At 34.0% G+C, this 72089-nt stretch overlaps 4 protein-coding genes and 1 long non-coding RNA gene across 9 annotated transcripts in view; 2 read left to right on the plus strand and 3 right to left on the minus strand.

Moving 5' to 3' along the window:
* Positions 1 to 6286: 6286 nt before the first annotated feature.
* LOC114323813 (protein LURP-one-related 4) lies at positions 6287 to 7681 on the minus strand. The gene is made up of 3 exons (XM_028271490.2): positions 7329 to 7681; positions 6970 to 7203; positions 6287 to 6744 (listed from the first exon to the last, which is right to left on the minus strand). Exons 1-3 carry the CDS (start codon positions 7554 to 7556, stop codon positions 6610 to 6612), a joined length of 597 nt encoding a protein of 198 aa, XP_028127291.2. The 5' UTR covers positions 7557 to 7681; the 3' UTR covers positions 6287 to 6609.
* A 14532-nt stretch (positions 7682 to 22213) lies between these two features.
* Positions 22214 to 27458, minus strand: LOC114323747 (heavy metal-associated isoprenylated plant protein 39). 4 transcript variants are annotated; one of them, XM_082902503.1, is made up of 3 exons: positions 27024 to 27458; positions 22964 to 23042; positions 22214 to 22545 (listed from the first exon to the last, which is right to left on the minus strand). In XM_082902503.1, the coding sequence occupies exons 2-3, from the start codon at positions 23022 to 23024 to the stop codon at positions 22364 to 22366; spliced, it is 243 nt and encodes an 80-aa protein (XP_082758629.1). In that variant the 5' UTR covers positions 23025 to 23042; positions 27024 to 27458; the 3' UTR covers positions 22214 to 22363. The 4 variants fall into 4 exon arrangements, with proteins under 4 accessions (XP_082758629.1, XP_082758628.1, XP_028127208.1 ...); XM_082902502.1 differs by having other exon boundaries at positions 22964 to 23045; positions 27024 to 27410; XM_028271407.2 differs by lacking the exon at positions 27024 to 27458 and adding an exon at positions 23158 to 26983.
* A 7752-nt stretch (positions 27459 to 35210) lies between these two features.
* On the minus strand, positions 35211 to 39501 carry LOC145806213 (uncharacterized). The gene is made up of 2 exons (XR_014349024.1): positions 38781 to 39501; positions 35211 to 38313 (listed from the first exon to the last, which is right to left on the minus strand). It is a non-coding gene; the product is annotated as an uncharacterized LOC145806213 (long non-coding RNA).
* Positions 39502 to 51497: 11996 nt separating this feature from the next.
* On the plus strand, positions 51498 to 61581 carry LOC145789374 (uncharacterized). The gene is made up of 6 exons (XM_082902504.1): positions 51498 to 52007; positions 52359 to 52915; positions 54042 to 54234; positions 56233 to 56297; positions 60334 to 60544; positions 61033 to 61581. Exons 1-6 carry the CDS (start codon positions 51822 to 51824, stop codon positions 61393 to 61395), a joined length of 1575 nt encoding a protein of 524 aa, XP_082758630.1. The 5' UTR covers positions 51498 to 51821; the 3' UTR covers positions 61396 to 61581.
* Positions 61582 to 66822: 5241 nt separating this feature from the next.
* LOC114282155 (uncharacterized) overlaps positions 66823 to 72089 on the plus strand; it is a 7143-nt gene continuing 1876 nt past the window's right edge. The window contains exons 1-4 of one of the 2 annotated variants that reach the window (XM_028224802.2): positions 66823 to 67072; positions 67436 to 67992; positions 70948 to 71140; positions 72044 to 72089. The exon at positions 72044 to 72089 is cut by the window's right edge and continues 19 nt beyond it. In XM_028224802.2, coding sequence (XP_028080603.2) covers positions 66890 to 67072; positions 67436 to 67992; positions 70948 to 71140; positions 72044 to 72089 — 979 coding nt within the window. In that variant the 5' untranslated portion in view covers positions 66823 to 66889. Of the gene's footprint in view, positions 67073 to 67401; positions 67993 to 70947; positions 71141 to 72043 lie in introns of both variants that reach the window. The other variant, XM_028224804.2, reaches the window with a different exon arrangement.

Raw genomic sequence — 72089 nt, forward strand, 5'->3', positions numbered from 1 at the left:
ACTGCTTCATGGAAATCCACGGCCTTGTCCTGAAACCTTTTGACATAGTCAAGGATGTCTTCACTTTCCTGCTGCTTTTCTTTACACAATGTAAGTGTGGTCACTTTCTCCGCCACTTGAAAGAACTTAGAGTGGAATTTGTTAACCATTTCCTCCCAACTTCGGACAGAGTTTGGGGCCAAATTAACATACCAACTATATGCTCGGTCGGTGAGGGACTTGAAGAATTCTCTCAGCCAGAGGACGTGGTTTGAACCATGAATACCCAAAGTCTCGATGAATCGCATAACATGTTCTCGAGCATTTCCTTGTTTGCCATTGAATTTAATGAACTTCGGCACTGTATACCCCTTGGGGTATGGATAGCTCAGCACCTCAATAAGGTAAGGCGGCTTGACGTCCGGATCAGGCAAAGAGGGTAAAGTCCTCTTGCCTCGTTCGAGATCGAACATGGCTTGCATATCGGCGAGAGTGAGAAACTGTTGAGGGAGAGAGTTTGATGGTGGTATTCCCGGAACTTGCCTTATGGACCCGAAGACTGAGCTAGGGGCGACTTGGCCATTCTGGTGCTGCGGATTCATCATTGGTGAGGACATTTGACGATACTGGCCATCAGCGCCTATAGACAAGCCAGTTGGTAATGGGACATTGAATTGAGGCCCGTAAAATCCACCGCACGGCGCTGCTATACCGAGTTGTGCTTGCAAATTTGTTGTCGACACCAAGGGAGGCCCGCTTGGTGCTTGAGTAACATTTACTGGTGGCGTAACAAGATTAGGTACGGGCAGAGCTCCCTTTTGCGCCATCATGCCCCTTACATTTGCCTGGACACCAACAGTCGCCGGAGCGCCATTCATTACACCAGAACCTCCCCAGTCACCATTGGATCTTGGCTTGGCACGCCATGGAGCCCGGGCGTAGGCAAACTGCAGCCGCCTACTGTGGTTTGAGCATGTGTTACCGTGGTCGTGTTGCCATGAGCCATAGGCTGATTGGGGCCTACTTTTCCTTGGATTTGATTTTGCACACCGGCAGAAATAACTCCACCACCAGTTTGATTTCCGTTTGGCGCCGGTGCAAAATTAGAACTCATCGCTAACATGATGTGAGTGAGATTCTGAAGAGTGGCAAGAATCTCCTGCTGAGTATTTTGAAGTCTTTGAATGGCTTCAAGCAAAAGTGGTTGATCTGGAGCCATGGTCCTATCATCACCACCATTAGAGGATCCTTGCTGGTAAACTTCATCTTTTCCCGCCATCCTTGTTGGAGTTGTGTGGATTCCAGATCTCGTTGAGACCATTAACCAATCCACCTCCCTAGCAGAGTCACCAAATGTATGAGAGGGTTCAAAAAAGTTGTTGGAAAATTTGAAGATCTTTGAAGAACAACTTCAAATTCTCTAGAAGATGATGAGAGGCTTAGATTCTTCAATAGTCTCAACTTAAGAACACAAGAGTAAAGGAGATGATGGAGATAAGAGATTAGGTGAAGAAGAAGGCAAAGTAATTAGAGAGAGAATAATGGCAAGACTCTTTCATGGATCTCCCACTTTCACTCTCAAGGTTGATAATGGAGAAGGGAAATTAGTTCTTTCCCAAGAGCTAACTCTCCAAAATCCATCCCTTGTAAAGCTATGGGTGGGTGCTATTTATAGGCACCTCATGATGTAGGATGGAGCCCATGTGCAAGGCACATGGGGAATATTCTCTCTAACCACCTTGTCCGAGGAGGTGACCTCTCTGAGGATGAGGAAAACCCCGAAGAGGAGATCAACCTCTTGGCGAACCCTTCTTCTTAGCCACACCTAACCAATGATCCCAATCATCCCAAGGGGCCGAGGTAGTCCTAGAGGACTCCCGCCGTTAAATACTGCTGAGTCTCATGGACCCCCCGGGGTCGTGCCACCTCGACTCGGGTATAGGCTAGTTTAACTAAAGAGTGAATTTATCTCCACTCACCGTCCTCGGGATCGGGTCCTTTGTTCGAACTCTATTACGCCCATGGTTCTGGTGCGTAGATCTCGGAAAACTCCGAGCCTGCAAGTGTTCTAGGACTCATTAACGGAGCGGCTTCTAGATTGCATTTGAATCCGTTCGAAGCCAAGTGCTTCGGATCTCTAGGTTCGTGGATCCAAACCCTTTCAAGTTGGAGCTCGAGTAAGTCTCTACGTTCGTAGATCCAAACCCTTTCGAGGCTTAGAGCGATTCGGCCCGTTTGATGGGGATTAATCCAGGCCCACCAATCTTGGACTTGCCATAAATTTGGGCCCACTAATCTTGGGCAATTGGGCCTAATTAATTTAGCGAACTCAAATTAGCTCCTTTTACATAGGGTTCAAAAAAATTGTTGGAAAATTCGAAGATCCTTGAAGAACAACTTCGAATTCTCTAGAAGATGATGAGAGGCTTAGATTCTTCAATAGTCTCAACTTAAGAATAGAAGAGTAAAGGAGATGATGGAGATAAGAGATTGGGTGAAGAAGAAAGCTAAGTAATTAGAGAGAGAATAATGACAAGGCTCTCCCATGGATCTCTCACTTTCACTCTCAATGTTGATAATGGAGAAGGGAAATTAGTTCTTTTCCAAGAGTTAACTCTCCAAAATCCATCCCTTGTAAAGCTATGGATGGGTGCTATTTATAGGCACCTCATGATGTAGGATGGAGCCCATGTGCAAGGCACATGGGGAATATCTCTCTAATCACCTTGTCCGAGGAGATGACCTCTCCGAGGATGAGGAAAACCCCGAAGAGGAGATCAACCTCTCGGTGAACCCTTCTTCTTAGCCACACCTAACCAATGATCCCCAATCATCCCAAGGGGCCGAGGTAGTCCTAGAGGACTCCCGCCACTAAATACTGCCGAGTCTCATGGACCCCCCAGGGTCGTGTCACCTCAACTCGAGTATAGGCTAGTTTAACCGAAAAGTGAATTTATCTCCACTCACCGTCCTCGGGATCGGGTTCTTTGTTCGAACCCCATTACGCCCATGGTTCTGTTGTGTAGATCCCGAAAAGCTCCGAGCCCGTAAGTGTTCTAGGACTCATTAACGGAGCGGCTTCTAGATTGCATTTGAATCCGTTCGAAGCCAAGTGCTTCGGATCTCTAGGTTCGTGGATCCGAACCCTTTCAAGTCGGAGCCCGAGTAAGTCTCTAAGTTCGTGGATCCAAACCCTTTCGAGGCATAGAGCGATTTGGCCCATTTGATAGGGATTAATCCGGGTCCACCAATCTTGGACTTGCGATAAATTCAGGCTCACTAATCTTGGACTATTGGGCCTAATTAATTTAGCGGACTCAAATTAGCTTCTCTTACACGTCTTATGTAAACTTTTTTTCAAAATTTTTTTTTTTTATTTTTTTTTAAAGATATGTAAGATTATTCTTGTATGCATGGGATCCACACAAACTATTATATTAATTTCTAGAAAGTACTTTGATTTGCATGTACAGCTGGAAAAAACCAAAGATGTACCTCCTCCAACTATTATGAACATTGTTTTTTGATATGAAAAAGCACAGCATACACTTGGAAACCAAAACCAAAATATGTCCTCACATTATCAACATTATTTACCCAATTATCAATGTTCGTCAATAACAAAATGGTTTGGGGAATTTGAGGCATGCTTATGATTTATCTCTATGTTTGGCATATATTGTCAAAGTCATTGTTGAAAAGGTGCTTCAAACTTGGAAGAGTGTTGAAAGGATAAGTAAAAATAAATAAATTTGAGATGGTTGCATGATTCTTTATTGTAACTTGAACATGAATTTCTTGGATACAACATCATCTATTTTTATTTTGAATGGAGGTTTGGGAAACCCTTGACCTTGTTCATGACCTGGCAGTGCATTGTCCAAAACTAGGGCAGTCAAAATTAGTGGGTGTGTTTGGTAACGTTTACGTTTTCAGTTTATATTTATAAAAATTTTATAAACTGATTTTTGTTTATTTTTTGTTTATTTTTAGAAAAACGTAAACTACAAACGCGTTTGGTAATTAACAAAATGTTTTAAAAAATTTAAAAATATAAAAAAGGGTGAGAAATAACAAGTGGTGGCAAGTGGCGGCGGAAGACGGTGGTGCAAAGTGGTGACGGTGGATGGCGTGTAGCTGGTGGTGGCAGATGGGTGGGTGATGGTGGCGGGTGGTGGGTGGTAGCGAGTGGGTGGTGGTGATGGCAGGTGGGTGACAGGTGGTAGTGAGTGGTGGCGGATGGGTGGTGGTGGCTGGTAGGTGGCAGGTGGTGGTGGTAGTGGGTGGGTGGATGACGGTGGCGGGTGATGGGTGGTAGCGAGTGGGTGGTGGTGGCAGGTGGGTAGTGGATGGCGGGTGGTGGCGGGTGGGTGGTGGGTGGGTGACGGTGGCGGGTGGTGGATGGTAGCGAGTGGGTGGTAGTGGCAGGTGGATGGCAGATGGCGGGTGGTGGTGGTGGTGGTGGCGGGTGGTGGTGGCAGGTGGGTGGCGGATGGCGGGTGGTGGTGGGTAGTGGTGGGTGGTGGTGGTAGGTGGGTAGCGGGTGGGTGGTGGGTGATGGTGATGGTGGTGGTGGTGGTGGTGGTGGTGGGTGGGTGGGTGACGGTGGCGGGTGGTAGGTGGTAGCGAGTGGGTGGTGGTGGTGGAGGGTGGTGGGCGGTAGTGGCAGGTGGGTGGTGGTGGTAGTGGGTGGTGGGCAGTAGTGGCAGGTGGGTGGCGGGTGGATGGTGGGTGATGGTGGTAGGCGGTGGTGATAGTGGTGGGTGGTGGTTGCGAGTGGGTGGCAGGTGGCTGGTGGTGGATAGTGGTGGCAGGTGGGTAGTGAGTGGTGGTGGCAAGTAGGTGGCGGTTGGTAGTAGCGAGCGGTGGATGGTAGTGGTGGCTGGTGGGTGGCGGCGGGTGGATGGCAGGTAAGTGGTGGGTGGTGGCGTCGAGTGGGTGGCAAGTGGGTGGTTGCTGGTGGCGGCAGGTGGCGGTGACAGGTGGGAGGTGGGTGGTGAGTGGTGGTTGCAGGTAGTGGTGGAGCATGGGGGGTGGGGGGTGGGTGGTGGTGGCAGAGGACGGTAGTAGAAAATGGTGGTGGGTGGTGGCTAGTGTTGGGTGGTAAAAAAAAACAAAACTGAAAACTCAAAATGGAAACACATTTTTTGTGTTTTCATTTTTTGGCCAAATTTATAAACTGAGACCACTGATTTATAAATCAAAAATTTTACCAAACAAGTTTTTATTTGAGTTTTTAAAATTTTTGTAAATATAAACAGAAAACTGAAAACATAACTGTTACCAAACGGCACCAGTGTGTTTGGTTTGAGTTTTTTGAATTCAGTTTTTTGAAAATTGAGTTTTTTGATTTTCGTATTTTTTTTATTTTTAGTGAATATTTTTAAAATTTTAAACATTTTTTTTTACTTTTTTAGATACACCTTATTTAGATGTATCTAAAAAGTAAAAAACTTGTGAAAAAATATTTTAAAAAATTAATAAATACATAAAAATATAAAAATATACCAAATTCTCGTATTTTTTTTTGTATTTTTGATATTTAGTGAATTTTTAAAAGGTTTCTTTCACAAATTTTTTACTTTTTAGGTATATTTATATTAGGTATGTCTGTAATGATTATTTACATCTTGTACAATAATTTTGAGGTTATAGATTCAAGTTTCGAAACAATCACTTTATAAACCATGTCAAAGGTTAGGTGCAGGATCAGCCCTGGCCTAAGGCCAGTGAGGCCTGTGCTTTAACCCCCAAAATAGAGTCCTCAAATTTAGTAAAGTGTTATACGCTTAAACTATTTTTGTTGATTTAGAACCAATTTGAAGGGGCTCAATATATTCTGTTGGGTCTATATTTATTTATAAATATAATTTGGCCCAATTAAAATTAAAATATATACAAAAAGTGTTAGTGGCCCACGGAAAAGGAATCCACCCCCAAAGAAAAGGCCCAACAAGTGAACAATACATACATACACTGATCTGCTGTTGGTGGCCCAGGGAGAAGGAATCCACCCAAAAAAAAAAAAAAAGGCTAGGGAGAACATTACCTATTTCTAATGTTTTTGAGTTATTGTATTGATTTCTTTTTATATTAATATATGAAAGTAAATTTTAGTTTATAATTTTAATAATTATATATACAAGTAAACTTAAATAAAAAATTTGTTGACACTTATCGTTTTATACATAAATTTTTTTATTAAAAAATATATATATATAAGGGGTCCCATTTTCATACATACTCACAATAAATATAATTCACGTACTTTATTTTCAGCATACTTGCTCTTGATACGGAATAGTACTTTAAATTTCAAGCATGTTTAATAAATGACTCTTCAAAATTCTCCAAGCCCCAATAGCTTGGTCAACAGACCTTCATGTATCCCTACCTAAAATAAAAAGAATGAGAATGTTGACACTTGTTGCTTCTTTACCCTTCTTTTCCTTCCTATACATGTATTTTTCCAAATGATCATATGAACAAAGCACTCACTTTTGCAGACTAACAGAAAAATAAGAATAGAATGAAAACAAAAACAGAAAAAACAAAATTGTTTGTGAAGAAGCTAGCCCATGCACCCATGCATGTTGTGTTGTAGCTCTTGTGATGATTGAAGTTTATCATTCAGATCTTGTCTGTCATCAATCCATAGACAGTCACAAGAGCCATTACAAGGGAATGATCTGTTTGGGGTTCCACAACTAAGCTTAATACATCATCTCCCAACACAACACCTGAAGATAATTGCTTTTGTTTCACCTGCCAAAAAAGAAAAGAAAAAAATTTCAAACCATTTACTCTTCCACTTTAATAGCATACTACAAACTATCAAACAACAATTCTTGGAAAAGTTTACTTGCTCTGGTGTTTCTGAACTTTTCATTATTTTTGTTTATGAAAACACAGAAAAAAAGAATATAAAATTTTGGGAAACATACCAAAACAAAACAAAACAAGTTCTGTTTTGCAAATATTTGGACTAACCTCTGCAACAAGTCCACCATGACTGTCTGTAATCTTGAATGCTAATTTTCCAGCCAATCCTATTATTCTGTAGCTAATTTCTTTAGCTTTATCGCGCCCCAAAGTAACGTGACAAGCCATTTCTCTCCCAAGAAAGTTGCTGTTTGTTCTTGCTTGATACCATGGTTTCTCCAACTTGTTCATTTTAGAACCACTCCATTTATAAATATCCCAATGTCCCAAGAAACTTAGTTTCTGCAAGAAAACAACACACAAACAAGATCACACAATTTAGTAAGTGTTAATTACTCGGAATTAGTCTGAATGAAACTCAAGAGACAATCAAAAACACATGATGCCACTCATTGCTTGCTTGATACCTTTCGTCGGATAGAAAAGAGAACTTTGCCTTGAAGATCCATGAGATAGACTTCATTGCTACTCTTTTTATCATAGTTGTCAATACGATAAACGATTTTACCATTCGAATTGAAAACCGTGCATCCATTTCCATGGAACACAAGTGATTTCATCCATATGGTAAATGTTTCTCTTGTAGAAGTCATGTAAGAAGAACAAGTAGGTGTTTGAGGATAAATCTTAGCCATTGAAAGACTTAAAAAGGGCTAGAATGAGTTGGGTTTGTGGATGGAGACTTATCTGTCAAAGACCTTATATATTTTTGCAAGAAAGACAAGTGCAAGATTTCAAATATTAGGATATTGCAATGTGATTTACATGAACACTAATTTTAAAAAGCATTATAAAAAAATGAAGATAAAGATTTTGCAACCCTTAAATGGTTGTTTCAAAATTGTCTAGGTCGCTTTCTGGCCACATCAGTTCTGTACTTTCATTTCTTTTGTTTCAGTCGACGTGGCATAAGGTGATTGGTCAGCATGTGAGGATGAGGAGGCTGACCTGAAGACACATATTATTAGTCAATGGTGACTTTGGTTTGGTCTCGTTTAAACCATGTATCATGTACATTGTATATATGTAAAGTTTGGGGCGAATTACACATGTAATCTTTATAGTTTGTCATTTTTTGTCAATTTATTTTTATTGAGTTTTTCATATTGTATCAATGTAATTCAATTGATAATACCTGTTTAAAAAATAAACTGAAATCAATGAGCAAAATAATACATTTACTTTCCTTAAAGTGATTAAGGGATCAACATCCAATTTGAAATGATTTAGCCTCTTTTGAATAAATCATTTTGCTCTTAATTTTTTTTTTAATTTCTTAGGTGCCGTTTGGTAACACTTACGTTTTTAGTTTTCTGTTTATATTTACAAAAATTCTAAAAACTCAAATAAAAACTTGTTTGGTAAAATTTTTGATTTATAAATCAGTGGTCTCAGTTTATAAATTTGGCCAAAATATGAAAACACAAAAAATGTGTTTCCGTTTTGAGTTTTGAATTTTTTTTTTTTTTACCACCCAACACTAGCCACTACCCACCACCATTTTCCATCACCGTCTTCTGCCACTACCACCCACCCCCTACCGCCATCACCTGTCACCACCACTCACCGTCCACCTGCCACCACCAGCTACCACCCACCTACCACCCATTCGCCACCACCACCCACCCCTCGCCACCGCCACCACCACCACCACCCGCCACTACCATCCACCGCCTGCCACCACCACCCGCCACCTACTTGCCACCACTACTCACCACCCACCATCCACCACCTGCCACCACCAGCCACCCACCACCACCAGCCACCTGCCACCCACCCGCAACTACCACCCGCCACTACCACCCACTACCACCACCACCCGCCATCTGCCACCTACTTGCCACCACCACCCGCCACCACCACCACCACTACTACTACCACCACTCACTCGCTACCACCCACCACCCGCCATCGTCACCCACCCACCCATCCACCATCACTACCCACCACCCACCCGCCACCACCCACCACCACCTGTCATCCGCCATCCGCCACCCACCTGCCACCACCACCCGCCACCACCACTACTCACTCGCTACCACCCGCCACCTGCCACCTGCCACCGTCACCCATCCATCCACCACCATCACCCGCCACCACCACCCACCCACCATCACCCGCCATCCGCCACACACCTACCAACACCACCCACCATCCGCCACTACCACCACCACCACCACCACCACCCACTCGCTATCACCCACCACCCGCCACCGTCACCCACCCACCCACCGTCACCACCCATCACCCACCCTCCACCACCACCACCCGCCACCCACTTGCCACCACCACCCGCCACCGCCACCGCCACCACCACCACCCACCACCACCAGCTACCCACCACCCACCGTCACCACTTTCCACCACCGTCTTCTGCCGCAACTTGCCACCACTTGCCATTTCTCACTCTTTTTTATATTTTTAAATTTTTTTAAACATTTTGTCAATTACCAAACGCGTTTGTAGTTTATGTTTTTCTAAAAATAAACAAAAATCAGTTTATAAAATTTTTGTAAATATAAACTGAAAACGTAAACGTTACCAAACACAGCCTTAACGAATGCTATTAATTAAATTAAATTGACACAGTGTAAAAAATTTAAAATTATAATTGATACAATTAAAAATATAAAAATCAAATTGACATAAGAAATAGATTACAAGATTACAAAATAATTTGCTCTAAAGTTTATAAAGGCCGGTCTGTTTGAATACCCTACATTTTGCTTTGGTGGAGCAGCCCTCCCAGCCTTTATCTTTTGACTACTTTTTATTAATACTCTTTCTTTTTTCTCTTTCTTCCTTTCTCTTATTTGTTTATTTATTTTTAATTAGAGCATTTAGTGAAAAACAAACCAGGAGCTCAAAGGCCATGTAAAGAGTCTACTTCTATAATGGAGTCTGTTGATGTCATGGGGAAGATAAGCATGCACAATGTTCTAGTTATCTGTTGCTTGTAACCTTATCACTTCAACATAATTGATCCTAAATGATTTATAAATTAATACATTTTATAAAATTTACTTAGTTAAAATGTGACGTGTAGTCTGGAAAAGATTTAGGATTTGACTTTGAAAGTGAAAGTATATGTTTCTTCCAAAGGCGAAAGTTTATTGACACTAGAAAAATCAATTTATCAATAAAAAAAATAAGTAATGTGGATAATCAAACAAGAATGGATGATAAAACAAAGAGTATTATAATAAATTAAATTTTAATGTTTAGGAAAAAACATAAATGACACAACAAATATAAGACAAAAAATAAGAAATGTAACAAACACAATGAAGATTCAAATCCTCAATTTGTCAGTTGTGCTAGAATTTTAAAAAGATCGTGCCTTTTTTAGATAGATATCTTTTGTTGAAGAGATGTTCGAGGCAAATTTGTTGTTACTAGCTACATATGTTATTAAAATGAATGTTTTGTTAAATTCTACCAATGAAAATATGTTTTTTATTTGAATAGTGAGATTTTTTTTTTATATATATATGACAATATTTTCAACAGATTGAACCAAAGAAATGTGAGATTATTGAGTTAATTGAATTGAGAATTGTTCTTTGATTAAAGTTTTAAATTCAATTATAAATACAAAAATAGAAGTAAATCAAGGTAATATACACATATATTAAACAAAAAAAGGTTCTAAGGCAAAAATAAACACAAACAGGGACTAATATTTGATAAACTCAGTTAAAAAATTAATTTTAAAATTTTGTCATATAGTTTATTAGGGGGTACAAACTCTATTATTTTGGGCGTGCAGAACATCTTACAAATTACTACTATGATATTGAGAGACTTTTTTAAAATTTTGATAGAACATTTGGTAAAATATTTAGAATTCCTGCCATTACTCTAAAGAGATTCACCCTTTATGTGCCTGATTGATACCAAAATCCAAGAAAAAGAAACTAGAAGCATTATATATAAGCACACTCCAAATTGATTTTGCTGCTATTATTCTTCTTTAAAATACTTATAAAAAAAAAGTATCTCAGGTGTCTGGGGCTTCACTTCATGGTACTAATAACAAATAAAAATGTATTACTAACAAAAAAAAAAAAACATCAACCAGAGAACCCTAACTTTAGATTCATCCAATCAAGGAATTAATCAAATTTGCAAAAGTCTGTCATATACAGTTGTTTAGTTAAAATAAAGAAAGAAAGAAAAATCAACATCTACCCAAATTTTGTAGATTTTGTAGATTTTGTAATGTGTTTTCATTTGAAATTAACAAAATCCGATCAAAATTGTTATGTGAAGAAAATATGGTATTGTTGATTAGCCATAAATTGACAGTTGAATACCGTAAGAATGTGTCACATTGCTTTTATGGTTTGGGCTTTTTGCATCTGATGCCTATAATCATGAAGCTTATATTAATCAAGAGAGGAAAAAAAAAACAACAACAACAACAAATTGAGACACAACAATAAAGAACACATTAAAATGTGTAGATTAGTGGGGGATGGTAATAGATTATCCCAATAATAAAAGCACTTTCATGTATGGGTGATGTATAAGCTTACATTAACTAGTGAATTAGGTACAAATCTAGCATCCATCTTTTAATTATCTTTACATGTCACAAATTAGATAGATGATTGGATTGTTGTCGCTGCCATTGTCACCACAAACACCAAAAATAATAATGAATCACTTCTAGTGATTTGGAACTTTTATTTGCCATCTCCTATAGACAGAGAGAACATTGAGTAATAATTTTAAATGTTGTGACCGTCATGTGCCTAATTTTCCACAAATCAAATTTGAATAAAGAAGGTGTCATGCATGAGACTAACCTGACATTATTATTATTATTATTATTATTATTATTATAAAAAACTTCAAACATACATGAAGTGACATTAACAATTGCAAAACATCATGATTTTTTGGACTGTATTGATTAAACATACTCAAATATTTTTTTCCTTTCTACACTGTATTAAAGAAATAAAAAATAATCATACAATGATAATAATTCTACATAATCAAAAAAGTTCTTCAAAAAGCTATTGAGAAATATCTAACTCAGACAATAGACCCAAGTTTATTTATTATTATTATTATTATTATTATCATTATATATAAAAAAAAAAATAAAAAAAAGGACCCTCCGTGAGGTATCATAGCATCCGTGGACCTTGGTTCAGGAATAACTAATTGCTGACGAGATTTAACTCAACTTAAAAGAAGGGACTCACCACCAGGTAAAAATGTAAAAAAAATCAAAAAAACCAACTAAACCGATTGAACCAAATCAAGCAGGTCATATTTGATCGATATTTTAATATGAATCGATTTGTTCAATTTTAAAAATTATTTTTTTTCAATTTTCGATTCGGTACCAGTTTTGACATATTGTATACCGATTTCACTGAAACCGACCGTAGATGTTTACATATAATAAAATTATTATTTTAAGTTTTGGTTTTATTTTGATGTTATCTTAAATTATATTTTATTTCTAATTCTAATTCAATAAAAGTTCAAGCATTAGTGTTTATTATTATTTTTTGTTTGTATTTTGGTGAATAGTTGGATTGGATATGGTTAAAATTATGTACAAATAGTTAATTTAATATTTTTATATAAATTATTTATTATACTACAAATTTAGGAAACGACTCATTTCAAAAGTACTTAAGTTGATTAAACCACATTACCGTTTGAATCGGTGCAGTTTGATAAAAAATTTAATCTGTATCGATTCTCAATATAATAAAATCGACATTATTAATTTGATGCAAAATTTCACCTAAATACTGATCATCCCAAACCAATTACATCCCTACCAGCAGGACACACAATGAACTTCACCCATATGGCACGAGGGGCAAAGTCTCGTCAGAGTACAACTCAATAAATCCGAGTAATGCTAGGGACATCAAATTTTCTACCAAGCAAATGATCAAATGTCTCACATGGGTGTGGGGTCCGCAATTTTGTGGGTCCCACACCCATGTGAGACATTTGGTCATTTATTTAGTAGAAAATTTGGGACCTCTAGCATTTTCCCAATAAACCCTGCTTTTCTGTATGAAAGGCATGTGCATTTGCTTCTATTTTGTTTTGGGCTTATCGTCTTATGTGAACTTTTTTTTAAATAATTTCTTTTCCTTTTTCTATTTTTTATTTTAAAGATATTTAAGATTATTCTTGTATTCATGGGATCCACACAAACTATTATATTAATTTCTAGAAAGTACTTTGATTCGCATGTACAGCTGGAAAAAACCAAAGGTGTACCTCCTCTAACTATTATGAGCATTGTTTTTTGATATGAAAAAGCACAACATACACTTGGAAACCAAAACCAAAAGATGTCCTCACATTATCAACTTTATTGACACTAGTTCAATCCTTTAGGTCACAAACAAACAATGTGAACATTTTGAATCTAAAAAACATATTCTAATAAGTTTATTCCCATTGAATATACTCATAAATTGTCTATTTGCGTAGAAAATATGATTTCGAGAAAAATATTTTCATATTAATGAAAAACTTTGTTATATTACAAGTTAAACTTACAAAGTGTTTGATGAAATTAATATTTATTTTTAAACCTAAACATGATAAGTAGCAACAACTAAACCATAAACATGAAAACATGAAAGAAAAAAAATTATCAAATGCCTTAGGAATCATTAACTTATTTGGGTTTTGCGAGTACCGTACCGACTCCAAGAGAATAAATGGCTCCTAAAATATATTTATATTGTTTCTTCTATTTATGTGTGTGACAGGTTGACACATCACCAACCTGTCAATTTAATAGTTCTCTCAATGGGTTATCTACCACTAGTAGGATTTTCGGTAAAGAAAGTGACAGTGGAATTTTAGCGTATCAAATCAAACATTTCACTTTTTTGTTTTATAGGTGGCAAAAAAGTAATTCTATTTTAAATATATTAGTGTGTCCTTTGACTTTTGGTTCATGCAAGAGCGAATCAATATATATGCATGAAAAAGCATTGCGTAAATGACTTTGCAACTAAGGCACGGTAATCAAATAAAAAAATATATTATAAGCATTAAATTTTTTACTAAATAAATGATTAAATATTTTATATGGGTGTAGAGTCTATAAAATTATAGATTTTATTTAATTATTTATTTGATAAAAAATTTAAGATGTGTTTGGTTTCGTTTTGGGAGATGAATTTTCAAAACAAATCTTGGGAAAAGAGTTTAGAAGTTTTTTTGGTTTGTTTAAGGCTCCGTTTGGAAAGGAAAAAGCCAGGCTTTTTTCGCTAAAATAGCCACAAAAAACAAAATAGGTTATTTTAGTCACAAAAAACAAAACATCAAATCCAACCCATAATCATTACAATCCTTTCTCACAAAAAAAAAATCAAAAAAGCCAAAAAGCCATTTCCAAACCAGGTTAAAATAGCCCAGGCTAAAATAGTCAAAAAGCCAACCCACTTCCCAAACGGAGGCTTAGTTTTATATTTTAGAAATAATTTTGGAGTGTGGGAGTTTGTGATGATTTGATATTTTGTTGTAGTTGAGTAGACGTGTATGAGAGAAAAAAAATGATTGAAAGGAGAAAGGAGAGAGAAAAAATGATTGATTGATGTGTAAGAGATAGAAAGTGATTTAAAATTTTTTTTTCCAAAATTACTAAACCAAATAAAATTTTAAAAAAATTTCTTCAAAATTTATTTCTCAAAAACAAAACAAACTAATATCCCTAACATTACCCATCAAATAATTGCCTTCAATGACTTTTCAACTTGTTTTCTCCTCCAATAATAAGTTGGTGTGGATGACATTATTGTTTAAATTTAGGATTAATTCCCTAAAATTCTATTAATAAGGTTTCTACTCTATTAAATCTTCTTTCTTTTTTCTTTGTTTTTAAACTCATAAAGTCTTATTTTCAAAATATTTATATATATATATATATATATATATATATATATATATATATATATAAATGTTTTACACTTATTAAAAGCGGAAGGAATTGAGAAACATCAATTTATTGAGTTTGAATAAAAATTTAGTAGGTGTTACAAGTGCACCATATGACAATGTTATTAACTAATCACCAAGAATTATGCTCCATGCCTTAATACAAAATTCCGGGCCCCACCATCTCCATAAATCACAAATCATTTGGTAATCAACTATCCATGCCTCAAACATACTAGGTATTTTTTCTTATTCAAGGGATATTGTTGATGTGCCATTTTATTTTGTGTTGTTGTTTCAAAATTTAAAATTTTCATAACTTTTATTGTACATATTTATTTTTAATAAAATTTATATTTTTAAAGTCATCACAATAAGATCTATCAAATACGATTAATATTGAATACAAAATTTTATAAAAATAAAATATTATTTTTTTAGAAATATAAAACTAATAAAATTGTTTGGTTTCAATTTTTCGAATTCACTTTTCAGAAAATTGATTTTTTTTTATTTTTTTCATTTTTTTTGTTTTCATTGATTTTTTTTAATATTTAAGCAATTTTTTTAATTTTTAAATACACCTAACATAAATATACTTAAAAAGTATAAAATTTGTGATTTTTTTTTTTAAAAAAATCGCTAAATACCAAAAAAAAATAAAAAAAAATGAAAATTTAGTACATTTTTGTATGCTTGTGTATTTATTGATTTTTAAATATTTTTTTACAAATATTTTACTTTTTAAATACATCTAAGTAAGGTACATCTAAAAAAATTAAAAAAATCACTTAAAACTTTAAAAATATTCACTATATATATATATATATATTAAAAAAAGAAAACAGAAAATGAAAAACAAAAAGCATAAAACTCAATTTTCAGAAAATTGCAACCAAACATAATTTCTCAATTTGCAAAACTATCTAGTAAAATTGAGAAATTTCTTAGTTTTTTTCTAGTATTAACTTAGAATATTATTAGTTTTTAAGAAATTTCTCAATTTTTTTCAATTTTAAAATTGAGTCAGTTTTAAATCTGAAAAAAACTAAAAAAATTAGACCAAAAAATATTATTAATTGAGTAAAGAAAACTTACTATGAAAAATTGTTTAAATTGTAAATTTATAATAAAAAACATATCTTTATTTCTATATAATCTTGTATTTAATATTAATCTTATTTGGTAGATTTCGTTATGCTGATTTTAGAAATATAAATTTTATAAAAAATAAATATATTTTGTAAAATTATAATAATTTGAAATTTTAAAAATTAAAATAAATATTATATTACCATATTTTTTTTAAATAATTACATATATTATTTGAAAAATAATTTCATCTATTAAAAACTAAAATTGTAAAAAATCTTATTCAATACGTGATGGAATATAAATTCACCGACAATTGTGTAAATGCTCAATCAAAACCATATATATATTAGGAGGTACAAAACGTGTCTCATGTTGAGATTAAGATTGGATTTGTTCAATTTGACCTATGAGTCTAGGTTTTGGTTCTGTTTCAATAATTCGAGCCATTGAATATGAAGAACTCGTCGAGTATTATATCCTTGTAAAAAATTACATTGATCGGATATCGATAGCTATTTAATTGAATCAAAATTTTGCCAACCGTTTATTTTTTCACTGTTTATTTTTTTTAATACAAATTGTGTCCAATCAAATAGCTATTGATATCCGATCAATATAATATTTTGTAAATTTATAATGCTCAATAAATTTTACACATTAAACAATTCAAATTATCGAAGTAAAATCTAAAAATGAACCCATAAACCAGACAAGACGGATCGAATCTTGATTTAAACCTGAGACGAGTTATATTAGGTGTTGGTAGCCTTATGTCATGATATGGACATATTAAATTTTGAGGGCATAAATTGGATGAATTCGTGCTCTGTGACTCATGCTGACATGTACAAAAGTCTTGTCCTTTATCTTTATCTGTACTAGCATATCACCTCCGTGCTGTACGCAATAATTATAAATATTTATATTTATTTTAAATTTTTTTTTAATATGTAAATTAATTTTTTTTAATTTTTTATAAAAATAATTTAATAGTCTTATCACTAACCATAGAGCATGTGAGAAGTTGAAAAGAGTGCAGTAACTATGCACGAGTTGTATCTATAATTATTTGTATAAGGAGATTTTTACCAAAACTTTCAAAAGGCATGTAGATTGGAAAAAGTTAATAAATGATGATTTAGAAATTTTAACCAAATTAATAAATAAAAGCATGTGGAAAGACATGTGGATTAGAAAAAGTTAATAAATGCTAAGTTTTTTTTTTAAATCAAAAATTTAGAAAATTAAGATTGAGATATTAAATCTCCCACAAAGCTTGGAGGTTGGAAATCCCATTTTCCTTATATATAGACTAGCCTATCACCCGTGTTATACACGAGATAATTATAGATATTTATATTTTTTTAATTTTTTTTAATATATAAATTATTTTTTTTAGATTTTTTATAAAAATAATTTAATAGTCTTATCACTATTCATAGTGTATGAGAGAAGTTGAAAAGAGTGCTACATTAACTATGCACGAGTTGTATTTATAATTATTTGTATGAGGGGATTTTTACCAAAGCTCTCAAAAGGCATGTAGATTGGAAAAAGTTAATAAATGATGATTCGAAAATTTTAACCAAATCAATAAATAAAGGCATGGAGAAAGACATGTGGATTAGAAAAAGTTAATAAATGCTAAATTTTTTTTTTAAATCAAAAATTTAGAAAATTAAGATTGAGCTATTGAATCTCCCACAAGGCTGGGAGGTTGGAAATCCCATTTTCCTTATATAGAGACTAGCCTATCACCCGTACTATACACGGGATAATTATAGATATTTATATTTTTTTTAATTTTTTTAATATATAAATTATGTTTTTTAAAAAAAACATTTATAAAAAAAATTTAATAATCTTATCACTAACCATAATGTACAGAAGAAATTAAAAAGGCTACTGCAGTAACTATGCACAGGTTGTATCTATAATTATTTGTATGAGGGGATTTTAAATGCTAATGAGGGATTTTGACCAAATCAATAAATGCTGGCATGTGGATTGGAAAAAGTTAATAAATGCTGATCAGGGGATTTTGACCAAATCAATAAATGCTGAGTTTTTTTTTTTAAATAAAAAATTTAGAAAATTAAGATTGAGAAATTGGAGCTCCCATAAGGTTTGGGGTTTAGAAATCCTATTTTCCTTAATATATTTACAATTATCTATATATGTGAATTACGATTTTTAAATATTTTTTTTTTTTTAGGGTCTGGCTTTGGTCCAGTCCACCACCGGACTGGACCGTGCTGTTGGGCCCGTGGGGGCCCACCACGGGTCCCGTTTTGAAAATATGAACTGTTTAATATGTAGAACTCGTCGAATACTATATGCCTGTGAAAAATCACGTTGATCGGATATCAATAGCTATGTGATCAAATCAGTTTTGTATAAAAAAAATGAACGGTGAATAAATTAACGGTTTATAAAAAACTGTTTTGATCACATAGCTATTGATATCCGATCAACGTAATGTTTCACAGGCATATAGTACTTGACGAGTTCTACACATTGAATGGTTCAGATTTTCAAAACAAGACCCGTGGTGGGCCCCCACGGGCCCAACAGCGCGGTCCAGTCCGATAGTAGACTGGACCAAAGCCAGACCCTTTTTTTTAAATGTCTTCTTTTTTTCCTTTTTTTATATTATATTAAAGTTTAATATTTTGATAATAATCATATGTGTTAGACTTTTCAATGAATTAAATGTCTTTTTTTTTATTATATTATATTAAAGTTTAATATTTTGATAATAATCATATGTGTTGAATTTTTCAAAGAATTGAATGCCTTCTTTTTTTATTATATTATATTTAAAGTTTAAAATTTTGAAAATAATCATATGTGTTGGACTTTTCAAGAAATTTTTTTATGCTTGTTCTTAATGCATTAAAGTGTTATTATGAGGGATAATAATCGTATGTGTTGGGACTTTTCAAGGAATGCATGTGTTAGATTTCAAAGAATTATTTTTATGCTTGTTGTTAACGCATCAAAGTGTTATTATGATAGTAAAACTTGGGAGTTGGAAGAAGTTAATAAATGCTAAGATTTTTTTTAAAAAAAAATCAAAAAATCAAGAAATTTAGATTGGGAGATTTGAGCTCTCACAAGGCTTGGGATTAAAAACTTCCTTTTGCTTAATATATAGTATAGATATCCGCACGAGAAGTCTGTGTTTAAATTTTAAATTTATAAAAAAAAATTAAAAAAAGCAATAAAACAAAACAAAATAAAAATTTTATTCACAAATCTATTGGCCAGTTAAATATTTCGGCAGTGTTACGTAGCTCGAAACCCCTCCCCCCGAACCAAAAACGACGCCGTTTTTATTTTTGTTTTTTTTTTTTTTTTGCAGATCAGAAGCAGGAAGAAAAAGAAGGAGGAGGAGGAGGAAGGAGAGGGACTGGAGGGGGCCCAACAAATGGGGCTGGAGGCGGAGACCGGGGGCAGAGGCGGCAAAGGCGGCAGAGGCAGGGGCTGCGAGGGGCGGGGCTGCGACGGCGGAGCTGCTGCTACGACGATTGGAGTTGCTCGACGATCGGCAGGTCAGCAGCGGCAAGGAGGGGCCCTCTCCATTCCCTCTTCTCTTTCTCTCCTCTTTCTCTCTTCTCTTTCTCTCCTCCCGTTCCTGAGCTGATCGAAAATGGAAGAAAAAAAAGAAAAAAAAGAAAAAAAGGCTAATGTCCAAAACGACGTCGTTTTGGGTATTAGAGGGATTCGGGGGAGGGGAAATCCTCGAGCTATCAAACATTATTCTAAATATTTAAACAGTCTGAATAAGTTGAATGAACATTTATGGATGCATTTTAGGTGTTCTGTGTTTCCACTTTCATGCATAATCTCCGTCAAATTAATAATTAATGCTGGGTCATAAATTTAATTTTTTTTTTTTTTATGAATTTTTAAAATCTGATCAACTGCATTTTATGAAATGCATGTGCAAGGAGTATTTGATTTATTGGTCCCGTTTGGTAGAGTTATGAGAAAGTAATTATAACTTATAGATGTGAACATAAGCTGATTTTTGACTTATAAATTAAGATTATCCTCCCTCACTCAAAGAATAAGTTGATTTTTGACCTACAAAAAGCTATAAGCTGTATTGTTAAGCTGAACCAAACACATCAAAATAGCTTAAATTAAGCTAAAAATTAAAATAAGCTGAAAATAAGCCCTACCAAACAGGACCATTGAAATTAAGTGGAGTAGAATGATTGTTTTATTAAAATGGATTTTGCCTTTAAAAAAATAATAATAAATACATTATAAATAAAATAATGATTTATCATTTTAATGGAATGATTATTCACTCCCTAACTCTATTTCAGCGAACAAATAGAGAATTTATGGGGGGTTTGTTTGAACGGACTGGATAAGGGGGATTGTAATCTATCGGACTATTAGTCTTAGGATACATTATCTCCGGACTATTTAGTTAGACTGGATTTATATCCTATGTTTGTTTAGTTATGAGATTAGATGTCTGGATTTGATTATTTTTAGTGAATCCAATATTTGGTTGAACGGACTAGATAAGGATAAATATTCAAAAAATTATTTTACTCTTGTAATTTATAATTTTTATTTAATATATAACTTTAAATTTTTGATCTATAATTTATAATTTACAATTTATAATTTAACAACACTAAAAAATTTTAATTTATAAGGCCATAATTTTTAATTTATTATTTTCAATTAAATTAAATTTATAATTTATATTTTTTACTTAATATATAATTTTAAATTAACAACACTAAAAAAATAATTTTATTTAATATATAAATATAATTTTTTAACAACACTAAAAAAATTTAATTTATAAGGACATAATTTTTTATTTTTTATTTTCAATTAAATTAAATTTATAATTTTTATTTTTATTTTTATTTATATTTAATATATAATTTTAAATTAACAACACTAAAAAAATAATTTAATTTAATATATAAATTTAATTTTTTAACAACACTAAAAAAATTATAAGGCCATAATTTTTAATTTATTATTTTTAATTAAACTTAATTTATAATTTATAATTTATATTTTTTATTTAATATATAATTTTAAATTAACAACACTAAAAAATAATTTATAAATATTCAAAAGACTATTTTACCATTTTCCAATTGTTTATTAAGTAATAGCATGAGGGTAAAATAAACATTTCACACATTAGTCCCATGTGATACCAATCTCGTGAAAATAATCTCACCCTCCCCCATAGGATACAATAATCCCTCGTATGAGGGACTATTAATCCAGAGTAAAAAAATTGAACCAAACAATAAACTATTAATCTAAGGGCATGTTTGATTGGATGGATTAAAGTATGGGATTGTGATTATTAATCCGTGGGCCCAATTATCCTATGTTTGTTTTAACATTTTGGTTTATGATTATTAATCCAATGGATAATTAATCCAACAAATTTGTAGGATTATTAATCCAATGGATATTAATCCAATTGGAAAGTGAATACCACACTAATTTAATAGGATTATTAATACTTCACTATTAATCTTGTGAATCAAACATGACCTAAATGAAATAATAGTCTAATCTCATGAAATAATCCCTCAAAACAAACAAACTCAGTGTACAAATGATGATAAAATGGTAAAAATACAAGATGTTTCCTTAAGCCTGTCAAATTGGGTATTGTTTGTTTAAGATATCTAAGTCATTTGGAAACTACGTACGTTGTATTTATGACAACATAGAAGACATGCTCTGCTGAATGCATTTTCTAGACATAAAGTTAGGTCTGCATCACTTTCATAGTAACTTAATAATTTACTATGTGATATGGTTTTGTCCTGTGGGCATATGCGGAAGTCAAAAACCATATAATGAGGAAGGATCACAATCCAAAAGCAGAGTTGGGCATGCACCTCATTGTGAGCACTCAATCTATGGTGAGAAGTCAAGAGGACAAGTACTAAAAGATCTCTATGAAATAAATAAGATTGAACCAACGAGGTTAATCCGTTGGTCAAGACTCGAGAGCCTTGCACATCAACTATAGATTATATATTGTAACTCTTTTCTATTTTATATGAGATTTTTGTTGCGTGATCATCACTAACATGAAAATTAAAAAGCACTCTAAATATGAGTATGAAGGATAATCATTGAGATTAACCCAATTGCCATAACGTTTGTACGAGATCGTTCAACTACCCCTTCACCTCCAATGAAAAGAAAAAAGAAAAAAAGAAAAAGAAAAGGGAACACAAGGAGACACATGAGATTGATAGAAATTCCAAGCTTGCTGTGGACATCCAAAGTGCACAAATAGATTATATAGAGTAAATGTATTTATTAACAAATAGAAAATGAAGAGTGTATCTATATTAGAAATAGAAAGATCAAGAACCCTTTTTAAACTTCATCATCATCATCATTTCTTTTCATCTTTCTTCTCACCTTTCTTCTCATCTTTCTTTTCTTCTTTAGCTGGACCAACTGATACGATGTCTATTTTTCCTATTTTCTTCAGTTTCTTGGCTATTGCAATGGCGTCCATTTCACCTATGATTGTCATTTTCTGATCCTTCAAATCAGCTGCTATTGAATCAACTCCTGATGATCAAAAGAGCCACTTACAGTCATAAAACTTTCAATATTAGTATTGAAATGTGTTGTGGCGAAGGCAAAGATTGAGAAAAGCTAAAACAGAATAACCAAACTGGCAAAGAAAAATTACATGGTTTGGCAGTAGAACGACATAAAGTAGTAAACTGGATTAAAATAGACTCAAACACAAATTCAAAATGGACCCCCACGACGATCATTTACCCATTAATAACAGGTAATAAGCATATCATAATTGGAGTAGAATTCAAGATACACCCACAGCAAAATGCTTTTACTATGTAACTAAGAAATCAATTCAATCATGAAAATGACTTGAATGCACATATTACGTTTCTTGAAATCCAGAATTTCAGATCTAACGTGAAAATTAGCTATTTGATTTTGTGCAAAGGTCTGGTAATACCATAAATGTCAGCAACAGCCTCTATGGCTTTCTGCTTGGTCTTTTCATCGGTCATGGTCATGATCTTCAGCACTACCTTCTGCTATAAAAATTTCACAACAACAGAGAAAACAGAGATTAGAATACAATCATTCATCATCATTAATTTTGTTTACCATAAGAGAAACCTCAGAATTAAGTGGAGAAGAGAGTACCTGTGCCATTTGAGGATATAATAAGATAATGAAGATTGAAGTTGGAGATAGAAGGGTATTGATGAAAGGTTTTAAAGAGTGAAAATTGCGAGTCTTAATGCATATATATATATATACAATTTTGAGAAGGGGTGGTTGCAATGTATCAGATCAAGAGGTGGGTTAGTCAATGTGGACCAGGGCACCACTAGTTCAAAAGGCAGGTACTTTTTTTTCCGTTTCTTTTCAAGATTCTCTTGGTGAATGAAAGGAGATTAACCCCCACACACTTTGCTCATAAAATTGTTGAATGTCCTCAAAGTATCACGTATTTTTACTTCTTAATTAATTATCATTTAATATGTCTCTTCATATTTTTTAATCACCCAACACAATATCCCACCTACTCACTCTCCATCAATCATAATACTATGGAATACCATGTCTCCATATTTTGAAATTACTAAATAATTACTCCTTTGCTCATGCCTTTTCTTCATTGGAAACTGTTGGAGAAAATACCAGAAATAATGACCATTAAACAAAAAAATGGTTACACCAAAATAATAACCATTAAACAAGAAAATACTTACACCAAAATAATGACCATTAACCAGGTTCATGAATTCTATTTAACCTCCATTTATGACCAAGAGGTAACAAGAAAATGGTTACACCAAAATAATGACCATTAACCAGGTTTATGAATTCTATTTACCCTCCATTTATGACCAAGAGGTTACCAAAGTGATAAAACCCCATTATGAAAAAGATAAACCAATAAATAAATATAAGATATTAAAATGATTCAACAGAAACTTGTGCTGTCCTGGGTTAATTTTCCTCTTCACTAATGTGGTACACTTATAAAGTACTAATATTCTATTCTTCAATAAAAATATAAATATGGTTGTTTTAAAAAGTGATTTATAAGTTAATTTTTTGGTTTATTATGAAAAAATATGTAAAAAATAGAGAAATGATATAACTTAAATAAATTAATAAACCAATAATCTAGCTTATAAGCCAATTCCCAAAAAGGCCTATATCTCAAGAATATGTCGAAAATATAATAATTCAGAATTGTTAAGAATCATCATATTGGGTGATAGATATATGTATTAAGAAAATGCATGTAAGTGTTTAATATGGTTACCTAAGAATATGTATTAAAAAAATAAATAAATTAGGAATGTGTGATACATGTAGCTAAAAATTTTCATATAGTCCTGTATAAATGATATCATAGTACGAATCCAGATCCTCTGCCGTGGTAACTTGCAACCAAAACGACGTCGTTTTATTAAGTGTTTTTCCCCCTCATAACTCTCTTTTCCTTTCTCTCTCATCCATTACAACCTAAACCTAACGGACAAAACCAGAATAGAGGAACTGAGAGAGAGAAGCTGAAGAAATAGAGTCGGCAAGCGAGTCAGCGGTGAGGCGAGGCGAGGCGAAACGGCGGCGGTGAGGCTAGGCGAGAGAGGAGGAGCTCACATACCCTAGATCTAGGGTTTTCAAAGAGAGATCGGCGAAAAAAACAGAACACAGAGCCATGGAAAGCTTCATTGCCTACAACACAAAGTGATGAACATAGATCTACTACTTGTATTGTTCCTATTTAATATCAATGAACCCATTTGTTTTAAAATTTTAGACTTTTATGATAATAATAACCCTATACAAATCAAATTTAGAGATGATTGTTTAACTGGGAAGCTTCTTCATATGTGAACAATTAACTTTAAGTTGTGAGCTTCTTGCCAACACTTTCTGCCCCTATATTCTTGTGAATGTGTGAATCTTTGTATGTGTTGCCGATGTATTGCATCGGTGATGAAAAGATGAGAAATAGGGGCTCCATTAACATAAAGGTTTGGGATGGAGGTGGAGGTGGGTTGCAGAGGCGAGGTGGTGGGTGTAGGGAGGGAGGGCTTGGTAAATGGTTTGGGATGGTGAGCTCGCCGGAAAAGGAGTGGCGACGAGATTTCCGGCGATATTTCTGTCCTTTCTTCTCTCAGTGTCTTCCTTCTCTTTCTTTCTTTTCATTTTTTGTTTTTTTTTTTCCTTTTTGTGACCCCAAAACGACGTCGTTTTGGGACAATGCAGGAAACCATGGCAAAAGATCCGAACTCGTCGTTTTACAATTCATTTAACCCAAGAAAATTAGAAATATATTGATATTGATATATTTGTGTGAGATTGTAACATGCCCAGGGGGTACCCGCGCGCGTTAAACAGTTCGGACTCCCGAGATCTCTTTGATCTAGTCTCACGAGTGCAATGTGAAACATAGATGAGAGTCCAGATTTGGCAACTTTTATTGAAAATCCATTTTATTGCAATTTTGTCAAAAATGGACTGCGTCATCAGATCTCAGAGTCACGACCTAATATTTATTTTGGGAAAATTAGGAAACCCATGACTCATGCCAAGGCCACTGTTCGTCGTAACCAAGGATGCTTGGCTCGGAACCTTAGGTATGAGAGGGGAAGGTCAATAATGAGCACCCCCGCCCACCCGATCAAAGATCGGCCTTTACTAACCATGATATGAATTTTATTTTATTTATATGTTCATGTTCTGATTAGTTAATAAATCCTAAAATTTACTATGTGAAGCATATCAAGTATAGACTATGCCATTCATTTTGGAACAATTTGATATCATGCATTTTGAAAGAGTTTTGACGATGTACAACCCAAATAAATTGAGTTTACAAGCATGAAAAATCAACATCATTCCAAATTAAGCGACACAACCTCCATCCACTGGCATTCATAGAGTTATATCACATAAACAACTAGCCTCATGGTAGAATGCTAAACATAGTAAGAAAAACACACACATACGGAATGCTAAAGCATAAAAACTCACATGTTTGATGTCCCACGAACAAGCTGCAAAACAAAGTTAGTAAAATATGCATGATCTTATATACAAAACCCTAATGCAATTCACTCATGAGATGCAACTAAATATTCGACTTCTAAAATATGATATGTGAATCATCTCAAGTACATGAGGTAGCGCACATAATCACATAGGAATTGATTAAATCCACAAATGCAAACTTAGCCGAATCAAGATGCATGAAACATGGATGCAAAGCATAACTATGATGAAAAATAAATATGACGTTTATGTACAAATAAAGAAAGCAAGTAAAAGAACGGGATAGAAAGAAGCGGGGCTGGGAATTATTACAAATAATTACAAAACAAATTAGAGAGGGATGAGGAGAATATTACAACAAAATAAAAACCTCACAATACACTCAAAATAAAATAAATAAATAAAATAAAAGCTTCATGTTCTTTAGAACCGCCGATGGAAATTGGTCAATATTAGGAGATTACGCCATCCTGTTCGAAAGAAGCTAACCGACCGGCCAAATAGGCCAGCCGGCGAACTAGGCCAAGCAAAACCTGTCTTGTTGCGAAACCAAGAAAAGGAACAAACAAAAAATATGTAGGTGGCTCAACTAACCACTACCGGTTAGATTAAAAAAAGAAAATAAATATAAAATAAAATACAAAAAAGTGCAAACTCACAACATAAACCTAAAGCAATAAAACAAATATAAGATAGAACATGCAAAATTACAACAAAACTAATATGAGACTAATACACGAAAAAAATAAATATGAGGTAAAACATGCAAGATTACAATAAAACTAATATGAAATTAAAGTATGCGAATAAAAATAAATAAATAAATAATTATGAGCTAAACAAACCACTAGGATTATAACAACACACTATGAAATATAAAGTAAGAAAATAAATATGAGATAAACAAATCACTAGGATTATAACAAAACACAATGAAATAAAAGCAAGAATATAAATATAAGATATAAAATATAAGAAAATGAAAAATTCACCTTCCAAAGAAAGATTGAACTTCTTGATTTCCAAACTTCCTCTTGATCACCCTCAAGTGTAGGAAGTGTGTTCTCAAATCCTCAATTCAAAATTATGGAGTTTATGGAGTTTGGGGTATAGAAAGTGGTTAACTCTCTAGTTTTTCTCACTTTCAATCACTAAACATTCTTCCTTATGATCGAGGCGATTGATATTTGGCTATATCAGAATTTTTGGAGTGGTTTTGGTGTATGGAAATGAGGAATTTCAGTATCTATGGAAAGTATGGGGTGTATATGGAAGATAGGAATATTTTTGGCTAAAAAACTCAAATTTTCTCTCTTTTTTCACTCTTTTCTCACTCCTTTCTCTTCAATTTCGTGGTCCTCCTCCTCTCTTACAATATGATCATTCTATATAGGCAATGAGGGAGAGTAAAGGCCAAAAAGAAGGTGGGAGACAAGGTGAGAGACAAGAATGTGATAGGAGGGCAAAATTTCAAGGTGGTTGGATGGGATACTCCTTTATGGATGCAAACAAAACATCTTTTTGACTATGGAGGATGGTTAGGTATAATGGAGGATGAGTGGATGCACTTGAATGGCTCAAAGAATAGGTAAATGGGTTGTCCTAACCGAACCAAAACCAAGAAAAATGGGATATTGCTGTTTTGGGTCGAATCAACAAAATCTGCTTTTAAGCCCAACTTCAAATGGGCATATCTCCCCCATATGGACTTGGTTTTAGGCAGTTCTTTGGTCCAAATTGAAGCCCCAAAAGTCTAATTTCCAATGGTGGTGGCCTCACATTTAAATTCCAAGTGTACAAAGAGATATGCCTAATTTGGTGAAGGCTATCTCGGGCTGGGTCAACAAAATATGCTCTTAAGTTTAACTTCAAATGGGCATATCTCCCTTATTTAGACTTGGTTTAAGGTGGTTCTTGGGTCTAAATTGAAGCCCTAGAAGTCTACTTTCCAATGGTGGTGACCTCACATTTAAATTCCAAGTGTACAAAGAGAAATGCCTAATTTAGCGAAGGCTGCTCATTTCCTTCTTAATGATTTGATACTCATCCTTTTCCTAAACTAGCTTTCTTTCATCCCCTCCTATTTCCTTCAACTCCAAACCTATAAAGAAGATATTTTTAAATATTTTTCAAAAAGTTCACCTCCCTTCCATTCATTTCCACTTTGCCCTTACTCGGTTTACTGAAAAGTGTAATATTTTAATTGAAATGGGAGCCTTGGGACATCGTAGAAACATTTAAAAAAACATATTTTGAAAATAGGGCTTTAAGGTCTAAAATATTTTGGCCAAAAAATGGGTGAAGGTTGGGATTAAAACTTAAATTCCATCTTTCTTACTGAGAATTTTGTGAGAAACACATTCTAATTGTCATCATCGGGTAATCAAAAGAAAGCGCCCAAGTCTTAGGGCCGGTCAAAAATGGGGTGTCTACAGTTGCCCCTCTTTGATAGAGCTCAAAGTCATTTCATGACGTGAGTGAATGTCAAAGCCCAAAGACGACCCTTTTGACAAGGCCGTAAGACTTGGGCAAACAAACAAAATGCAATGCAAGTGGTTGAACCCGAAGGTTGCCTACGTATCCTTTTGCAAGGAATCAAACCAGCGTAGTTCAGGGGCAGAATGGAAGTGACATGCTCAAAATGCAGTTTGAAGGTTGGACTTACACGCTTTGCGAAGCCAGTTGTTTGAAAATTCATGATTATGCAATGCAATACAATGCCATGGAGTGATGATAAAGATATGAAGATGACAACAATGAAGAGGCAAGCTTCGTGCAAATGATATGAAACATAACAGGGGGTGCATTGCATTAAACGTGCCACAAGATCACATACAAATATGTCACAACATAATTTTAACCAAGTGAAACAACAGCCTAACGCGTCTCACGCGAAAGGAGGAAAGATGGTGTAAACACCAGATGCACCTGATGTTTTTACCGAGTAAACTTGCAATCCCAACGCGTTTCATGCGATAGGAGGAATGGCGGTATAACCAACAAGCGTACCTAATCGTATCTCATATGGAGAGGAGAAAGGTTTTAACCAAGGAGAACAACAATGGTGTAACCAACAGGCATACCTAACCGTATTTAATACGGAGAGGGGGAAGGTTTTAACCAACGAGAATGACAATGGTGTAACCAACAGGCATACCTAACCGTATTTTATACGGAGAGGGGGAAGGTTTTAACCAGAGAAAATGACAATGGTGTAACCAACAGGCGTATCTCAACGTATTTTATACGGAGAGAGGGAAGGTTTTAACCAACGAGAATGACAATGGTGTAACCACAGGCGTACCTAACCGTATTTTATACGGAGAGGGTGAAGGTTTTAACCAAGTAGAAAATGACAATGGTGTAACCAACAGGCGTATCTCAACGTATTTTATACGGAGAGAGGGAAGGTTTTAACCAAGGAGAACAACAACGGTGTAACCAACAGGCGTACCTAACCGTATTTTATACAGAGAGGGGGAAGGTTTTAACCAGAGAAAAATAATGGTGTAACCAACAGGCATACCTAACCGTATTTAATACGGAGAGGGGGAAAGTTTTAACCAGGTAAAAAAATAATGGTGTAACCAACATGCGTATCTCAACGTATTTTATATGGAGAGAGGGAAGGTTTTAACCAAGGAGAACAACAACGGTGTAACCAACAGGCGTACCTAACCGTATTTTATACGGAGAGGGGGAAGGTTTTAACCAAGTAGAAAATGACAATGGTGTAACCAACAGGCGTATCTCAACGTATTTTATACGGAGAGAGGGAAGGTTTTAACCAGGGAGAACAACAACGGTGTAACCAACAGGCATACCTAACCGTATTTTATACGGAGAGGGGGAAGGTTTTAACCAGAGAAAAACAATGGTGTAACCAACAGGCATACCTAACCGTAATTAATACAGAGAGGGGGAAGGTTTTAACCAGGTAAAAAAACAATGGTGTAACCAACAGGCGTATCTCAACGTATTTTATACGGAGAGAGTGAAGGTTTTAACCAGAGAAAATGACAATGGTGTAATCAACAGGCGTATCTCAACGTATTTTATACGAAGAGAGGGAAGGTTTTAACCAACGAGAATGACAATGGTGTAACCAACAGGCGTACCTAACCGTATTTTATACGGAGAGGGGGAAGGTTTTAACCAGAGAAAATGACAATGGTGTAACCAACAGGCGTATCTCAACATATTTTATACGGAGAGAGGGAAGGTTTTAACCGATGAGAATGACAATAGTGTAACCAACAGGCGTACCTAACCGTATTTTATACAGAGAGGGGGAAGGTTTTAACCAGAGAAAATGACAATGGTGTAACCAACAGGCGTATCTCAACGTATTTTATACGGAGAGAGGGAAGGTTTTAACCAACGAGAATGACAATGGTGTAACCAACAGGCGTACCTAACCGTATTTTATACGGAAAGGGGGAAGGTTTTAACCAAGTAAACGTCACATCCTAACATGTTTCACGTGAAAGGAGTAAAAGTGGTTTCGAAATCCAAACGCGTCTCATGCAAGTGGAAGAAGGTATGGTAGAATGACAAGGGGTAACCTCTACATGTAGAAGCCACCGATGTTGCTTTTCTTCCTAATCATGTTCACAACTTTCCCTATTCTCCAACGGGGTGACAGACTAGGTTGGTTCAGTATCCAAAATTGAGGCGCATACATGCTACCTCAACCTATAGGGCTGCCATACAGATTTCAAGCCGAGGATACACCCCTGGGTATTTAAACCAGACTTTAGTCTCGGAAATTCCAAACCTTTTGCGTTCTAGGCATTGCCATTCGAACTCTAGTTTCCACTGTCGCAGTTAGTCTCCTAGGAACTCATTGCAATCACAGGCAGATGGCTATACCAGACCATCTGAAGTCGTTCGGGCAGGACAAACACCAAAGGAATTGCACCTTTAGAGGATTTAAGGTCTCCTAGACCTAGGGAGTGAACAAGATGGTGTGAAGCGCAAGATAGCGCGATTAAATTGAAATTGCACAAGATAGTGCGATGGAATCGAAATTGTGCAATAGGTGCTTTATTGTGCGTTAGATGCACAGAATGTAAGGAGGAAAGATGGTGTAAACACCAGGCACACCTACTGTTTTTAACCGATTTGCAATCCTAACGCGTCTCACGCAAGAGGAGGAGGGGTGGTGTAAACAGACAGGCTTACCTGCTGTTTTTAACCGATTTGGGTAGTGTAAACAGACAGGCTCACCTGCTGTTTTTTAACTGATTTGGGTGGTGTAAACAGACAGGCGCACCTGATTGTATTCTAACCGGGGTGGTGTAAACAGACAGGGTCACCTGACTGTATTTTAACCGGGGTGGTGTAAACAAACAGGGTCACCTGACTGTATTCTAACCGGGGTGGTGTAAACAGACAGGGTCACCTGACTGTATTTTAACCGGGGTAAATGCGCAAGATAGCGTAATGCAGCACAATGCAGGTGCACAAGATAGTGCGATGCGCAAGATAGCGCAATTGAATTTGAAATTGCACAAGACAATGCGATGCGCAAGATAGCGCAATTGAATTTGAAATTGCACAAGACAGTGCGATGCGCAAGATAGCGCGATTGATTTGAGATGCACAAGACAGTGCGATGCGCAAGATAGGGCGAGTGAATTAATGCACATGACAGTGCGATGCCCAAGACAGGGCAATTGAATTTGATGCACAAGACAGTGCGATGCCCAAGATAGCGCGATTAAAATTGGTGCACAAGACAGTGCGATGCGCAAGATAGCGCGATTGAATTGAAATGCACAAGACAGTGCGATGTGCAAGATAGCGCGATTAAAATTGGTGCACAAGATAGTGCGATGCGCAAGATAGCGCGATTGAATTGGAATTGTGCGATAAATGCTCAAAATGAGATTATTGTGCGATAGATGCACAGAATGAAAGAATGAATTGTATGCTCGAACCAAATACCGTATACATATACTATGTATAGACAAAACACATACAAATATGGCAATATACACAGACATGCATGTACGGTATACATACATAGATTCGGGAAATATTCTGTTTGCAGCCATCAACGGGAAGATACCGTTATTGAGAAGGTATATTCCGTTTGCTGACGTCAATGCACGTACGCAAAACACGCAAAAAAGAAAGGAAAAATGCAAAATGCATAGACACGGGGGTTCGACCCTCTGATCTCAAGTTTGGCCTTCGAGTCCTCGACCACTGAGCCATGCCACTCTTGTGACAAAATCTTCAAACAAATATATATATATATATATAGGTATATGAGACATATATATACATAAGACCAAAACAAAACAAAAGAAACATTTGTTTGTGGGGTTTGAACCCCTGACCTCGGGCTCAACCTCCCAGCCTTCAACCACAGAGCCAAACCACTGAACCCAAGCCACTCTTGTAACCAAATGTTCAAACAAATATATATAATACATAGATATATAATATATATACATATATGTATAAATATACAATTCTCCCGCCTCTCTCTGTTTTTGTCTCACTCTCTCTTCCGTCATCTTCTTCGAGCGTTGTGTCTGGCACACGATTTCAACAATCGCGGCGCCTGATTGACAGGCTATCCCATCTTGCCCCGATTGTCAATGATCGTCTCGAGCCTTCCTCCCTCTTTGTTTTCTTCTTTGGCTTCATCCTCTTCTTAAGTTGAGGCCTGCGAAAGAGAAAGGCAGAACAAAAGCCTGCAAACTTTCTCTGCCACCACTCTGCAACCTCTTTCTTTTGCATTACTCTCCTTTGCCATGGCTTCTTCACACGGTTCTCTCACTCTTTTTCCAGACCTGAACGAGTCCACGATAGAGATGACCGATTCTGACTCTCCTGAACCTCAACCACGAGCTCCTCCTCCTTCCCCTATTTTCAACTTTCCAGCGATGTCAGTTGAACAAATCATGGCGGCACAGTCTGACATCGAAGCAAACTCGTATATACTGAGGTCATGTGTGGAGACCGTGATAGCGGTCTCCAACTTGTCCCGTCGACTGCAGAACAGGACGTGTGAAGTACATCAGTTACATGCACAACTCTCCCTCCTTCAACGTATGTACAAAGACGCTCGAGTAGAAATTAGTGCGCTGAAAAAGCAGAACAAAGAGCTGAAACGACTGATGACCTCCGTGACTCGATTCGGAGTTTCTTCGCACAACCAATTTGATGGTCGGCGAGGAATAATCTCCTTTGGAAGCTCTGCCAAGGTCAAGGCAGAGTCTTCAAAAGCTTTGAAGGAGCAAAGATGAAACGAGGCAGCTGATGGCAAAGTCAGGCAACGAAGCTGTGTGCAAATGAAGCCGGTTGTAATCTTCTCCGCCGAGCTGCTGCTGAAAAACTGAGAAAATGCTACTCTCTCTCTTTTTGGTTTTTATTTTTTGTTTTTTTTGTTTTTTTGTTTTTTTTTTGAGTCTCTGTAATCGAGGATGTCCTTCCTGACTTCAATAAAATCAATTTCTTTTTTGCTCATCACTGGCATGACTGGCATATCACTTTGAACTTGAAAACATTTTTGTTTGATTGAATTTGAGAGTGATTGAATTTTGAACTCTGAATTGAACATTGATTCTATACTGACCTGAATCAAAGAATGACTTAACGAAAGAAGAACGAAACAAAACGATCCAAACACACTTATATATACTGACTAGTATAAATACACCGATTGGTATAAATATATTGACTGGTATGAAAAGAACACACTTATATACACTGACTAGTATAAATACCCTGATTGGTATGAATACACTGACTGGTATGAATACACACTTATATACACTGACTGGTATGAATACCTTGACTGGTATGAATACACACTCATATGCACCGACGAGTTGATTCGAGTGGTGGAGAAGACAGAATCTCTAACTCGACTATGCCCCTAATTCATTACCTTGAATTTTTTTTTTTATAAAAATGTTTTGATCAACATGACAGTTAGATTAGCATGCTTATTCAATTTTCTGTTTCAAATCATGTAAGCTAAACTGTAAGCACTGAAAATTTTCCCTTTTCAAATCCAAAGAATGGTCCAAGTTTTGCAAAAATAGAACAATTTTTTAGAAAAATTAGTCAGCTTCATTCAAATTAATCAAAACTTACTTTTGCAAATGGCCACTACTCAAACAACATGGGATCAACCATTGGGGTGCATAGTCCCAAGCCAGATAATCAATGGTGATATCCGAACCACGCAAACCGAACCAAGCCAAACCGAACCGAATGAAGCCGAGCAGAACTGGACCAAACTGAACCGTTGAACCAAACCGAACCAAGTTGAATCGAAACCGACTGGACTGAGTAGAACGAAGATACACCAATCAAACGCGGATAGGATAACCAAGTCAACTAAAGATACACTAATCAAACATGGACAAAATGAATGAGTTGAAAAATTATTAGGGCCGAACTTCAAGATGAAGTTACCTACGTATCCCAAAGATAGGAATCAGGCCATCGTAGTTCCGGCTGAGGGTTACTCGGGTATTGACACTTTCCTTTTGTGCTCTAACTTTGCCAAAGCTGCCCTTTCGGGTTTTCAACCTTGCGAGCTTTTCATTTTTTCATTTTTCTATTTTTTTTAATTAATTTTTTTTTTCATTTTGTTCATTTCATTTTTTTTCTATATATTTTTTTTTTGTTTTTCTGCTCTAACTTTTGCCTGGGTCGCCCTTCCGGGTTTTTAGCCCAGCGAGCCTCTCAAGGGTTATATTTATTTTAATTTGAACATGTTGATTGGGTGTGAAATCTCTAGGCCATCTATAAGAACGACTACTACACTTGACCAGTAGATATGATGATGTAGGGACTAAACTAATTGGGTCTGAATTTGCCTCTAGTGTTGCCCCTAGTGTAGTAGATAAGACCTCGACTGTCCTTCAATAATAAAATTTATTCTCTCAAATTCTGGGTTTTGCCTTCCTGGGCGATCTTCATTGGGAAACAATTCAGTTTTAACTTTTTGATCACATCCAACCTTTTGCCCCTAGTTCAAGGGCTGCTTCAAATCTAAATCACATCTGACATTCTTGCCTTTAGTTCAAGGGTTACTTCCGATCCCTACATAGTTCTGGCTAAGGTTCACTTAGGTATTGACACTCTCCTTTTAGGCTCTAACTTTTGCCAAAGCCGCCCTTTCGAGTTTTTAACCTTGCGAGCTTTTCATTTTTTTCTTTTTCTTTTTATTTTTATTTTTATTTTTATTTTTATTTATTTTTTTTTGTGCTCTAACTTTTGCCTGGGTTGCCCTTCCGAGTTTTCAACCCAGCGAGCCTCTCAAGGGTGGTACCTTATTGCCCCTAGTTTAAGGGCTGCCTCCATTTCAGCTATCCAAGCCTCACGCTTTTGCCCCTAGTTCAAGGGCTGTTTCAAATCGATATCACATTCTCTACCCTGAGTTCAAGGTCTGTTTCCAATCTAGATCATATTCGACCTTATTGCCCCTACTTGAAGGGCTGCCTCCATTTAAATCACATCATGGCCCCTAGTTCAAGGGCTATTTCCAATTCGGCTATGCAAGCCTTACACTTTGAATGATCATTGAATACTTCGAATCAAGGTTTGAAAGCTAAGGAGCTAAGGAGGTCGGACCACGAGTCAAGAGGGATCTTATCCTGTATAATCAATTCCAGGCATATCTTCGTAGGACCACGCAAAAACAGTTTTTGAAATCTTTTAACAAAGTGACTAATCACCCGTACTCTTACGAAGATAAGATAGAACCAATTTGGACCAAGCTAGGATCATTCTCAGTACCCACATTAACAAAAATGATTTTATTCATCAAAGGCTTAGCACACCTCTCTTCTTCTCAGTTGATCAAAATTTGCAAATCCCGAGGAAATTCTTCCTCTTTGTTTTCATCAGAGTTTTAGAAAAAGTTTTGAAAAACTTTGGTCAATACAATGAATTAAGGCACAGAGAAGTAGGCAGACTCTATGGCATTTTGTTTTTTTGTTTTTCTGTTTATTGAAAAGAGACTATGACTCAGCAATGGCAACAGACTTTTGACAACATACTCAAAAGAAAATGACAAAGAGGACCTAGACAGGACAGAAATGTCTAGGTTAGCACTATCGAAATCAACAGACTCTGACTCATTAGGCTGACTCGAGCCTGACTCTAACTCTACAAACTTGGTGGAGTCAAACTTAGACTCAATACTCAATTCAGAACTCAGAATAAAACCATTCTCAATTTTGCTAGTCAAAGTGTGGGCCAGCCACAACATTCAAAATAAATTGCTAGCCAAAGTGTGGGCCAGCCACAACATTCAAAATAAAGCTCGTGCAATCAACAGGTGGTCACTCCCCAATCACAGAGATGGTCGACTTTGTGGGATATCGGCATTTTTTTTTTAATTTTTTTTTTTTTGATTTTATGTTTTTGTTATTTTTTTTTTGTTTTTGAAGTAATGGTGCTAAACTAAACAGCCTGAGCCACTCATTCGAATTTGAGAACCCCTGTATAGATCCAATACATTACACATAAAGCAAGAAAGAGAACAAACACTCCTAAAGAGGGTAGGGTTATTCTGTCCTAGCTTGGAATGATCTAGGGTTTCACTATTCACACAAGCGGTATCATACATCCTAGAAATGGGAAAGCATCCTATCCTAATTTAAAAGGTACTATAGCTCACTATATGTACAAGGTTGGCTCTACTTTACGGGTTGAAGCCAAGGTGACGTTACCAAAGAGTTCTTTGGGTCATAACCAATAAAGATCCCAGGAAATCAGAAGGGTCAAATGGCCTCTCTTCGGAGTCTGAGAACCTTAGATAGCAAAGCTAGATAGCAGGGCTACATAGCAAAGCTACCCTTTTGACAAATCTCAAAAGGTTACAACACAAGGCCTCTAAAGTATCGTAAAAATAGGTGTAGTGTCACAAAAAGCTTACCTATGCTCCCACCAGTATCTGGGTAACACAAGGACTTGAAGTGCACCAATGAATGCAATGCAATGAACATATGATTGAAAATAAAGGTCATATCATAGAGTTCGAGTCAAAGTTTCATAAATTCCCCAGCAGAGTCGCCAGAAACTGTAACATGCCCAGGGGGTACCCGCGCGTGTTAAACAGTTCGGACTACTGAGATCTCTTTGATCTAGTGTCACGAGTGCAATGTGAAACGTAGATGAGAGTCCAGATTTGGCAACTTTTATTGAAAATCCATTTTATTGCAATTTTGTCAAAAATGGACTGCGTCATCAGATTTCAGAGTCACCACCTAATATTTATTTTGGGAAAATTAGGAAACCCATGACTCGTGCCAAGGCCACTGTTCGTCGTAACCAAGGATGCTTGGCTCGGAACCTTAGGTATGAGAGGGGAAGGTCAATAATGAGCACCCCCGCCCACCCGATCAAAGATCGGCCTTTACTAACCATGATATGAATTTTATTTTATTTATATGTTCATGTTCTGATTAGTTAATAAATCCTAAAATTTACTATGTGAAGCATATCAAGTATAAACTATGTCATTCATTTTGGAACGATTTGATATCATGCATTTTGAAAGAGTTTTGACGATGTACAACCCAAATAAATTGAGTTTACAAGCATGAAAAATCAACATCATTCCAAATTAAGCGACACAACCTCCATCCACTGGCATTCATAGAGTTATATCATATAAACAACTAGCCTCATGGTAGAATGCTAAACATAGTAAGAAAAACACACACACACGGAATGCTAAAGCATAAAAACTCACATGTTTGATGTCCTACGAACAAGCTGCAAAACAAAGTTAGTAAAATATGCATGATCTTATATACAAAACCATAATGCAATTCACTCATGAGATGCAACTAAAGATTCGGCTTCTAAAATATGATATGTGAATCATCTTAAGAATATGAGGTAGCGCACATAATCACATAGGAATTGATTAAATCCCCAAATGCAAACTTAGCCGAATCAAGATGCATGAAACATGGATGCAAAGCATAACTATGATGAAAAATAAATATGAGGTTTATGTACAAATAAAGAAAGCAAGTAAAAGAACGGGATAGAAAGAAGCGGGGGTGGGAATTATTACAAATAATTACAAACCAAATTAGAGAGGGATGAGGAGAATATTACAACAAAATAAAAATCTCACAATACACTCAAAATAAAATAAATAAATAAAATAAAAGCTTCATGTTCTTTAGAACCGCCGGCGGAAATTGGTTAATATTGGGAGATTACGCCATCTTGTTCGGAAGAAGCTAACCGACCGGCCAAATAGGCCGGCCGGCGAACTAGGCCAAGCAAAACCTGTCTTGTTGCAAAACCAAGAAAAGGAACAAACAAAAAATATGTAGGTGGCTCAACTAACCACTACCGGTTAGATTAAAAAAAGAAAATAAATATAAAATAAAATACAAAAAAGTGCAAACTCACAACATAAACCTAAAGCAAAAAAACAAATATAAGATAGAACATGCAAAATTACAACAAAACTAATATGAGACTAATACACGAAAAAAATAAATATGAGGTAAAACATGCAAGATTACAATAAAACTAATATGAAATTAAAGTATGCGAATAAAAATAAATAAATAAATAATTATGAGCTAAACAAACCACTAGGATTATAACAACATACTATGAAATATAAAGTAAGAAAATAAATATGAGATAAACAAATCACTTGGATTATAACAAAACACAATGAAATAAGAAGCAAGAATATAAATATAAGATATAAAATATAAGAAAATGAAAAATGAAAAATTCACCTTCCAAAGAAAGATTGAACTTCTTGATTTCCAAACTTCCTCTTGATCACCCTCAAGTGTAGGAAGTGTGTTCTCAAATCCTCAATTCGAAATTATGGAGTTTATGGAGTTTGGGTTATGGAAAGTGGTTAACTCTCTAGTTTTTCTCACTTTCAATCACTAAACATTCTTCTTTATGATCGAGGCGATTAATCTTTGGCCATATCAGAATTTTTGGAGTGGTTTTGGTGTATGGAAATGAGGAATTTCAGTAGCTATGGAAGGTATGGGGTGTATATGGAAGATAGGAATATTTTTGGCTAAAAAACTCAAATTTTCTCTCTTTTTTCACTCTTTTCTCACTCCTTTCTCTTCAATTTCGTAGTCCTCCTCCTCTCTTACAATATGATCATTCTATATAGGCAATGAGGGAGAGTAAAGGTCAAAAAGAAGGTGGGAGACAAGGTGGGAGACAAGAATGTGATAGGAGGGCAAAATTTCAAGGTGGTTGCATGGGATACTCCTTTATGGATGCAAACAAAACATCTTTTTGACTATGGAGGATGGTTAGGTATAATGGAGGATGAGTGGATACACTTGAATGGCTCAAAGAATAGGTAAATGGGTTGTCCCAACCGAACCAAAACCAAGAAAAATGGGATATTGCTGTTTTGGGTCGAATTAACAAAATCTGCTTTTAAGCCCAACTTCAAATGGGCATATCTCCCCCATATGGACTTGGTTTTAGGCAGTTCTTTGGTCCAAATTGAAGCCCCATAAGTCTACTTTCCAATGGTGGTGGCCTTACATTTAAATTCCAAGTGTACAAAGAGATATGCCTAATTTGGTGAAGGCTGTCTCGGGCTGGGTCAACAAAATCTACTCTTAAGCTTAACTTCAAATGGGCATATCTTCCTTATTTAGACTTGGTTTAAGGTGGTTCTTGAGTCTAAATTGAAGCCCTAGAAGTCTACTTTCCAATGGTGGTGGCCTCATATTTAAATTCCAAGTGTACAAAGAGAAATGCCTAATTTAGCGAAGGCTGCTCATTTCCTTCTTAATAATTTGATACTCATCCTTTTCCTAAACCAGCTTTCTTTCATCCCCTCCTATTTCCTTTAACTCCAAACCTATAAAGAAGATATTTTTAAATATTTTTCAAAAAGTTCACCTCCCTTCCATTCATTTCCACTTTGCCCTTACTCGGTTTACTGAAAAGTGTAATATTTTAATCGAAATGGGAGCCTCGGGACATCATAGAAACATTTAAAAAAACATATTTTGAAAAGAGGGTTTTAAGGTCTAAAGTAGTTTGGCCAAAAAATGGGTGAAAGTTGTGATTAAAACTTAAATTCCATCTTTCTTACTGAGAATTTTGTGAGAAACGCATTCTAATTGTCATCATCGGGTAATCAAAAGAAAGCGCCCAAGTCTTAGGGCCGGTCAAAAATGGGGTGTCTACAGAGATTGTGTAGATGATTATATAAAAGGGTAAATTATAAACACATTTACTAAAATTTACTTAAATTACAAATTATCTTTTGTGATTTTAAAAATTACATTATATCTCTTAAAATTTCTAATTTCATAACAAATAGGTCTTTTTATTAATACATTACCAAGTTAATTAACAATTTTTAATAATGTTAAAATTTTATTTCAATTAATAATTCAGATAATTTTATTATTGTACAGATGAACAGTTAGAAATTTCACTTTTTCAATTAATTTTGTTAAATGAAAAATTCTAAGAAAGTGATATTTATAATTTTTCAGATCATAAGAAACAATTCAGTGTGTTTGGTTTGAGTTTTTTGGATTAAGTTTTTTCAAAATTAAGTTTTTTGGTTTTCATATTTTTTTGTTTTTAGTGAATATTTTTAAAGTTTTAAACATTTTTTTTTACTTTTTTAAATGTACCTTACTTAGATATATTTAAAAAGTAAAAAAAATGTGAAAAAATATTTTAAAAAATTAAGAAATACATAAAAATATAAAAAAATGTACTGAATTCTTATATTTTTTTTGTATTTTTGGTATTTAGTGAATTTTTAAAAGATTTTTTTTACAATTTTTTTTTCTTTTTTTGTGTATTTATGTTAGGTGTGTCTAAAAAGTAAAAAATTTGCATAAAATATTAAAAAAATTTAGTAAAAACAAAAAAATAAAAAAAATAAAAAAAATAAAATTTTCTAAAAATTATTTTTAAAAAAATCAAACCAAACATAACCATTAATATTTTAAATAAAATTAAGAGAATATATTTATAATTTATCCAATATAAAAAGTGTTGTGTACGGCTTTTACAGCTGTACATCCCTATGCATGGATACATCCACTTCCACAATTTTTATGCCATGCTTTACCTTCCCTAAACATAAAAAAAAAAAAAAAACTTATTAATAAGTCGTAATAGTTAGATTTAATTTTCATCAAGTATTATTAAAAATAAATTATAATAAAATTATTATTAAAAATATATTTTTTTAACAATTTTTTACATTTTGATAAAAATTAATAATTAATGATTTTTTTGTCACGATTTTTATAAATTATCGCTAAAACTTACGATTAGTGACGTTTTCTGTGATAAATTTTTCAAAATGTTGCTAAAAGCTACAAATTAGTGACTTTTTTTTTGACAATTTTTGTAAAATATCGCTAAAACTTATAATTAGTTGCATGTTTTGTGATAAAATTTTTAAACTGTCAATGAAAATTAACAACTAGTAATAGTGTTTAATAAAAAATGTCATTAATTATCATAAGACCTATTAGATAATAAGTTCACCTATTAGGGCCTACACGTAAATTATTCAAAAAAAATAAAATAAAATAAAATAAGGTAATGATAGAAATTTCTAAAACATTACTTTTAAATTTACTCACATTAATGTAGCAAAAGTTTTTTTTTTTTTTTTTTTTTTGTTATGTAGGGTATCCTAGGCCAGTTTATGCATGCCAAAATAAGTCCCTACAGCCCGAACAAGTCTTCTACAACAGGGCTTACGTGCTGCAATCCGTAGCGCCAAGGTGTGTGTTTGCTGATTAGGAGATTCGAACCTAAAATCTGGAAGGGAGCAAACTTCCAGGTCTCCGTTGTCACCTACTAGACCAACCACCTAGGGGTATAATGTAGCAAAAGTTGAGTTTTAGTTAATTGTTTCCTGAACAAATTAACAACAAAAATGTAACAGTCTATATCATTGGAGATAAATTTGTAAATGACATGTTAGAGATTTTAAGTATTTTTTCTTGAAAAAAAAATCCAATAAATGAGAATTTCAGAAATGAGTTTTCAATTAGTAGAGATGTAAGTAAGAATTATGTCTCTAAATACATGTCTCACACTCTATTGATTTATAATTAATTTATGAATTTCACTAAAAGTTTACTTTTGGAGCCAAAAATTTTGGTCTCTAAACTCTTATATGTTGTAGTGGATATATCACACTTTGTTTTATTACCCCAATTCAATGATCATACACTCTGAAGAAAAGGCCTACCATAGGCACCTCTAAATAAGTGGCAACACAACTACTTTGGATCGTTACAACGCCAATTTAAATTGTAATTAACCATAACTCTATTATTAACTAATGTGATCCAATTAATGATCATATACTCTGAAAAAAGATGCTTATTATATGCACCTCTAAATAAGTGGCAACGCGACTGATTTGAATTGTAGCAATGCCAATTTAAATTGAAGCAATCATGGCATTATTGTGAACTAATGTGATCCAAGCTCATGTTGAGTCGTGTTTAAGTGCAAAGTGATTTTAGTTATAGATGTATACGGTGTACAAAATTTTTGATCTTTTTTTTTTATCATCCCCTAATTTTCTCACTGAACATGAAAAACTAAAGAGGAAACACATTAAGTTGTTAAAATGGAATGAATTTTCCATTAAACTTACAAAATAATTCCTGCCGATTCTAATAAAAGCTTAGTAGGAATAAAATTTTGAAATTGTATCACAAAAATCAATCCCCATCTAACGATCCGTACTAGAGGAGCTCAATCCAGTGGTCAAATTTGGGCAATTGCAACTTAAAAAGGTCTTGGAATTCACAAAGATTGGGCCGAACAGACAAATTATGTGGACCTTTAACTTTAGGATCGCTACACGGCCCAACACTTCAATCAACTAACCTGCCCAAATGAATGCTATCCTCCCTTCTTTATTTTTATTTTTTTTTGTGAATATTTATACTAATATGAATATAGTTTGGTTTGGTTTAGGCTTTGGCTCAACCTTGTAAGGCTTTGTTTGTTGTACCTTACTAGATCTACTTATAAGGGTTTTTTTTATTTTAAGAATTTATGTCATACATTAACTTCTACTTCTCAATATTAAAGTAAAAATAACTTAATTAAACTTTTTTTTAAAATGATTACCAAGAAGTTACTAAAAGAGTGCTTTTAATTTTTATTTTTCTTTATAGCTTTTACCTTTTTTATTATCTTGAAAAAAATTACAATAAGCATGGCCAACAATCCTCCATTTCTAAATTCTTGTCCCAATGTTTTAAAACATTTATAATTATTAAATCATTAAAAATATGAAGGTGTAATAATTTCATATAAATGTGGATGTTTTGGAATAGAAAGATTTGAAGATAGACGATCCCATGCCAACTCCATAGTCTATCCCATTCCATGCATGTTGTAGACATCCCATTTTTTACTGTCCCTGAGACTTGGAAACCTCAATCCGAACACTCGATGATGAAAGTTACATTATGCAAATTGTTCAAATCTTCGCAAAAGAATTCGGTTTCAAGCTTCAAACCCAAGCCTTCCACCCCATTTGGACCAAAACCCTTTTTTTAGCATGATCACTCAGTGAGCAGCTGGGCCAATTAATGAGTAGTTGGGCCAAAATAATTGGCAGGTCGGCCAATTAATGAGTAGGCCATTCAAAATATTGGCCACCGGCCATGTTCAATAATAGCAGATAATTTGACAGCTACCAGATGTCCTCATATACATGTCTTGCACCAGCTATCTCTATATAGATATTTCCGATGTAAGAAGGTGTTTTTCTATAAATACAAGATCCCCCTCATGGTTTAGGGTTAGAAAAAATTCTCCAAGTGCCAAAATTTGTCCAACACACTACCTCTCTCTCTTGCAATATACATACACTATACATACATTTCCTAAGCCTAAACTTGAAGCCTGTTGCTGAGATTCTTGAACACAAATTTCATCTCTTGAAAGTGTTCAACTTGCAGTTTATGAACTAGAAGAACATCCTCTCTTTAAAGGGTAATCTTTGAGCTTTTGTACCATTTTTTTCTATCTCTTTTCTTTACTTTTTCACACTGTTTTTCAAAGTGTTTTTAAGCTTAAAAATGTGATTTTAAGTCATTAAAAAGAGGAGAGGCTAGCCATCCTTCTTTAGGCTTGTTGATTGTTTGAAACCCCTTGGCCCATATTTGATCACTTTTTCCACCTCAAAAACTCAATTTTCAGCACTTTTTTTGTGTTGTTTCAGTACTGTTTTATATGTTAAATTATGCTTTGAATATTGTAGATGTGTTGTTGTAAGTCTTCATGGATGTAACTTTCAATCCATTTGAGTTGATAGTCTTTTCTTACACTTTTTTTTATAGTTTTTATACATGCTCATACCATTGTAATTTCCCCCCATAGAAAAGGGCTTGAAAAGCTCATTTCTCGGGTTAAGTCAATGCTTGATACTCTTTATCGCTTTTAGACTTAGTGGACGTAATTATCACTTTTGGAGAAAAAAAAAAAGGAAGAAAAGATAATAAATGGAAAGGTAATGTAGAAGAGGCTAATAAAATTAGAGTAAAAGTGGTAAAAAAAATGTAATAAAATTGAGTTAGGTTTAATCGGACATTATATTGAACCCATTGCGTCTTGAATCATTACATACTCTTTAGTGATGTTCAATGATTCAAGAAGCAATGTCTACCACTTCCCTTGAGGTAACTCCATGATAGGAAGGAAGTGTTGTTGATCTTTTATTTCCTTCTATTGAGCTTTTGTCCTATCAATTCATAGATCATTACGTAACAAATTTGAGACAATTGATGATTTGTAAATCAAATCTACTCATCTCTTGATCATCTGCATGATAAGAAAGAGCAGAGAAGATACACATCTCATGGAAACACTTTGTTTTTGCTTTGTTTCAACTCTGTGGCAACAGGGCAGTTCCCAAAAGCAGTGGCCAGCTGACCACCAGTCTGTATGGCCGACAACTTTCCAAGGTCGGCTGGCCACCCATTTTTGTACAAGTAGTGGCATTTTCATGATAGAATAGAGTAGAATTTGAGGCAAAAACAGAATGATTTTCTGACTGCAAGCAGAGCAAATTCTGACAGCAAGCAGAGAGGTTTCTAGGAGAATGTTCCCATTTGTGTGCATATGGCTTCTCGCTTCCCGTTATAGTCATATAAATTAGTGCTTTAATATTAGTATGTGTAAATTAATTAGTTGGATTCATTTGAATTTGTAAAAGCTAGTTAATTTAGTTAATTTATTTGGTGTTGTAATAATTAGTTTAATTCGAACATTCATTCGGACCCACTTGTGCGAGGGCAAATTTGTAACACTTGTAATATTTGTATGTCTTCCAACTCCCATTTCTTTCTCCCTTGTAGTTATATGCTTATCGTGGTAGCATCATGTCTTCCATTCTCATATCATTGCCATGTTTCGTATCCATGTTTTGCATACATTGGGTTCGGTTCATCATTCTAACATTGTTGTCATTTCCTACTTACTTGAATATGTGCGTTACCTTATGCTTTGAGTTGATCTATATAACATGTTAAAATAAACCGAATCTTGTAGTTGCATTTTGTCTATATTGCATTAGTCACTTGCATATTAGAGCATGCATTTTTCTAACTATTTTCTTCTATTTTGGCTTGCCTCGATTGAGTACTAGGTAAGTACTTGCGCTTTAGCATATTGCATGTATATTTGTGTCGCCATATCAAGCGTATTTATCGTGAGGCTGTGCTTATTTGATGTACCTCTTTGAATGCCTGTGGATGAAGACTATTTCGCTTAAATTGGGATGATTTCAATAAGTGTACATATGAGCTTGCTTTTTCAAGTAGCACATATTCAAAACTTTTTTTTAAACAAACACAAAATCAAAGCATTCCAAAATTGGTGAAATAATCTATACTTGTGTGCTTCACATAGTAAGTTAGCATTAATTATCGGAACAAGAACATATAATGTACATAAAAATCACATCATGATTAGTAGAGGCCGATCTTTAATCGGGTGAGGGGAGTGCTCAATTCATGACCTTTCCCTCTCATACCTAAGTTCCCGAGCCAAGACACTTTGGTTATAATGGACAAGTACCATTTGGCACGAGCCACAGATTTCCTAAATTTTTCAAAAATATTTATGTGACGACCCTGAAATCTAGTAATGCAGTCCATTTCTGGCATCTCTGATGATTAATAGATTTTTTAAGATTTGTCAAATTTGGACTCTCATTTGTGTTTTTCTGTTTCACATTATACTTGTGAAACCAAATTCAGAATCACGGGAGTCGAACTGTAGGGTCATCGTATCCGAAGAGACTAAACCCCTCTGAAAAATATGAAAAAGTAACTACAAATACGAGCACCACCTAAGACAAGGCTCATAGAGAATCAAGATCACCTTTTTTTTTTTTTTTTTTTTTTTTTTTTTTTTTTTTTTTTTGTTATTATGCCTCATTCTCTATTCCCTTACATTTGATTGATTCATAACATTATTCACGTCAAATATATATATATATATATGATGATTTTACTAACCAATTAAATTTAAGGACACGTACTTACATGTTTATCCCCTTAAAACCATGGAAATTGAGTGTTGAAAGCAGGGACCACATCTAAGGCGCCATGAGATACACGCAATCCTCTGTTCTCGATTATTATTAGGAAAATGATTGGTGGCCTTAAAAAAATTGTCCCTAATACCCCTAATTTCCAATTTTGGAAACTGTTTTTTTTTTCTTTCTTTTTTCCTTTTTTTTTTTTTTTTTTTTTTACCTAAAATGGACTTTCGGGGCATTCGAGCCCCGAAGTCTCGGGCCCTCAATCAGCGTTGTTATTATTATTATTATTATTATTATTATTATTATTATTTTATGTTTCAATAAATTAATGATTTTTTATTTTTATTGATAAATCTCATTTAGAGATGTTTTAATCAAATAAGTCCATCAAGAAAAATTATAACCTAGTTAATCGCAAGTATTTATATTTTTATTCTGTGAGGTTCTTTTTTCCTAATTTATATTGTTTATTGGACTATTATACCTTTATGTCTATTGTTGATAGATATTACATAGAAAAATGATATACAAATTTCTTTTTTATTGCTACCTCTATTTTGATGGTTACCATTATTCATATTTTTCTTTTTTATTAGTTTCATTCACATTTGTGGTATTATTTCATTGTGCTTGGATTTGAAATTCTCTATTTAGTAGGGTTTAGAAACTCTAATTTACACATAGTGGTGAAATAATATTATGTTTCTCCATTGTTGCGGCGAAACTTTGTATTCCTCCATTGTCACTTTATGTTCAAAATTCTGTGTTCCTCCATTGTTGTTCTGTATTCGTTACTCTATGTTTCTCCATTGTTGTAAGTCAAAAATTCTATTTATGTCCCGTCAATTTTGTTATAAACATATTTTTCAAATGTGGGTTTGATTTGGATTGGTGGAATGGTAAAATTGCATAGATTGTTAAGAATAGTGATAATGATAAAAATGATGATGAAGATGAAGATGAAGATGAGAATGTGGGTGATATTTTTTTTATTTTTAGAGTGATTGAGCTTTTTTTTCTTTTTTCTTTTTTTCTAATTCTATTACTGACATTGTTTCTATTTTTATTTTTTCCCAATCAGTGTGAATGTTCACCTTTCACATTGTTTGAAAGTCTAAGAAATAGGTATTGGAAAATAGATATGAACATAATTACATATTTTGCAAAATGTGAATGTTCATATATTATTGGTTATTTGTTAACATACTTGCTATTTGAACAATCATTTTACGTTACTATTAAACAATTGAGATAGTCTTCTTTTTTTTGGGTAAATTACACTGGCACCTCCTGAGATTTATATTTATTACAGTTCCCCCTTACCTTTTGGAAATTATATCTCCTCTCCTGAGATTTAAAGTTTCATTACAGATTCTCCCCCTCAACAATTTAATTTTTTTAAAATACCAATTTTGCCCTTATTGGGTAAATTACATTGACACCCTTCACATTTTAGAAATTATAATCCCCACCCTAAGGTTTAAAGTAGCATTACCAATTGCCCCCTTGGTTAGTATTAATTGGAAAAAAAAATTCATTAAAAAAAATTAATTGAAAAAGAATTTTGTTAGTAAAATTTTTAAATTTTTGTTTAAAAACCAACGTAAATTCATTTTTTGAATTTACGTTTTTTCCTCAAATTTACAAACTGAGACAACCATTTAAAAACCAAAAAAAAATTATCAAACAAGTTTTTATGACAGTTTTTTTAATTTTTGTAAATATAAATTAAAAACTAAAAACGTAATGGTTACCAAACAGGTCTCAGATGGTAAAAATGTCATAAAATTAATAAATAATTAAATAAGTTACCAACATAAGAAATGACTTATCAAAAGATTCTTAGGCTATGTATGGTTTGATTTTTAGAATTTTTTTAAAAAAAATTAAAAATTAATTTGGTTAAGAAATAAAAAATAAAAAATAATTATCATTTTTATATAATTTTTTTCTTTCGAGTGGTTAGAAATAATTTTTTATAAATTAAATTGAAACAGCCATACGTATGTATATAACTTGCCAAAAAGTTAAATGATAATTATTTTTTATTTCTTAATCAAATTAATTTTTAATTTTTAAAAAAAAAATTCTAAAAATCAAACCATACATAGTCTAAGAATCTTTTGATAAGTCATTTCTAACGTTGGTAACTTATTTAATTATTTGTTAATTTTATGATATTTTTATCATCTGAGACCTATTTGGTAACCATTTCGTTTTCAGTTTTCAATTTATATTTACAAAAATTTTAAAAATTGTCATAAAAACTTGTGTGGTAATTTTTTTGGTTTATCTCAGTTTGTAAATTTGAAGAAAAAACGTAAATTCAAAATATGAATTTACGTTGGTTTTTAAACAAAAATTTAAAAATTTTACTAACAATTTTTTTTTTCAATTAATTTTTTTTCCAATTAATTATTTTTTCTATGAATTTTTTTTTCCAACTAATACTAACCGAGGGGGTAATTGGTAATGCTACTTTAAACCTTAGGGAGGGGATTGTAATTTCTAAAATGTGAGAGATGTCAATGTAATTTCCCCAATAAGGGCAAAATTGGTATTTAAAAAAATTAAATTGTTAAGGGGTAGAATCTGTAATGAAACTTTAAACCTCAGGGGATGAGATGTAATTTCCAAAATGTAAGGGGGGAACTGTAACAAACATAAACTTCAAGGGGTTGTTAGTGTAATTTACCCTTTTTTTTTCCCCAATTTTGTTTCATATTGCAGTGTGAATGTTCACATTGATATAAATTTTGTTTTTTGATGGTTAGTTGTATGTTAATTGTAAATTGTGAACATTCATATTGTACTTTGGTATGAGTTTTTTTTTTTTTCGAAAGTTAGTTGTATTTTGTTATTTTTTTTTACTATGCTTATTGGTTGGATAATCATTTTTGTTACCATTGAACAATCGAAATAGTCGATTTTCACTTTTTTAAATTTTATGAAATAGTCGAATTTCATAATTTGAGATTTTCTTTGTGAAATGTGGGAGAGATTTTCTCCTTAAAATGAGTGAGAGATTTCTCCATAGAAATAACGGAAAGATTTTCTTTTTAAAATGAGGGAGAGATTTTCTCCATAAAATGAGGGATTGTTATGTATTAGTTTCAAAATAGAAACATGTGCAAAAAAAATAGAAATGATGATTTGGTCATATTACATTAAACATGACTTAATAGAATACTCAAAAAGAATATGTGTTAGATGAAATAAAACACTTAAAAAGAGAATTTATTAAAAAATGACCCATAAATTAAATTGTTAAATTATGTTTTAAAATTATCATGTTATCAGATTTTTACATGGTAGTGTTTAAAAACAGAAGAAATTATGGAATATGAGAATATTTAGCTCTAAAAGATGCTTTGAAGAAATTATGGAATGTGAGAATATTTAGCTCTAAAAGATGCTCTTATGTTATCAGATTTTTACATGGTAGTGTTTAAAAACAGAAGAAATTATGGAATATGAGAATATTTAGCTCTAAAAGATGCTTTGAAGAAATTATGGAATGTAAGAAATTATGGAATGTGAGAATATTTAGCTCTAAAAATGCTCTGAAGAAATTATGGAATGTGAGAATATTTAGCTCTAAAAGATGCTCTGCAGAAATTATGGAATGTGAGAATATTTAGCTCTAAAAGATGCTCTGCAGAAATTATGGAATGTGAGAATATTTACATCAGTTGAAATAGATAGCCCAACGAATTAAAAGCAGAAAAAATATGTCTACATGTATAACTTGTGCTCGGGGAAAAAAATGTTGAATTAAAAGACAAGAAGAGAAGACACAATGTGGGACAGAAGAGTATCCATGCTTGTCTTACTTTGACTTTTCTTCTGCCATTATTCTCTCAAATCCGTAGAAGGATTTTCTGTCTCTAAATAATTCTGTTCTTCTGTTTCAATTCACTCACGATTATTAGATATGTCTTAAGATTTTCACATCTTGAATTTCTTATATGATCCAATAATTGTAAGTGAATTGAGACCGAGTGACAGAATTATTTAGGAACAGAGAATCCTTACTCCTCAAATCTACATACTTCTACTTCAATTAGGGGTGGAATCATAAATGTTGTTTAGGAAAGGTCAAGATGTGTGTATGAAAAAAATTTGACTTGGTTTTGATACATAACTAATTAAAAATAATTTTTTATACGAATATTGTGAAAATATAATTTCATAAGGATGAAATTAAATAAATCTAGAGTAATGTTAGGAATCATGAAAAAATGATCATGAATTATTCTATGAAGATTCTTCATCTTTAGATTATACATATAATAAAACATCATATATTAATCAAAAGATAAAAAAAATTCATGAAATATTCCATAATATTTTTTTTCATAAATCTCAGTATTACTCATAAATCTAACAAGTCATTTTTTTCATTTTATAATTTGAAATAGTTAAAAATCATCTCATTATATATTATAAAATATTGATAAAATAAAAAATTAGTGATTGATTTTATAAAATAGGTATCATCTCATTATATATTTTATAAACGATCTTATTATGGCCCAATTTGGAAAGTGAATTTTTAGCTCTCTTTTTTTAAGTTAAAATCCACAAATAAGACAAATAAGCTAAAATAATTAATAAAATAAAATGTCACATCAAATTCATAATCATTTTATTTTTTTCTCTCACAAATATTACATTCAAGTATAAAAAATCCAATGATCTTTCCAAATACAAAAATTTTAGCCTATTAAAATAATTAAAAACTAAAATAGCTTATTAAAATAGTCAACTTCTCAAACGAGACCTAAGAGTTGCTTGTGCTAAATAAATTAACTTTTTTACTTATTACAAAAAAGCGTATGAATAAACTAGTTTATAAGTCACTTTCTAAAATATATTATAAGAATAGTATTTAGATTTTCCAAAAGTTGGGACAGTGGCCATTGCCCGTCCCTATACAACAATAAATAATTCAACAATAATTGATGACAAATTGTGAAATCAAATCAACTATACTTTTAATTGCAAACAGATAGAATATTCACCTTGTGCAAAAAAAAATAAAATAAAATAAAAATAAAAAACAAACAAAGAAGATAGATTATTCAACTCCATTGGAAAACCAACCAGTATCTAAACTCTTCCAAATCTTAGCTTTATTAGTACTACCACCACTAGAATTAGATATATATGCTTGGAATTTTATTGGGCACAAAACGCAACAGAGAAAACAGATTGTGTGTGAATTGAGAGCATGCATAGTCTCTTTAGTACCACATGGCAGCTAACTGAACCGTACAGGCAAATGATCTCCACCACTGCCGCGACATGGTGGCCACAGCCATTAAAGAAATGGCATATCACTAACGCTGCTATCATCTTCTTCTTCTTCTTCGTCCTCCTCATCACCGGGCTCCTATCTTCTTCTTGGATCAACTCTGTAAGTTTTTAAACTCTATACACTTTTCTAAGGATATAAAATTCCTATTTTTGCATCCACAGTGATTGTATCTGAATTCTTCGTCCTTAGCATCACTCTCTTTTTTATTAGTATTAATTCACCAGACACCGCCTGATGACATACGCACCTCAGTTGGCACTCCCTTTTCAGTTATTTTGAAATAAAATTATTCGCTAGCATCTAGCACCCTACTCACGCTCACTAAACTAACAAATTTTAACACAAAAAATTAAGCCTGACTTTTAACACATCATGTCATACAATAACACAAACAATTTTAACGTCTCTACTCTTAGGTCAATTCCACCTAAGGTGTAACCACTTTTGCAGTCTACTTTTTCGTTTGCTAAAGCCAAAAAAGAAGCTGAAATTATCCCAAAAGAGGATAGAGAAGTCCCAAAGAGAGTTGAAATCCCACTCGAATGCTCAATTGGAAACCAGACTCAAACATGTCCAGGAAATTATCCAACAACAATGTTTGAAACTGATATTAATCAGACAACATGTCCGGATTTCTTACGTTGGATACACGAAGATTTACGACCATTTAAGGCGACGGGGATCACGAGAGAGATGGTGGAGAGAGCGAAGAGGACAGCTCATTTTAGGGTGGCGATGGTGAAAGGAAAGGTTTATGTAGAGAAGTACAAGAAATCAATACAGACTAGAGATGAGTTTACATTATGGGGGATTTTGCAGCTCCTAAGGAGGGACCCGGGGAGGTTGCCGGACTTGGAGTTGATGTTTGACTGCAATGATCGACCGGTCGTCCGATCGCGCGACTACCCTGGTGGACCTAATGCCACTCCCCCACCACCGTTGTTCCGGTATTGTGGTGACCGGTGGACGATGGACATTGCCTTCCCTGATTGGTCCTTCTGGGGTTGGTAAATTCTTCTTCTTCTTTTTAGGCTGTATTTGAATATTAAATTTTAATAAATATTTATGGAGAAAAGAAAAAAAAACAACAAAAATGACAAAAATTAGCTTCTACAACTTTTATCACTTTTTTTATAAAAAATTAAAAAATTATTCTATATATTTAGTTTCAGTTTTTTAAATTTAATTTTCTGTAAATTATTATTATTTTTGTGTATTTTTTTTAGTGAATATTTTTAAAATTAAGGTAGATTTTGGCTTGTTTTAAGAAGTATGTTAAAAGTTAATTTTTTAATTTTTTTTTAAAAAAAGTACAAAAAAATAGAAAAAATAGGTGATGTAAAAAAAAAATTTAAAAAAACTTAAAAAACTACTTTTAATCATATTTTAAAAACAAGTTAATTCCATCAACAAAGAAAGACTAGGCACCTAGATAGATAAATAATAATAAAAAAATAAAATAAAAAAATGAAAGGGTGAGCGTCGGTCCGAAAATGAATTTGTTTGTGATAGTACAAAATAATTTACCCGTATCTAAAAACAACAATGTTAGGTAATTCAAAATTTTATGGCTCAAATGGCTCAAATTACTCAAAACGACGTCGTTTTGAGTGTAAATAAATGTAAAACGACGTCATTTTGACAAATTTAAACCATTTGAGCCACAAAATTTTGAACTACTAAACATTTTCCATCTAAAAAAGTGTGAATGAACCCCACCATTTTAAATCAGTGAAAGACTTGTGTCAGTCCAAGCCAAGTGACAGGGTTCTACCCTATTTGTGACTTTTCTTTTTGTTTGTAACAAAATTGGTTCATCTTTCTATTATAATTTCGGGGTACTACTTACATTAATTAATATATTAATTAGTATATAACATTAATTTTATTCATTATATAAATTATAAATATCAAAAATATATAAAATTATACCATATCATCAATTGATACATTAATTATAGTATACAAACTGATACATATAGCGTTATTCTTATAATTTTGACCAATTATTCTCATCTAAAAAATTCTCAACCAAGCATATAGCAATTTTTAATCTTTAAAAAGCATGCATGGGATGATGTGTTCATATTTCTGATGAAGGAGCAATAGATATACTTGTTTTGATGATAACAGGGCTGAAATAAACATAAAACCATGGGAGAGTATTTTGAAGGAGATAAAAGAAGGCAACAAGAGGATCAAATGGATGGAGAGGGAACCATTTGCATACTGGAAGGGAAATCCTTTTGTAGCCGGAACCAGGAGAGACCTCTTGAAATGCAATGTCTCTGACAAGTATGATTGGAATGCTCGCCTCTTCGTTCAGGTACCTTTTAGTTCATATGATACTTTTGATGACCAAGTATATTTCGTGCTTGATTAGTCAATATGATTTTTACATAGCCTTTTAGGTATTTGGACTTTAATATACATGAATAATGCATAGAATTTCTATATGTTAAAATATGATCATACAACCAAATAGAATTTAACTCCCAGATTTAGGTCAAGTTTGACAATTCAAAAATAATCCATCTTTTTATCTTTTTATCTTTTTTTCATCACATCACATGTTTACTTTTCTGCACATCTTTTCGTAAAAAGACAAAAAGTGCACTTATTTAGGTCATCCCAAACAACCCCTTAGAGAGCATAGTCAAAGAGCATGTGCACTAGATAGATTTAACACCTGCAACAATGATCAAAGTACCTATCAACTGGAAGGACACTCATCTCACAAGATAAATTGACTGAATAACAAATCACTAGTTAAATCAGGAATAACACATATTCAGAACTCATCTATCCTAATTAGATTAAGATAAATCTCTTTTAAGAGTCTTAGGCTGTGTTTGGTTGTGAATTCAAAACGTGATTCTACACGTGAACTCCCGCTTCACGTTTGGATAGGATGTTCAAAAGTTGATTCAGCGTGTTAATTCAAATTAGATTTTGAAAATCCGTTTGGCAGCTTGTATCTCCACTTTCAACGTTTTTGAAAAGCTTCCATGTCCTTCTCCTCCATCGTCTCTGTTTCACGTGAACCTCATCTGTGTATCAAACCTTGGGGATGACCGGGCGGTAGGCCTTGGGGATGACCGGCTGGTTGTCCTCCTCTCTGAAGATGAACTGGCATCAATTATTTTATAGAAAGGTGAGGTTCAAAAGGTTCAGAAAGGTGAGATTTTATTCAGATTTTCTATCAATTATTTTAGAAAAAAATTAAAAACGTATTTTACAAGATGTTTGTACAGGCGAAAAAAATAAATTGATAGAAAAATTAATTGACACAAAATAATTGACATAGGTTTATTTTAAAATGACAAAATTATTTGAAAAAAAAATTATTCAAAAAAAAGATTTGAAAAAAAATTAATTGACAAAAAAATGGTATTTTAATGTCAGTATTTTAAAAATAGTTTGGTTATTATTGTTGATAAAAAATATGGATATCGATAGAAAAATTAATTGGCAGAAAAAAATTGACATCGATTTATTTTAAAATGAAAAAATTATTTCGAAACAACAATTATTCAAAAAAATTACTAAAAAAAAAATAATTGACAAAAAAAATCAATTTTTAATTTCAGTATTTTAAAAATAGTTTGGTTATTATTGTTGATAAAAAATATGGATATTGATATATGAGTTGTGTGTTTGATGATAAATTATTAGTTGAATTAAGTTTTGAAAATTATTTTCAAAACACATCACCAAACAAATTTTCACCTTTCACATGTCACATCAAACTTTCAAAACTTAATTCAAAATACATCTTCAAAACACAATTTAACACTCTATTTAAAAACCATAACCAAACAAATTTTCTACACTCAAATCATAATTCTACAACTCACAAACTCAAAATACAACTCATACTCTCAAATCACATTTACAAAATACAACCAAACGCAAGCTTAGTTTATCCAACTTAGGAATCAATTTTCAACTAGGACTCAAATCCTTCTCCGAATATCTCCGAATCCGGTGTGATAAGATCACACCTCGGCCAATTACAATTACTCACGTGGTACCTTGGCTAACAATCAGTGAACAACTCAAAAATTATGTCTCCACAAAATTTATGATGTTAATTGTTTTAACATATATTTTCTTATCACTAGATGGAATGATAGTAGAGCACATACTAATAAATACAGGTGGAAATCATTGGTTCACTTTTTCAAAAAATTTCTTCAAATTCTAGCAACACAGATTTTTTGGATCAAAGATTTCTTAATTCAATTTTTCAACCCATTTGTTTGTTTGGAGCAAAGATTTTTTGGACAAGTTACTAACATGCGTTTAGGTATAATATACGCAGGATTGGAATCTTGAATCTAAACAAGGATTTAAGCAATCAGACCTAGCAAGCCAATGCATTTACAGGTATGTATGACAAGTCCCAATTTAATTAGTGGTTAATTTTGTCCCCTTTTTTTGCCCCAAAAAGAACACTTACATGGATTTATTTGTTTGGGCACTTATGCCAAAGGTTCATTTTTGAAATTGTCAGGCCAATAGACCTAAGTTTAAATTTCTTTGGGTCAAAAGGATATTATATGTCTAAAAGAATACCTATTCGTTCAAAGTTTACTTATCTGTCTATTTGTTAAAATATCATCACATGTCACCTATCTCTCCAACTCTTTATTGTCGATGACTTTTCTAACTACTTTTCAACACATATCCATATAAAAAAAATAAATAAATAAAATAAACCTTGGACTAAACATATGGCCCCATAGGAATGGATTTTTCAACAATTAACCATATTTGTTTTAGAATTTAAATTCCTCTTTTATTCATTTTTTCCTCATATTCATAGTTAAAATAAATTGATGTATTACAAGATTGTTGTATATCTGTATTGTATGTGATACATTCAAAGAGGAATGAACTCTCTCTTTATAGAGAGAAGAATGGTTACATTGGATACCAAAGTGCTCCACTATCACCGAAAGCAAAAAGGAAAGCATAAACCTATACAATTAATAATTATACTAAAGCTAAAGATTCAATTAACAATTTAACAATTATATTAACAGTCCCCCTCAAACTCAAGGAGGATAGGTACTAGCCAACTTGAGTTTGGAGAGAGTAACAAAACAGAAAAATAAGCTGACAATTAAAAATGGGATAGGAGACACTGTATGGTCGTGTCGGACCGTTGTAGCAGACAGTTTACGGGGTCATGTCGGACCGTTGTAGCAGACACTGTGTGGTCGTGTCAGACTGATGTAGAAGACAGTTTATGGGGTCATGTCGGACCGATGTAGAAGACAGTTTACGGGGTCATGTCGGACCGTTGTAGAAGACAGTTTACGGGGTCATGTCGGACCGATGTAGCAGACACTGTGTGGTCGTGTCAGACCGTTGTTGTAGAAGCTAACCGGAATCAATGTCGGGACAGTTTATGGGGTCATGTCTGACCGATGTAGAAGCTGACCGGAATCAATGTCGGGACAGTTTACGGGGTCATGTCGGACCGTTGTAGAAGCTGACCGGAATTAATGTCGGGACAGTTTATGGGGTCATGTCGGACCGTTGTAGTAGGACAGTTTACGGGGTCATGTCGGACCGTTGTAGAAGATTGTGGTGGTGCACCAAGGGGGCGACTTAGGGAGTGCGCCATGAGGTGGCTTGAACATGATACTGTGTATAACCCCCCCTCAAACTCAAATAGGTGTGAAGATAGAAACCTATTTGAGGTTGAAACAAAGGGATTGATAAAGCTGACTGGTGTAGAAGACACTGTATGAGTGTGTAGATAGGCTGCCCAAAAGATATACATGGATGTAGATATCGAGCCCTCAAAAGTCGTGCCCTCAAAAGGTGTGCCCGCACCCTCAAAAGGCGTGCCATCAAAAGGCGTGCCCGAATGCATCAAAAGGCGTGCCATGAAAAGGCGTGCCAGTTTGTCGGCGAGAAGAGGCGCGCGATGCGCGTGGCTGCCTCGGCTATATAACCAAGACTGAACCTGAGGCTGAGGCAGAGGCTGAGACAAAAAACCTGCGAATTTCTCTGAAAAACTCTTCGTTGTGATAGAGAGACTCTGTAATACTCTGTTGCCCAGAAAATGGCTTCGTCGTCCCGTGGGCTGCTCACTCTCTTTCCCGACCTGAACGAGTCCACAGGAGAGAGAACTGGTGCGGTGTCCCGTGAACCTCAACCAAACACCACTGGGTTTGCTCCGTTGAACTTTCCGATGCAGTCGGTGGAGCAAAAAATGGCAGTGCAAACGGATGTGGAGGCGAATCAGTATACTTTGAAGGCATGTGTGGAGTCCATGACGGCGGTCACAAACTTGTCGCACCGGCTGCAGAGTAGGACAAACGAGGTGCAGCAATTAAACTCCCAGCTGGCTCTGCTCCAACGCATGTATAAGGATGCGCGAGCAGAGATAAGCGTGCTAAGGGCAGAAAACAAGGAGCTGAAGCGGAAGGCCACCGTGATGTTCCGATTTGGAGGGCCGCCATATGCTGCAGTGGAGGAGCAGGGAGTAGTGATCGTGCCCAGTGGAGTGGGAAGTATGGAGGCAGCGCCGGGAAGGGACACCCAAGAGAAAAGCAAGAAGAAGAGACCTGCAGTAGAGTAGAGAAGAAAAAATCCCGCTGTGGGTGTGGTTTGTTTTGTTTTGTTTTGTTTTTTTTTTTTTTTTTTTTTTTTTTTTTTTTTGAATGTAAAATGGTGATCGGGGTGAGCCCCGAGATGAATAAAATGAGTTTGGTCTGCAGTCCGCTTCGTCTGTTTTGTTTTTTTGTTTTTTTTTGTTTTTTTTTTTTGTTTTTTTTTTTTTTGTTGTTTCTGTGTTTGTTGTGTTGTTGTGGAGTTTGAAAAAAAAAATATAAAAGAAAGGAAAAGATATAAACATATATATAGAAAATAAAAGAAAGGAAAAAGCAGAGGAGGCTGGGTGGACAATAGTAAAATAAAAAGAAAGGAAAACAGACGGAATGGGATGATTAAAAAACCAAAAGAAGGCATGGGTGGGTGGAAATGAAATAAAATAAAATATGATGAAATTGGTTTCCACTGAGATCAAACCACCAAATGTGAATGGGTTTGGACAAAATAATAATAAAGGAGTGGAGAAGGTTGGCCCACGCACACACACAGTGTATGATGGATTTTATATATATATATATACTGAGAGAGTGGGGAACAAGTGGGGAATAATGAATATAATGAAAGTGGGTGCATAGTCGAGAGACGGTGGAGGGAAAAGGTGTTCATTCCAGGGTGGTGGGGTTTGCCCGAAGAGCGTGCATGGGGGGACATTATTCTGTGTGGCGCACGGGGGTGGAAAGAGGTGTGCCGTGCCAGAGTGCACAAAGAGCGCATGGGGTCGGACTGATATTTGTGTCCGTCATGGTGGCGGCAAGAGATGCAAATTGGAAAGGTGTGGGAAGAGTGCACAGGGCAGGACTAAAGGATTCATCTCTAGGAAAGTGAAGTCCAGATCGAAAAATAGAGCAAAGCACATATCTCTGGGGAGGACATGGGGAGGACACCCCAGCAGCCCCCTGTTGGTGTTGTTCGTCTCTGTCAACGAAAGAGAGAGCCTAGCCGAGCCCGAGAGAGCACATGATGATCTCAGCCGGGTAGAACCTGATGACCGCCGGAGAGAACACGTGGGCGGGCTGACGGTATCGGAGAACATGGAGATCGCCACCGGGGCAGTACGGTACGACCCAACCCAGAAACGGGTCAGGACGGAGAGATCCCAGCAGGCACGGCGGTCAGCGGCGTGGAGAGAGCATTTCTCGACGACTTTGAGAGCGAACGGGCAGCGGGCAGACGGGTCGATGGACTGGTCGTGGATGAGAAAGACCGTGCCCATGGCTCTTTTTTCGAGGACTTTGATGGCTCTGAGATTGTCCAGGTCTAATTCCGGCGAAAATGGCTCCATTTGAGAGAGAGAGAGAGATTATAGTTATTGTAGTAGCAGAACTTGGTGGTGAGAGAATCGCACCGGGGACACTTCAAGGACTGGCGGTTCGGTGGGTTGTGCGAGGACAACAGTGAGAGGAGGGGCAGTGGTGGTGGACTCGAAGAAATTTCAAGGTATGTGTAGAAAATTTTAGCGGATTAGGTTGAGGTCCGGCGGGCGGCTAAGGTGAGGTTGCCGCCCGCCGGGAAAGCGAAAATATTATATTCTAAACCTGCTCTGATACCAAGTTAAAATAAATTGATGTATTACAAGATTGTTGTATATCTGTATTGTATGTGATACATTCAAAGAGGAATGAACTCTCTCTTTATAGAGAGAAGAATGGTTACATTGGATACCAAAGTGCTCCACTATCACCGAAAGCAAAAAGGAAAGCATAAACCTATACAATTAATAATTATACTAAAGCTAAAGATTCAATTAACAATTTAACAATTATATTAACATTCATATATAAACTCATGCATGCAGATACAAGATTTATATAGAAGGATGGGCATGGTCAGTAAGTGAGAAGTATATACTAGCATGTGATTCAGCTACATTGCTTGTGAGATCCCATTACTATGATTTTTTCATCAGAGGTCTACAGCCACTTCAACATTACTGGCCTATTAGGGATGATGACAAATGCAGATCTCTAAAATTTGCAGTTGACTGGGCCAACAATCACACACAAAAGGTATTTATAGCTTGTTTAGTTGTTTTTTGTTTAGTATGTTATTTTTGTTTTCAAACAAATGGAATTAATGCCAATTTGTTTTTTTAAAAAAATAATTAAAAAACAAAATGTGTTTTCACTAGCAACTCGCGAGCTCCTACCAACTTCTAGCAACTCTAATGCAGCCACCACCTTTGCTAAATCACCAAATATATTTTTTTATATTTCTTTCCAAAACATTTGTGTATATCAAAAAAGTTTTTGTTTCTTGTTTTATGTAAACAAAAAAAATAAGAAAATGACAACGTTACCACCTAAAAACTTATTTTTGAATTTTTAAAACTTTTCTCAAAAAATTAAAATAATCTGAAAGTCATGAATATTTTCAAACTTCTCATTGTTTTGTTTCCATAAAAAAATTAAATTAAAAAAAAAAAAAAAAACTTTATTTGTTGATTGCATTCTTCATTAATTTCATATGTTAATCCTTTTATCTGCCATACATTTAGGCTCAAGCCATTGGAAAAGCAGCTAGTGACTTCATTCAACAAGACCTCAACATGGACTATGTGTATGATTACATGTTTCATTTGTTAAATGAATACTCCAAACTCTTAACATTCAAACCTGAAATACCCAAAGGAGCTGTTGAATTTTGCTCAGAGACAATGGCTTGCAATGCACAAGGATTGGAGAAGAAGTTCATGATGGAGTCTTTGGTGAAGGGTCCTTCTATTACAAGCCCTTGCACATTGCCTCCCCCCTATGAACCTCATGTTCTTGATGCCTTTGTTAAGAAAAAACTTAAATCAATGAAGCGAGTGGAGACTTGGGAGAAAATGTATTGGGATAGTCTTAACAAAGAACCATAGAGACATGTTGAGGATTAATAAGAATAGATTAAATTATACTATGTGTTATAGCATTATACATACATATAATACTAACTAATTTGATCCAACAGAATACCATTTGTAAGTTTGAATCACGAATATAGTCTCTTCAAGCTCTATTTTAATAAGACTCATGTTTAGAGGTGCCTGCCTATTACACCATTAATATTTATTACTTGATTTTGTGATGCATTGATGGCATAAAGTGTGTATTTACTTGAATGAATCCATGTATTTGCAAGTGAATGAGGCATGAGGGGTCTTTTTTTTTTTTAACACTCAATCAAATCGTTTGTAACTTGAGAAAAAATGAATATAAAAAAAATAAAAATAAATCTTTCAAGATTTTTATATAGATTTTTTTTTTCAAATTAATGCGATAGTGACATTTTTATAATTAATTATCATTTAATGAGCACTCTATTTAATAATGACAAGTTTCAATCCAGCCACACCATTCTATATACAAAATTTATATAATTTTTTTGTTTATATGTCATATTCATAAATATAAGAGTAGTGCTATACAAACAAACAAAAATTATAAAATTTTAGTCCAAAATGATGTGACTGCCTTAGTTTCTATCACTTTGAAAATAAAAATCCATCAATGTGACTTGTATTTTCAAAATGGTCATTAAAATATCATAATTTATATAAATTGTCTATTTTTGAATCACCCCATATTAATCTAGTTATATATATAAGGGAAAATAAATTATCAGTGGGTGTTTGGAAAAATAATTATAAATAAATGATAAATTTCATAAATATTAATAACTAAAATCATAATTTTTTTTTATAAATATGTAATAATTTTATAAAAATACCGAAAAGTAATTTTCCCTGTATATAATCTTCGAAAAATTATGGCATAAGTCTGCCCCATATCTTACGTGGTATGTCCTTACAATTCTATTAGTTATATGCCCATTATTTCTTATTTTTTTCTCCTATATATTACATATACTGACTAAAAATTAAAAAGACACACAACTTAATTGAAATTTTTAAAAGACAGGATAATTCCTCATAATCTCCATAGCGTTTATTGTCTAATTGGACTCTACTGCTCACCAAGAATGGCGTAAGAAATGCTACTGGACCTAAAACCTTGACCATGTTTATTTGATTAAAAATTTATTGGGCCAAAACAAACTTCTCTGGGCCCTGATAGGTCTGTTCTTACCTTCTTTTACTTGCAGCCCATTCTTCATTACTTTGGAGTTTTGTTTTTGTATTCTGTTTTTTTTTTTTTTGGTCGTCTTTTCTTCTTCTTCTTTTTTTATACAAAATTATATTGGTACAGTCAGTTAATATTTAAGTCCATAGAGGCAGAGTCGAATGAATTTTTAGATATTTTATTAAATAGTCACAAAAAAGAAAATAGGTTTTTTAGTCCAATAAAACAAAACATCACATCCAACTCATAATCATTACATTCATTATCTCACAAAAAAGTCAAAAACCCTTCTCAAACCAGGCTTTTTAGCCCCAGGCTAAAATAGCCACAAAAACCAAAAAGTCAAAAAATCAACCCACTTTCCAAACGAAGCTTAAATAGTCTAGATTTGAGAATAGTTGTTGAGTCCAACTCTACCCTATTTTCTGATTTAAAAAAAAAAACTCTACCATGTTTGGCCACTTTATACATTATAGCAAATGTACATATACAATTTATTTTATTTTATCTTTATAAATAATGAAAATACACCAAAAAGGGTTTTGAACTTAGGAGAAAAAAGATGAATATAGAACAAACAAAAAATAAATATTTAAGTCAACTTAAGTACAAAATTATTTTTGGGTGAGTCAAATTATAATTTGATTTTAAAGCAGAACTTGAGATAGAAGTTTTGGATCTGATTTCGAAATGGACTAGTAGACATTGTTTGGTTTGATTTTCTCAGAAGTTTTTTTTTTTTTTTTTTTGAAAAAATAGAAATTATTTTGACAAAAATAAACATTAAAATTATATTTTTGAGTTTTTAAATTTTGTTTTTAACCTTCAAAAATATAAAACTATTTGAAAATAACAGATTTTGAAAACTAAATTAAACATGACCATTTTTTATTTTTTTTAATTATTATTAGTAACTTACTCTGGGTCCAAGCCACCGCGCCCAGCCTAAACTAACTGACAAAAAAACCCAAAAGTTACAAAATTGTCTTTAAAAATTCAAAATCAAACAAAGTAGTTATTTTTGCCAGAAAGAAAGACTAACCCAACATACTTTTTCACCAGAGGAATCATTGTAGACTATTTAAAACTCAGTCTCGTTTTGTAGATCGAATTTCATTTACTCAAGTGGCCCGATTGTCCAAAACGACATCGTTTTGGGCAATTTTTTTTTTTGGCAGATGAAGAGAAAGAATGAAGAAGAGGAGGACGAGAGAAGAGAAGCTGAGAGAGGGAGAGAACAAACAGAACAGAACATCATCATCATCTTCATCAATACAACAACATCATCTTCATCAACAACAAATTTTTTATCACCCATCAACAACACATTTATCACCCAGACCCCATTGATCTGTTGCTAACACCATCTTCATCAAAACATGCTCTTTCTACAAATTCCCCCCCTCCCCATTCATCTTCAGATCTAGATCCACCAGGAAAGAGAAAAAAAAAAAAAAAAATCAACATCTTCATCAACACATCATCATCATTATCAACAACAAACATCGACATCATTTTCAGATCCAGATTCACTAGGAAAAAAAAAAGAAAAAAGTAGAGTTTTGATCAGCGATCGGTGATCACCGCCATCACCGCCGATCTTCCTCCTCCGCCATCACCGTCTCCATCTTTTCCCCTTCTCTCTCTCTCTCGCTTCCTCTCTTCCTCTTTTCTCCTTCTCTCTCTCTTTTCTGTCTCTCTATTCAAAAAGCAAGAAAAGAAAAAGAAAAAAAAAATCAAAATCCAAAACGACGTCGTTTTGAATTTCAAGCCACCGAATTTCGAGCTACCAAAGATTATTTTTAAAAACCCAATAGAGAGGTAAAAATTATTTGGTAGTTTTAAAATAATGTTCTACACTATTTAACATATGTGTTTGTTGTTTTTGAAAACTAACAAAAATAATAAATTCTTTCTATTAGAATTACTAAATAATTGAAAAAGTGTGTAAAATCACATTTTACTTATTTGTTTTCTTTTTCTTTTTAATTTTTTATTCAAATTCATCAACCAAACACGAGTTTAAATGATATATACATCAAACATAGCTGCCTTGATGGGCAAGCCACATAGCTTGTAAAAATTATTTGGTAATCTTACAATAATATTCTATACTATTCAGCACATGATATTTGTCTTTGTTGTTTTAACAAAAGGAAAATGTTTTGTAGCTCGAAACATTTTCCCCTAATGGCCGGATTTTCAGAAAAGACGTCATTTTGATTTTGATTTTTTTTTTTCTTCTTCTTCTTTCCTTTCCATTTCTCGTTTCTGTCTCAAAGGTTGAATCAAACCCACAGAGATAGAGAAAGAGAGAAATAGAGAAGGAAGAAGAGAGGAAGAGGAGGAGGAAGAGAAGAAGACGGTGATGGCGGAGGAGGAAGATGTTGATGGCGATGATGATGATGATGTGTTGATGGTGATGATGTTGCTGTTGATGAAGATGTGATGAAGATGTTCGCCGATGATAATGTGTTGATGGCGATGATATTGATGAAGATGTTGCTGTTAATGAAGATGTTGTTGATTATTATTATTTCAAAAAAAAAAATTTGAAAATCAACAAAAAAAAAAAGAAGATCTAATATGTTCATCATCATCTTCTTAATGGACATAGACCATAAGTTTAAAATTATAAAGAATAAACAGATCAGATCTGTTTCATAGTTTTAACTTATAATTTTTATTTTAACTTCATCTCACATAAACAGATCAGATCTGTTTAACATAAATTTGTTCAACATAAATTTTTTTTTCCTAAATCAGATCTGTTCATCATCTTGTTGATCTATTCATCATCTTGCTTCAATTTTGTGGTGAGTTTGGTAATTTTTAGAGAGAGAAAATAAAGGAAGAAGATGAAGGAGGTTCTGGTTCTGTTTGTTAGAGTGAGTTTTCAAATGTCGAGAGAAAAGAGAGAAACGAAGGAAGATGAAATTTTTTTTTTTGAAAACGATGCTGTTTTTCATATTCGAGCCATTCGGGGTAGGCAAGTTTCGAGCTACCCTGCAGTTTCGTTAACAAAAATAATAAATTCTTCCCTTGTAATCAGTAGGAAACATTAAAGCACCATATGTATTTACCTTAGAATTACTAAGATCGTTTTCAACGTTACTTTTTTTTTTTCTTTTATCAAATTTAAATATTAAAAAAAAAGTTTAGTTTTGGTATTCTAATTATAATATCAAATCAATATCAAATTGAAAATGTCTTAAACTTTTCATCAAATTAAAAATATCTAGAGCGTTTTATCAAATTTGTAGGTGGCCGTTGGGCTAGACGTCCTCCCGAATAATCTATTCCTTGCAAAATTGTCATGCAGGTTGTGGTCAATTTACACCAAACGTCGACCGGTCGAACATCCACCCGACCGTCCTCCCGATCAATTGATGCTTTGATAAAAAATCAAAATTTTTTGTTAGAACGTTCAACATCAGATGAAGTTTTTACTTTAATTTTTATTCAAATTTAATGAAACAAAATAGTAAACATTGAAAATGCTCTAAATAATTGAAAAAGTGTGCGAAATCATAATTCACTTTTTTTTTCTCTTTTTTTTTTTTTAAATTTTTTTTTCCAAATCCATCAACTAAACTCGGGTTTAAATTCGCTCCACCAAACATGTTTGCCTTGATGGCTAGTAGGGGTGTAAAAATGGCACGTGGTCCGGGGTGGGTTAGGCCCGGTTAAGCCTGGGCAGTCATTTTGAAATCCGGCACGGCGCATGGGCCCGCTTAAGACCCAGTGTCATTTTTAATGGAACATAATAAAATTTTGATAGAAAAAATTAAAAAATAATTTTAAAAAAATTCAATAATCTTTTGAAACACAAAAATTTTAACCTATTAAAATAATCAAAAAATAAAATAATTTATTAAAATATTCAACTTTTTAAACAAGACTTACGGATTGTTTATACTAAATAAATTAACTTTTTTTTAATTATTACGGAAAACGTGTCAATAAACTAGTTTGTAAGTCAAATATATTATAAATAGTCATAAAATAAAAGAATAGTATTTAGATTTTCCAAAACTTGGGACAGTCACCATTGCCCGTCCCTATACAATAACAAATAATTCAACAATAATTGATGACAAATTGTCACATCAAATCAACTATTCTTTTTATTGCAAACAGGTAGAATATTCAACTATACTGTTTTTATTGCAAAAAAAAAAAAAAAAAAAAAAAAAAAAAAAAACCACCACTAGACTTGGATATATATGCTTGGAATTTTATTGGGCACAAAAGGCAACAGAGAAAACAGATTGTGTGTGAATTGAGAGCATGCATAGTCTCTTTAGTACCATATGGCAGCAAACTGAACCATACAGGCAAATGATCTCTACCACTGCAGCGACATGGTGGCCACAGCCATTAAAGAAATGGCCTATCACTAACGCTGCTATCATCTTCTTCTTCTTCGTCCTCCTCATCACCGCGCTCCTATCTTCTTCTTGGATCAACTCTGTAAGTTTTTAAATTCTGTACCCTTTTCCAAGGACATAAAATTCCAATTTTTACATCCACAGTGATCGTGTCTGAATTCTTTATCCCTAGAATTACTCTCTTTCATATAAGTATCAATTTTATACTCACCAGACACCGCCTGATGACATACATACCGCTCCTCAGTTGGCACTCCCTTTTCAGTTATTTTGAAATAAAATTATTCCCTAGCATCTAGCACCCTACACACGCTCACTAAACTAACAAATTTTAACACAAAAAATTAAGCCTGACTTTTAACACATCATGTCATACAACAACACAAACAATTTTAACATCTCTACTTTTAGGTCAATTCCACCTAAGGTGTAACTACTTTTGCAGTCTACCTTTTCGTTTGCTAAAGCCAAAAAAGAAGCTGAAATTATCCCAAAAGAGGATAGAGAAGTCCCAAAGAGAGTTGAAATCCCACTCAAATGCTCAATTGGAAACCAGACTCAAACATGTCCAGGAAATTATCCAACAACAATGTTTGAAACTGATATTAATCAGACAACATGCCCGGATTTTTTACGTTGGATACACGAAGATTTACGACCATTTAAGGCGACGGGGATCACGAGAGAGATGGTGGAGAGAGCGAAGAGGACGGCTCATTTTAGGGTGGCGATAGTGAAAGGAAAGGTTTATGTAGAGAAGTACAAGAAATCAATACAGACTAGAGGTGAGTTTACATTATGGGGGATTTTGCAGCTCCTAAGGAGGTATCCGGGGAGGTTGCCAGACTTGGAGTTGATGTTTGACTGCAATGATCGACCGGTTGTCCGATCGCGCGACTACCCTGGTGGACCTAATGCCACTGCCCCACCACCGTTGTTTCGGTATTGTGGTGACCGGTGGACGATGGACATTGTCTTCCCTGATTGGTCCTTTTGGGGTTGGTAAATTATACTTCTTTTCTTTTCTTTTCTTGCTTTAATGATCTAAATAAATATATTTAAAAAAAAAAAAATAATAATAATAATAATAATAATAATAATAATAATAATAATAATAATAATGTGATCTAAAAAATAATACCCAACCAACAAATTTTAATAAATTTTTATGGAGAAAAGAAAAAGTGACAAGAAAAGTGACAAAAAAAAATGACCTTTTTCTACTTTTGTCACTCTTCTTAAAATAAAATAAAAAAATTAAAAACTATTATTTTTTTATTTATGTATAATACCATCCCCAGTTGATCTCACCACTGTGGAAAACTGCTATGGGAAACGTGGTGGGATGTACCTGAACTCATGGGTCATTGTCGCCACCCAATTCACCACTGGGGAAAACTGCTATGGGAAACGTGGTGGGATGTACCTGAACTCATGGGTCATTGTCGCCACCCAATACTCCTGTTAGGTCCTTTTCTTACTAATGGTGTCATTAAATTTAAAAGAATGTTAAATTATAGAAAAAAGAATGTTAAATTATGGTTTATTTAAAGTATTGATTATTTTTTATATTTTAAAAAATTATAAATATTTTTTATTAAATTTTTTTATTTAACAAAATTAATTTAAAAAAATTCATAATTGTTATCCTATATAATAATAAAGTTATTTAAATTATTAATTGAAACATATTTATAATATCGTTAAAAATTATTAATTGACTTGATTTATTAATAAAAATAGCGATTTGTTATGAAATTAAAAATTTTATGAGTGAAATGTAATTTCGAGAACTACAAAGGGTGATTTGTATTTTCATCAAAGTTCATGGATGTATTTATAATTTATCCAAAAAAAGGGTAGAAATTCATTTTAAAATATCCAAGTCGGATAGTTACCCATTGTCTCATTTGATTTTTTTATTTTCTTACACAAATTTTTATCTTTGTATTTCTTTGACCTTATCACTACAATTCTTCACTCTTTGCCACACAAAAAAACAATTGCCCCACCAAATTGTGATGCACCAAAACTTTCCTGTAACCCGTTCTCTTAATTGTCAAATGTAGGGAAAATTGAGGTAGATTTTGGCTTGTTTTAAGTAGGTTAACGTTAACTTTTCAATTTTTTTTTTTAAAAATGTGTAAAAAAATAAAGGTGGAATTCAACGGAAAAAAAGAAAAAGAAAAAACCTACTTTTAGGTCTCGTTTGGAAAGTGATCGATTTAGTCAAAAAGTTATTAAAAAGTCAACAACCTATACCAAAAAGTCAAAGATTTTCTTTTCTCTCTACTTTTTGCACATCTTTTCTTAAAAAGGTAAAAAGTTATTCTAAACATACTAATTTTTTTTATATCTTATTTTAATCAAAAAAATTAAAAAATTACTAAAAAAATCTATTCCCAAACGACGACCCAAGTTGATTCCATCAAAAAAAAAAAAAAAAAAAGAAAGAAAGCCTAGGCACCTAGATAGATAAATAATAATAAAATAAAATAAAAATCAAAGGGTGAGCGTCGGTCCGAAAATGAATTTGTTTGTGATTGGTACAAAATAATTTACCATATCTAAAAAGTGTGAACCCCACTATTTAAAGAGTCCGGATTCTCGGCCGCCCTACCCGGCAGCCCCCAAAACGACGTCGTTTTGGGGGCAAATTTTCAAAAAAAAAAAAAAACGCAGAGGAAGAGAGGGAGAAAGGAGAGGACGAGGGAGGAAGGAGGAGGGAGGAGGGAGGAGGAGGAGGAGGAAGGGAAGGAGGGGGCCATAACCAGTGGGGAAGGAGGAGGAGGAGGCGGAGGCGGAGGCGGGGCGGAGGCGGAGGCGGAGGCGACGGCGGTCGGGCGACGATCGGACGGTTGGCGAGCTCAACAACCTGCGACGGCGAGCTCGACGACCTGCGACGGCGAGTCTTTGGCGAATCCGGCTGGCGAGCTCGACGACCTCCCCTCCCCTTCCTCTCTCTCTTCCTCCCTCCTCCCTCCCCTCCCCTCCCCTTCCCTCTGGTTCTGCGAAGAAGAGAGAGAAAGCAAGAACGAAGAAGAAGAAAAGAAAAAAAAAAAAACAAAAAACCCCCAAAACGACGTCGTTTTGGGGGGCTGCCGGGTAGGGCGGCCGAGGATCCGGATTCCTATTTAAAATCAGTGGAAGACTTGTGTCAGTCCAAGCCAAGTGACAGGGTTCTACTCTATTTGTGACTTTTCTTTTTGTTTGTAACAAAATTGATTCACCTTTCTATTATAATTTGGGAGAGCTGCTGTAGACTCCAGTGAGGTGGCGAGCTCCCACTGGCTGAAACTTAAAAAATAAAAAATAAAAAATAAAATAGTTTTTTTTTTGTCCAATCATATCGCGCCATTTCACTGGGGTCCGAAGCATTTTTCATAATTTGAATAGTGTTACTTACATTAATTAATATATCAATATTAGTTATGATGTTATTATTGATTTCACTCATTATATAAATTACGAATATTAAAAATATCTAAAATTATGTCACATTATCAATTGATACATTAATTACAGTATGGCTTGGTTTGGGAAGTGGGTTGGTTTTTTGGCTTTTTGGCTTTTTGGCTTTTTTGGCTATTTTAGCCTGGGCTTAAAAGCTTGGTTTGGGAAGGGCTTTTTGGCTTTTTGGCTTTTTTGAGTTTTTTTGTGAGAGAAGAATGTAATGATTATGGGTTGGATGTGATGTTTTGTTTGTTATGGCTAAAATAGCCTATTTTGTTTTTTGTGGCTAAAATAGCCAAAAAAGCCTCCAACCTCACTTGCCAAACAGAGGCTATATGAATTAGCACATATAGCATTATTCTTATAATTTTGACACATTATTCTCATCTAATAAATTCTCAACCATGCATATAGCAATTTTTAATCTTTAAAAAGCATGCATGGGATGATGTGTTCATATTTCTGATGAAGGAGCAATAGATATACTTGTTTTGATGATAATAGGGCTGAAATAAACATAAAACCATGGGAGAGTATTTTGAAGGAGATAAAAGAAGGCAACAAGAGGATCAAATGGATGGAGAGGGAACCATTTGCTTACTGGAAGGGAAATCCTTTTGTAGCCGGAACCAGGAGAGACCTCTTGAAATGCAATGTCTCCGACAAATACGATTGGAATGCTCGCCTCTTCGTTCAGGTACCTTTTAGTCCATATGATATGATGTGAGGGCTCAAATTCGGATGCTAAGCCTCAATAGTGTATTTTTTTATTTTTTATTTTTTTTTAATTTTATCGGCAAAATAAATGTATTAATGTATACAGTAAAAAGAGATACAAGCCTCAATAGCCTCAGCTTGGTTAATTCTAAGGATTGATGCTTTTTCACTGCACCAATACGCAATAGCCTTTTTTCACTTCCATACTTTTGATGACCAAGTATATTTCATGCTTGATTAGTCATTATGACTTTTACATAGCTTTTTAGGTATTTGGACAACCAAACAGAATTTGACTCTGAGATTTAGGGAACAAAGTCGAAGAGTACGTGCACTAGATAAGTCCAACACCTGCAACAATGATCAAAATACCTACTAACCAGAAGGGCACTCATCCCACAAGATAAATCGGCTAAATAACAAATCACTAGTTAAATCAGAAATAACACTTATTCAGAACTTATCTATCCTAGTTAGATTGAGATAAACCTCTTACAACAGTCTTAATTTATCCAAATTAAAAATCTGTTTTCAACTAGGACTCAAATCCCTCTCCGAATATCTCAGAATCCGGTGTGATAAGATCACATCTCAGCCAATTACAATTACCGGTGTGGTACTCAACTAACAACCAGACCAATAAATGCATAGATTGTTTTAACATATATTTTCTTATCACTAGATGGAAAGATAGTAGAGCACATATTAATAAGTACAAGTGGAAATCATTGGTTCAATTTTTCAAAAAATTTCTTCAAATTCTAGCAGCATAGATTTTTTTGGATCAAAGATTTCTTAGTTCAATTGTTCAACCCATTTGTTTGTTTGGATCAAAGATTTTTTGGACGAGTTACTAACATACGTTTATGTATAATATACGCAGGATTGGAATCTTGAATCTAAACAAGGATTTAAGAAATCAGACCCAG

This window comes from Camellia sinensis, chromosome 13, assembly GCF_055761805.1.
Source record: "Camellia sinensis isolate YWXY chromosome 13, ASM5576180v1, whole genome shotgun sequence".
NCBI lineage: Eukaryota > Viridiplantae > Streptophyta > Magnoliopsida > Ericales > Theaceae > Camellia > Camellia sinensis.

Coding starts and splice junctions, on each gene's coding strand:
- LOC114323813 (XM_028271490.2), bottom strand. CDS start 7,556: ATGGCTAAGATTTATCCTCAAACACCTACTTGTTCTTCTTACATGACT. Junction 7,204..7,328: donor TCTTTTCTATCCGACGAAAG/GTATCAAGCAAG, acceptor GTTTTCTTGCAG/AAACTAAGTTTCTTGGGACA. Junction 6,745..6,969: donor ATGGTGGACTTGTTGCAGAG/GTTAGTCCAAAT, acceptor CTTTTTTGGCAG/GTGAAACAAAAGCAATTATC.
- LOC114323747 (XM_028271406.2), bottom strand. Junction 22,546..22,963: donor GGCTGTTGCTGACATTTATG/GTATTACCAGAC, acceptor TTTGATCATCAG/GAGTTGATTCAATAGCAGCT.
- LOC145789374 (XM_082902504.1), top strand. CDS start 51,822: ATGCATAGTCTCTTTAGTACCACATGGCAGCTAACTGAACCGTACAGG. Junction 52,916..54,041: donor GATTGGTCCTTCTGGGGTTG/GTAAATTCTTCT, acceptor TGATGATAACAG/GGCTGAAATAAACATAAAAC. Junction 60,545..61,032: donor CCAACAATCACACACAAAAG/GTATTTATAGCT, acceptor CCATACATTTAG/GCTCAAGCCATTGGAAAAGC.